This window comes from Dinoponera quadriceps, unplaced genomic scaffold (genome assembly GCF_001313825.1).
Source record: "Dinoponera quadriceps isolate SergipeBrazil2010 unplaced genomic scaffold, ASM131382v1 scaffold5021, whole genome shotgun sequence".
Taxonomy (NCBI): Eukaryota; Metazoa; Arthropoda; class Insecta; order Hymenoptera; family Formicidae; genus Dinoponera; species Dinoponera quadriceps.
Window position 1 is genome coordinate 1101 of NW_014560366.1, and position 70328 is coordinate 71428.

The following is a 70328-nucleotide window of genomic DNA, read 5'->3' on the forward strand; positions in this document are numbered from 1 at the left end:
TGAGAGAAGCGCGAGATTTTCGGGGCAGGAGGACACGTGCCATCCGCCCAAAAGACTACTAGCCTGATCCTGCAAGGACGAGGCGTCACGTGGTTTTGAACTGGTGGGGATCGCGCTAAACCGCCTACCCCGAAATCTGTTCGCCTAGTACGCGGCTGGTCGTACGCTTGAATTCTCGATTGACGAGCCATCGACAGGCGATTGCCTTCGGATGGGCCCGCTGCAGCTTCGATCGCTGCAAGCGCCTTATTTTTCCCCAATACGCAATGACAAATCGCCTCCGCGATTGGATTCCGATTTTACCCCGTAAGACGATTCCCTGCGATCTCGAAATAGGCATATCATTTTCTCAGTTAATTTTAATTCGTCCGATTTTAACGAGGCTGCTGTTCACCGTCGTCCCTCTCGTCGTAATTGTCGAAGCGCACGTCGATCGGAGAAACGGGAGACTTGTTGCGCGTTTTGCGACGCGAATAGTCTAGCCGGTATCAGGAATGTATTACGCGACCGGTTCATTTCCGCCCGGCGTTCTTCCTGCTTTCCCTAACGTCCTATTTCGACTCCCCATTTTCCCACCACGTCCGAACGTCTCTCGCATTCTTCGAGGGTTTTTCCTATCCCTGGGGACTCCCACAGTCTCCTCACCAGCCAGGTGCGCATGAAACGAATGGTAGTTCTCTCGACGACGACGAGGACCCCGAAAAGAATGTCGCGATAGAATTTGAAAGAATGTTTGACACGATTATCAGGCGAATAGAACGCTAGACAATTTTGGCCAGACCTATCACGCTTCCCGAGTGTGTGTCTAACGAGTGTAGTGTGTAACGGGGGTGTCTCTCCGCGAAAATAATCGCGATATGATTTTTGAAGCAATGCGCCGTTATCTGTAAATGACTTTGTTATCGCGTGGCGATATGATAACGACTGAAAATCAAGAGGAAATAATATAAATGCGGGTGTATGCAAAACACTTCCGGAAAACTGGAAGAACCGTGTGTTTACGATAAATAGGAGGCGCACAGCGCGAAATTAAAACGGTGTAAAAAGATATTTCTTTTTAAATTCTACGCCCGCACAAATATGAATTATGATTCTTACTTATACGTATATCGATTTCATTGTAATCATATAATTATTTGATATTATCGAGTTCTGCAAAACGACGATCTTATATTCTAGACATATGTATACAGACATATATATGTCTGTCGAAATTCACGCAATTATTCCATTTTAAACAATATATGTTTAACGATATACTTATAAATGAAATATTTCCTTTGCGATATCCCACACGAATAACAATGAACCATTATTTTCGTTCAATTATCGGCAATGCTTCATTAAAATATGCGTGCTTCTAAATCTAAATTTTAATTTTAAATTAGTCTTCCTCTTTCTACTCGGACTAAATAATCTTGAAAGGAAAATAAGATGCGATAGAGTTGCTATATTAGTTAAGAGAGATAGAGTTGCTACATTAATTAAGAGAGAGAGAGAGAGAAAGAGGGAGATCGAAGAGACAAATTTTTCCCCGTGAAAAAAAGTCTCACGTTGTATGACGTTTCCGCTTTACCGCAATATCCAGGCAGCATCCGCTGTATCCTCTTCAGATACAAACAAATACGCGCCGATGCGGACGGACGGACGGACGGACGCGAGCGGGCGGGCTCCGGCTGTCCGGGATAAACAAGCGTGACATGCTGATAGGTTCCTGGTAGTGTCGAAACGCGGTGAGATGTCGTAAACCCGAGAAGATGACAGAAAATCAATAGCTCGCCTTCAAGGCGGCACCGCGACGGCTTCGACGTTGTCTTCGCCGGTTTCTTTCGTCCGCCGGCGGACCGTAACACGTGATGCTGGCCTGGTCTTTTTCAGACGCCGTGCGTCTTCCTGCCGTCTTCCGCGGAAAAAAAAGAACCGAACGCAACAATATGTATCGACGGATCGGAACTATTCCCACGCGTGATGTTATCCTGTTCCGTTGACACGTCACAGTCGTCATGTTTGGAGAATTTGACGTGAAATCGATGGCACGCCACCGCCGACGAGTCGCGCGTTTGTCGCGCTCGTTATTTCGTTGCAATTCGATTGTTTGTCTTTTTTCGCGCGGTAGTCGACGCGTTCACATGTGCGAGAGCGCCTGTCGGGGGGTGGACGCAACATTATGCAAATGCGGTTGCGCGAGTGCGGACGATAATGAATAATCGGCGATTCGTTCGATCTGCAGGACGTGGTCTCGTATTTTCAAGTAGCTGTAATATCAATTGCAAACGCATCCCATGAGACAGTGAGAAACTTACTATCCGTTGCTGTAATATCTGTAATAATGTCGACGCTCATTATCGACGAAACACGCTTTGATTCGCGCGGAGAACGCGTGGAAAATTTCGCGACAACAATAACGAGCGCGTCGGAATTAATGTCAACGTAGCGCGATGAGATCGTCAGGATTTCACGATCGCACGTCGATTAATTGTTGCTTAATTTGTGCGATAATAGGAATACAAGAAGAAAGATTTGTGTTCTCTTTCGGAGCTCTTTGTTTTCGATGTATGCACATTTCTATTTCCCTCGACGATTTATGTTTCACGTTGGCCATCGAGCCTTCGCGTTACTCGCGGTAACGTCAACAATTATCTCGCTAATGAATCTGGCAGATATTCTGGGCGAATGAAGAGAAGGAGAAACGACGATGAGAGAGAGAGACGCGCTTGCGTCAGCGTCGTATCGATTAAACGTCAGACTCGTGTCATAAAGACGTCACAGGCACGGTTTTCACCAGGACAACATCCTGCGCTTGAATTTACGACCTCCAACATGGCAACAGGTCTCGCGGGAATGCGCGCCGTTCTACGCAGAATCCGAGAGATTCTCCCGCTTCTCTCTTGCGTTCTGTGCCAGTGAGGCGAGCGAGCGAGTGTTTACTTTCGTGCGGAGTCAAAATCTCTGAAGAACATGTCGAGACGTTTCCGTAATTCATCCTTAAATCAACTTCTCTCTACGTACACAGAAAAAAATACTAGATTCAAGTAAATAATTACTCCAACGCTCCAAATTTTCCTAATTCGGTAAACGATATTTACTTGATCCAAGTCAAGTATTTCCCAAGTAAATTATCCAAATAAAAACCTGCTAAGGAGTATTGAAATAATTATTTACTTGAATCTAACACTTTTTTCTGTGTATACACGACCCTCACGGAAGATAAAGATGCACGCAACCACGATGGTTAACATTATTAAAATCGGCCGGAAGGGCCAGAAGGGAAACTTTGTCAAGGGTGAAACTTCTTTCCTTGGAAGGAAGGGGAGATACGGTCTGTGCTTTATACGAACTAGCTGCACCAGTTTACGAAAATTATGCGCACTTAATCGTGAGAATCTCGCACGTACACTTTGTACAATGTGTGTGTGTGTGTATGTGTTTAACACGTTGACTGCCGACTATGAGATATCTCGTAGGTTGTTTACTTGCCCAGGACGCCAACTACGAGTTATCTCGTCGCTTCATTACTTGATTAAATCAAATTGGCTTCCTAGACCAGAATCGTGAAAAGTTCCGTGGCAGTCAACGTGTTAATGTATATGTGTTAATTTCTCGAATTAGCAGTCAGTTCAGCTGTAAGGAACAGACCAACGCGAGAGCACGACGACTCGGCATAAAAGCAGTAGCTTACCGACGACCGTAGGACTTCCGGGGTGAAAACGCGCGAGTAGAAGTGAGTCGTTCGAGCGAGGCGTGTACCGACCACCCTCCGAGACGCGCTCGCCCGCCGTTACCGCGCACTTCCTGCCAATTGCCAGGATTGATCGCACCAATGAGCCACGAATGATCCGGCGATGACGCGATGACACGCGCTGCGTCGAACCACCCGGCTGCTCACGCACGCGCACACGCAATCGCGCGCCGCGTTGTCGTACCTGCGGAAGCATCGACCACCTGTTGATAGCGCGGCGCTCGTAAATCTAGCTCGAGGCTGTAATCCTGGTAGGCTCGTCTCGGAATGACGTCATTGACGATCTTTTGACGGACAACTGACACCTGTGCCCCATCCTCGAGTGATCGGACGTCCGTCGTCGCGCGCCGTCGAACATTCTTTCGTATCGAAGAAATTCTTCTTACCACCCGGCGCGGCCCACCGCCGAGGAGGTCCTCACGACGCGCGCGAGAGAAGTTTATCAGGGTCCTCCGCGGGCGGAACAGTGTAACCGTTGCCATAAATTCATCTACTGCTCGCCGTTGCTCCCCTAATATACGCGAGCTTTCGTGACGTCACGCCGTGTCAGATGACGAGGCATCGACGTATCGACAGGACGACGGTCGCGTTAGCATCGGCGATGCTCAATGAGCGAGCCGCACCTGCGGCGAGCGCGGGGTCGTTCGTGCGGGCATAAATGAGGGGGAACCGGCCCCCGTAATTCAGCGGATTGACCCGACGTCGACGTGTCGGCGCGGGACACCCTATAAATCCCTCAAACGTCTGCTGGTGCCCTGGTGCACCCAAGCGACTTGCGCCACCGTGACGGACGGATGACTGACGTTCCTTCTTCCGTTCCGGCAGAGGAGCCCCGATAAGCCGTTAAAGCGGTATTCACACTTCGGCGCGTCGATACGCGACCAACCGAGCGCGCGGAGGACAGTGTCGAGCTGTCTCGCACTGTGCGCGAGTTGATCCGCTGTACACAGTGGCGCGAAGTGAGCCGAATTCTTAAGTCGCAATCCTGCTGTGTGTGTGACTTGATTTTTTCACTCTGTGCACTCTGACTCGTTTCCGAATCGTCCGGTTCTGAGGGCATTAACGGTGCCGTCGAGACAATTCCACCTGCGCCGTGACGCAAGTTGACGCATTGAGAGAGAGAAAGAGGTATTTGTGATTACTTGAAGTATTTGCGATTATATGAAGAAAGAAGTTTCTTTAGTACACGCGTTCGTTTCACTTGGGTTTTGTGCAACATGAACAATATAATTTAATATCGGATGTCCCTTTGTTTGAATGAAAATTGATGTTTCGCTTAGAGCAAATCATCATCAGTGTATAGGGAAAGCAATACTATTTCGAGGAAATGATACGTAATATTTGGTTTTCGAATAGAATCAATTTAATGATATATCTAATATTGTTTCGCTGAAACAAAGAGAAGTTCTTTGATATTTTCTTTTAATATGTAGTGTTGCTTCTTTCAAATAATTTATTGTTCGTGACAACTATTGTAATGTTCGAATGACAATATAAAAGATATATGTTATTTGTCGTAAAGATACTTATTTGAGGAACACCAAACAATTCTGTCTGTTGAATAAAATATTCGTTCGTTTGGTCCATTCCAAAAGACAAATTTGCTTCAATTGAGGAAATTTTATTAAATCCAAAGAACCATTTTTCTAGTAAAAGTGTTGCTATAATGTCAGCGATAATAACACTTTACATACATATTGTTACTACTATTTTTGTTGTTAAAACTATAAAAGGGACACAGGTAAAACCTATAATAATTCTAATTTCTCTCAGTGTACGCAATCAGAAGGAAATTGCAAAAACAATTCTGCGAAACTCGCAGACCTTTAGAGATATGAAAAATATCGCACATTTTGAACGGTTATTGCTTGGATCGGCAAGTTCTGTAAATTCGGGCTTACAATCGAGGAGAGCGCGCACGAAGGACATCCGTCGGAATTTCGCTCGTGCACTATGAACGTTGCTTGTCAAATGCAGCCGTAATGAACGGGCAGTATGCGCCGGAATGAGGAAGCAAGGCCAAGGTGAAATGGGGAGAGGTGACACATAACTAGCGTCAACGACCATCCGGAGTACCGTATGCGGCCCTGGTATGCCAGCGTCCTTACGACGTAACATGATGAACCGATGACGGTAAATCAATACCGCGTCGTCAGCTAGCGGTTCTAATATTCGCGAGGAGTAATCTGCGTCCTGGCACATCTCAAATCAAATTGTCCGCCAAAGTCGCCTTTGATATCGACCGACACGATTGTTTCTCCAAAATTCGCCCATTCGTTCGTAAAAATATCGTCAACTGTCGCGATTTACAATTAGATCGTTCCGTAACGCTGTTCGAATTGCTGGCGCTTTAATCCGCGAAATTTTCCCACGCAATTCCGACAGCGGGAAAACGCGTACGTACATCTTGGATTTTACAATTCAAACGAAAGGCATACAATAAATGTAACAAAAAATAATGTTTCGTATAAGTATATATTGTTTCTGTGAAACGAATTTTAGTGTGAGTCAAGTAAATAGAAATACTAAATCTAAAGAAACCTTCTTCTCTGTGTGCAAAACGCATTCATATAACCCGTGTGAACCATATATGAACGTTATTAAATATTTCTATTAAATAAGATACGCAAAATGCTGTTCCGAATTAATTTGATGCCGGGGTTTCCGCAGTCGAGATAAACACGTGTGCGGTCCGACACCGTCAGTGGGCGAAGTGAACGGCGATGTAAGGATGTTACGGCGATCGATGTCTGTCAGACAAGGATCGTGCCAAGCATGCCTCGCGAGCTTCCGGGAGCAGGCTATCATCCGTATTTGGAAGTCCTGCGAGGCACCTCGAAATTCCCATCAAATTCTAGCTGGCCGGACACCAGGGCACCAGTGTCTAGGGTAGGTCGGGACCGCGTTGAACCGGGGTGACGCCAGATCCCGTAATTGAATCGCAACCGTTTAAGTTCAATTTTAAACAAGTCAATAACATCAAAAGCTTCGGCTATCCGGCTCGCATCCTCGCATAGAGCTCGAGTGCGCCCTATATAACCGCGAGTGACGTCTATCGCGATCTAGGCTGCGTCCCTAGATACACGTCGTCGAAGGGAAACTCAAAGATGAATACTGAACGCGTTCCCAGACTATCAGAGCAGCAGGAGGAGGGCAAAATAGTGTGAACGTGTAAAATACTAAACGCCGAAGAATAATCAACATAATTCTCCTATGGTAGGAATAAATAAGAGCGATCGATAAGAATATCGAGAGTCACCGATAGCGAGATTAATTTCAAAATTCAGCAATAAGCGCGATAAATCGTCATATTTCAAGTGTCACAATCGCCGGGAAACCACAAGCAGATGTTAATAATGTTTGATCAGCGAATAATATTATTAACCGTTTAACTACGAGCGTGATAAGGGCGTATGTCCTGAGAAAGTTTACGCTCATTTGTTTCATTGAAAGGCGTACATATACGCGGTAAATTTCGCTTGGTATATCACATTTTGTTATGAATATATTGTTACGCGTTGCCTAACATCGATCGAAACAAATAAATATTGCGTCAAACATCGGACGCTTGTCGTCTGAAGTTAATCATCTAGTGGCAAGGTGGGGTCAAATTGACCCGACGGCTTCGTTTATTTTACAACGTGCATACGCTGTTTCTCTTCTTAAGGAACGTTTCATATTATTATTTGCTTCTTTTACTCAGATTGTATATTGATTACATAAAAAATGGCAAAATACAACATGGAGTCAGATCTGACTCAACAGCTGAACTTATTATTATAAGAAAAGATTGCTGGAAAATGGAGAAGGTAGAATATTATCGAGAAAAAATTCTCAAATGGTTTTACAAATGCGACTAAGAAAAGGTAATGTTCGCTCGTTGTAGCGAACACCTGATATTTTAAGAAAAAAGAGAAAAAAATAATACGCTATATGAAAATTAGAAAATCGAGAAAAGTTTAGCGATTCGCTGGACCCGGAATGTGGCGAGCTAGATTTAAATTGCTCGCTGAAACTATCGTAAAACTAAATATCGCGGAAATGAGAGTTCGTCTGTCGGAGAACCGCTCGAGTTCCTCGATATCGTTTAGATCTCGATTAGACGACCGGTTCCTGTACGTTTCCGACAGGTACGCTCAAGGTTCGCGAACACCAGGCTGCCACTCGCCCAAGAGAGCTTTCTTGGCAAGCCGGGGGATCCCCACTCAGATGTCGTAGGTACCGAAGGTCCCTAGTGGGGGATTAATCATGTGCTCGAGTGGGGGTGGTTTCATCGTTTGGCCACCTCCATCGCGTCCTCGGCACAACCAGGATGACAGTCACAGGTGGAGGCTCGTTAAATCTAAACACTCGCCATAATCAACATTATCGACTACGTCCGGTGCCCTTTCTGACCCGAGGAGTCTCAAAGAGTGCGCCATCAGCGAATGACTCCGGCCGGTGGATGTGCCGAGTTGTCGTGTGACTGATCGAAGCGACGGCATTCGCCCGGCTTTGAGCATGAGAATTTCATTAAACTTTTATCAACCGGCGGGATTTTCGATCCCACGACTTATTTATACACGCGATATATAAGTACTCGATCGGAGGAAAGTGGCGATGTATTTCGTTCCGATGAATGTTATGACGAGCGACGATCTCGCGATGTTCACCCTCTTCAAAGGCTTATCGCGGAGGAAAACGCCGCGACCTAGTATTCATATGCAAATAATAGTCCGACGATCGATTGTGCTCGTTTTAAGACTGTGTCTGCGATTCGTAGGTACAGAAAGGAGTGTAAAGAAGAAGAACGGCGATGCGCCGCGCAAACGTACATGGAGCAACACCGATTGCGTCGACGCCTGGCGTGTTTGTCGCAACAGGGATGTATGCCGAGGCTGAGGGTTGTTCGCCGATGCGAGCTCGATAGGGTGGCTCGCAATGACGTAACAAAGCGCGCGTTTTGCCCGGGAAGCATGTTGCGACAAGAAGTAGAACTACCCCTGACAGTTCGGGTAGGGTTCGCCAACCTCTTAAAAATCGTTAACACGATTAGGATGTAAGTCTCTAATTTTGCTCACCCTGAGCTTCCGCTTGCAGCACACTTGTATGAAGGCTCGTTGTAGCTGCGTGTCTTTCGACATACCACGCACGTATAAATATCGAATATTGCTATTATCAACTTAAAGAGTCGCGGAACCATGACAGGAGTCAAAATTGAGTGAAATCTGGGGAGTCGTAAAAAGTTGGGAATTAATATGAGCATGAATTTTTTCTTATGTATATCTATTAATTCATCTTTTCATCTTATGTATATCTATTATTTCATCTCTCCGTTAGTCGCAATATTTTTCATTCATGAATACAATGTATCTCACGGGTACTCACTAATTTTCCCATTATTTTTCTCTTCTTCTTGAAAGAATTTTTCTTTCATTAAAATTTGGCTAATAGATTAGGCGTTAAAGTACATAAAAAACAGTGGAAAAGAAATTGACAAGTATTAAAATGGAATTTATTAGATGTTACTACTAACGGAAGATTGAGTACATTTACAGCTATCGATTCACGAAGCAGACTTTGAAAAAAACTATTTTGCAAACTGCGCATTATAAAAAATCAAATTGAATCTTTGCACTGAAAAATCCGAGCTTGCGAAATAAATAAATAAATAACTGCTTTGAAATTTGCGGGAATCCTCCGCGAACCGATAACTATAATTCTAATGGATAAAAAATGTATTGATACTGATTTCAGATTATTCCTGTTGAAATTAAAATGATTGTGCTGATATATGATTATCTTGCAGAACAGAATTGAAATGGGCACAATGATGTTAATATTCATCATAATGTCTAGTTCTTTTATACAGACATTAAATATATTTAACAGACATATGTAACAAAAAAATCATACTCCTATAATTTATAACTTTTTACAACTCCCCAAATTTTACCTAATTTTTATTCATGTCATTTTTATTCCTGTGGCCCCTTAATCATCGTAATTCGTTCGAGAACGTATACACCTTCCGTTTGTGAATGTGAATTTAAAATGTTAACATCTGTATTTCTAAGTTATGCTCATATCTATGTACATTCGTATCTACAATATTTATACTTCTATACAGAGAAGTCGTCTATTTCTACAAACTGTAGACAATTACGTTTACTACGTCGCGCAAAACACTGGTTAAAATATTGATCGATATGCGATTATGGCGTTATTGCACTTTTGTCGCGCGCGTTTCAAATAAATGCGATTGATGTATTGTATGTACTTGGTGTCGCGACATAGTACGTAACGCACGAGTGTGCTATATGGAGGAACTGACCTATCGACGAAGCTTAACCTTTGCGACGTCACGCGACCTGACATTTGTATCCGGCAATTATGCGGTTCCAGTTAGATGTAACAAGACTCGCCTCAATCCCTTTGCTTAATGCGTCGCCCCAAGCGCCGACGGGGATGAAAACATCGAAACGCTTTCGGAGCCGCATCACCTCCACGGAACAGGAGTTCATATGTGTCCGCAGCGACATTAAATGCACGACTTTTATGTAAGAAGCCTAGTGCCGACATTATGCCATTTTCACGGAAATAAAGTATTTTTACATTAAAATACTATTTATATTAGAAGTGCCATTGCATGCGTTGTTTATTTAACATTTACATTAATATATTTATCATTTTATATAAGAGAAAATATTTACATTAAAAGGGCTGTTGTATGTGTTGTTTGTTTTTACAGTATTCTGAAGAGCAGCAGACAGCCGGACTTTTAGCCTCCCGCGTTTTGTTACTTAAACATCTCATATATTTTAAGTTACATCAACCCAATGGATAAGTTTAAAAATGCAGTAATCGGTTTGTTAAGTGACATATCAATGCAAAAATCACGTGCTTATTGGCTCCCAAAGAAAATGTATGAATCGCGAAAACCAGGCAGTTCTGATAAATTGAGATGCAAGGACAGTTAAGCTTGCAGGTTTTCGGTCGCCTCCACATATCAGGACTTCATATCCGAGCAAGATTTTTCCCGATTGATAGAGGGTGTATTATAGTGATAACTCCGCTTCCATGGTAATCGATACTCCCCTGATATCTTTACTTATGTACAATCGGAAACTACAATCGTGATAAAAACGGCCAAGACACGCGACGACACTTCGTAAAATTGTATCGTGCGAATCGACGAGTATTAACCGTCACAAATGTTTAAATAATATTGATTAATAAAATTTATACGTAATATGTCACGAATCTAATTATAATATGCACACGTAATAATAAAATATACAATAAAACATTCGTATCTAATTATTTATGATCATCTTCAAAAATATCAAAGAAACAACTATTATATAAAAATGCTGTAAATATTTTGAACTGATGAAATATTTGTTTATAATATTTATCTAATGTGTACTGGTAGACGTAATCTAAATGCGATACGAAATATTATCTGAAAATTAATATAATTTATGTTGACACATACATACACACACATACATACACTAACCTGGTGGAAATCTTTCGCCGACGACCATTTCGACCCATTGCTGGGCTTCGGCTTCTTGGCTCGCTTCTCGCTTGCCGGCAACCTAGATAACATAATTGGAAACTGACGGTTAAAAAGTAATACGATAAATTTTGAAAGAGAGAAATAAAGAGATGCTATATGCCCTACCCAACTGTATTTTACGAGAGTAACGCTTTTAAGGTATGCCAGAGAAATGAGAACAGTTCAGTGAGATGCTCGGTTTCTAAGAGAGAGAGAGAGAGAGACATGTTATTTACTTAACATTTTTCTCACGTAGATATATATTGCGGGAGATCTAATTTTATACTTTGCGTAAGCAAAAATGTTTTAAAAAGAGAGGAGACAGTTCTCCGGAGAAATGTAAAAATAAAAAATGTTTAGTGGTAAAAATTTAGTAAAGAGAATCCTATAAATTCTTTTTTTACTTTGCAGTAATATCTATTACAGGACGATTATCATTTTTCTTCTTCTTTCTTCTTTCTTCAACGTAGAATACATCGTCTCGTAGAATTATATTTTATAATACTACCGACATATGTAGACAATTGATCTGTACTTTATAGCTGCACTGCTGAACTGGCTGCGACAAGTTGAAGTGAGAAAACATGTATTTGTCTCACTTCAACTTATTGCACTAGTTCAGGCAACGCAGCTGTAAAGACAGACCAAATGTATACTTCTTAAAGTACTGTTTGCTACGTGAAATCGTCATTTAAAACAGAACATTCCGGCTAAGATTTATAATTAATTTAACTAAACCATACATGATACATGGTTTGCAAACCTACAACGGTTAGACCGAGCTCTCACGTTTGCTTTAGGCGCTCATGCGCTTTAAACATCGTTCTGTCTCCCTTTAGCATATAACAGACAAAGACAGAACACGACGCTTACAGCGCGCAAGCGCCCCAATCGATACAGCCTCAGTGCGTGGCAGCACGACGACGCATTATTCATCTATTCTCGAACTTCTTAACGACGCGACGTGTCGTTGCTGCGGATGTTACACGGAGATGCAATAATCTGATGGCTGCATCAAACGTAACAAATTATGATGAAGTGCCATCGAGATTATAAGAGTTTATAAGTCGTAGGTAGAATCTAACGATTTTTCTCTACCTTTGATGTCAAGATTTTTTCCTCTTTCAGATACAGAGAGAAGGTAACTCCCTGTGTTTTTTAATGGAGTAGAGAATAGATTCTTAAAGAGAACTTTGTTTTCAATAAATGATCAGTTTCCGCAGAAACTTTCAAAAATTGCCGTAGCCGATGGTGTTTCACATCGTCATGGCGGGGTATTGGTAAAAGTTTTCAACTAGCAATAATCGCACCTCGGTAGAACCTCATTGGTTACGATATCGCCACTGCGCAAAGCTGATGATACACTAGCACGGCCCGGTATTTATAAGCGTCCGGGTAAATTTTAACTGCGAGAAAACGCCCGAAAGACGCCACGTAGCGTTCACTTCGGGAACTAACGAGCGGCCGAACAAGAAAACCCCGCTCGTCGGACGTGCTCGCCCGCTCGACGCCCGAACACGAATAACATTTGCCATTATTAACAGATAATTTAAACGACCCGCTATTCGAGTATTTGCGTGAAAATATATCTGAACAGGAAAGCAGGTTCCGCGAGAGGTTGCGCGCTCGCGACGCGCGTGCTCGACGCGATGCCGCCCGTTTCGTCATCATTATCTTCCTTAACGCTTTGTATTTTCCGCTACAATGAAAGGAATATTTCATTTTCGCGTGTTGCTTTACTCGTGAAATAAGAATATATTTTACAAGACCGTAACTCGTCTTGACAGGGATAAGAATAGGCTCTATAAAATGACGCGCGTTCTCTATAATATCGCGCAAAGCAGCCAAGAAATATAACGCGTTGCGTTCGATTATTTTAATAATCATGAAATATAATTTTGTAATGACTCGTAATAAATAAAAACTAATACTGTTACACTCACATATATGTATTTGTTTCTGTAAAATGATGTACATTCTATAATATTGCGTAAAGCAGCCAAGAAACGCAACGCGTTACGTCCGATTATTTTAATAATTATAAAATAATTTGGTGATAACTCGCAATAAATAAAGACTACTGTTACACACACACACACATACACACACAATATATATATATATTTTATGGAAACTTCCACGACTGGATTTTTTTAACATTGCATCGATGCTGTGGCATTTTTATCGTCTCTCTTTGTAAAACATTCCAACGCATTTTTTCTTTTCATTTTTTTTGAGAGGATTATCGATGACGCGCTATTTGTTCAAGAAATCGCGTATGTTATGTAACGCGGACAGGCGCATCACAAAATCGTTCCAGACGTCTACGCAGATCTGTTGTGTTACGATAAACTTGGAAACAGCGACGATTGACGAAATCTAAACTCGGCGGTGGCCTCACCCTTCGAAGTGGCCAGGGTCCAGAAATTACGACGTTTACGTATCGGCGTTTTCATCTGGCGAGTCTCCATACCTATTAAACCGTGGTTTCGCGCAAAATACACCCACTTGTTCGAACTTTTCCGCTTTACGGATCCGCTGACTTTCGCGCGCCTTCAGTTTATAATGCACGCACAGTGTCAGATATTGTTCGTGATATTTCGTAAAACGCCGCTTTAAATTACGTCCCATGGTATCACGCTTATTTTCACATTCGCAACGTAAATTCCCGCGCGATATTCAGAAATAAAATAGATATTCAGTCATTCCTTTTAACCGAAACGTTTAACAGATTGAAGATCTGTATATTCGCAAGGAAGGTAATAAATAATCTTCACACGCGTTTTTTAAGCAAATTTCATACAAGAGAGCGCTTAAATGGATTACTTTCGTATTTCAACAAATCAATTGTCTCGACGAGCATTACTTCCGTTTGTTAATTAATATTAAACCAATATCATTTTTATTTTATGCATGCAATTGGAAAATAACGAGAAACACAAATGCATGGTACGAAACACGTGTAGCTTTTAAAATGAAACGTGCATTCTAAACACAAAAATAGGCTTCTCGGCTAATGCACGACCTCAATCGAGTGCCGGCTGGGTTGGCGGACGATTCGTTGAACCGCAGCTTTACGAGCGACTTATCAATTAAATCGCGAACGCTAAAATCGAATGTTCAAAGTTAGATTTGCACATTAGAGCACTCCGCTTCTCTATGCGTCAAAAATAGATTGCTACATCGCACACGCTACGCAGCTGCATGTCAGCGAGAAAAATTTCAAGCTGATCGTCCAATCGAAATCCCACGAGAAGCGAAATCTTTCCGAACTAAATTACCCGAAGTAATCGAATTAATTTCACGTTGAGATTAATTAACACGAAAAATCAAAGTAGATCCGTTTGAAGGATAAATTGAGAAACAACGTACAGCTCGAACGAATTATTTATTTATGCTTTCCTCACTATCGGACTCACTTTCCCTCTCATTCTCATCACGATCGAAGTTTCCCTTCTATGTTGTTTTTTCATCTTCGTTCCGCTTTTAGTACCTGTACGAGACGTGCCGAGGTGTGTGTCGCGCGGACAATGCCACGTGGTTTCCCGCAATCGCCTGTCCCGATGCGAATTGTAATTTAATTTAGGGCCATGCCGCGTCTTGTAAATAGGGCCGCGGTGTCAAGATCTGGTTACGAGCGGGGGTGTGGGAATACCCATCCAACTGGCGCCGGGCCAAAAGGCACCCGCTGCTGAATATCGGAAAGACACGGCTGGGTGGGGATAACGCCATATAGCGTCGCGACGCGCAGCGTCCGATTTAGTTTCTACTCGGCATCATCTAAGTTTCAAAGTCAGATCTAGCCGGGAAAAACTATCGTCGTCGAGGAAACGACATTGCAACATGCCGGTACGTTTTCCCCCCGCTGTCATTTCTGTCGTTCCGCGTTTCGCCGACGATCGATCGCGACTCGATTCCGGAGTGAGGCGACTCTTTAGTGAAAAAGATACATTTATTTTATATATATATATATATATATATTAAATGTATACACACACACACACATATATATGTTTTTTTACAAATTATACCAAAAGTGAACAGCTCGACATGAAACTATCATATTTTTCACTGAGAAAAACAAGATAAAAGTACTAATGCTTGAACGTACTTTTGAACGTAACTTCGGACATGCTTATTATTTTGGTATTTAAATGTGAATATTTAAATCTTTAACATAGAATAAATATATATATTCAACATACGTGCATTATTCTATATTGAAAGTTTAAATATTCATATTTAAAGACTAAAATAATGAGTATATTCAAAGTTAGGTAGGTGTCCAAGAATTAGTATTTTAGGGTTTACAATCGAGAAATATGTGAGATACGTTGTAATCAATATATTAGGGATATCCGTAAGTAATTTCGCTTGCGTTATCACGCTGGAAAATGATAATCTTTCGATTAATCAGCCTTGGATGTTTTTGAAGCAAAGCGATATTCAATCTATCAAGCTGTATACCAATAATATTCAGCAGTTATGGTTTTATTGGGATTCACAACCTCATAATAGATATTTATTCAATCTGAAAAAATGACATTACTTATGGGTACCCTTAATAAATTGTAAGAGGACGACTTGAATCGCGGGAAAACTTTGATATTGCCGGTAACACAAATGTTTTCTTTTTATGCAGACCTTATAATATTTCCGCACGGAGAAAAATTAGTCTGAAATCAAGAATAAACATTCTCATATCAAGCAAAAATATTATAATCTTGTTAGAAGATTTTTAGTCTTGAATTTAATTCAAGTAATACATCAATATAAATTCAATCAGTTTAAGACCAAAAGTCTCCTAAAAAGATTATGATATTCTTACTTATATACGAGAATATCTATTCTTGATATCTATTCTTGAAGACTAATTTTTTTTCCCGTGTGGTCACGATCCCATTAATCATCCTGATACATGGATTTACGTCAGTACTCCTCTTTGATGTATGCCTTTCTCCTTCACATCCGGTGTATTTATATCCTAACGTAATAACGTTACACAACACAATCTTTTCGACGTTATCCTCAGAAGCTGTAAAGCAGAAATAGATTTGGGAAAAATCGGCGATGAGTTTCCGATCGAATAGAAATGACCACGCAGCAGTTCGAGTAAATTTGGCTGCGATTGCGGATTGTGCGATTGCGCAAGAAATTTAACGACTATTTCATTGATTAATTCGATAATTATTGTCGTCGGTAACATGATTTACTCCTTGCGAATATAATTCGTTAAAAATTATTACTGGAATTTGATAAGCTGCTTGATATGTCTGTCCGTAATAATACGAAGCAGTGACAACACACATTAAATATAACTCTCTCTCTCTCTTTCTCTCTCTCTCTCTCTTCTCATTGTCATTATTATAGATCCATAATTTTCGTTAAACTTTGTTGTTTGACTTTCATCTGCGCGTTAAAATTAAGACAGGAGTCCCGTGTATCTCGCGTTTCTCGTGATTGTAAGTGGATGTAGATTTATCGAGTCTCTCGTAGCTAAGTTCGTCCCGAGTCACGTCCTACGCGCGGCGCAGTGGCCGATTATAATATGCAATTCATGCGAACGATACGACGAAATGCGTCTACGAGGACAGGTGCGCGCGCGATCTGTCGCCGGCCAATTCACTGGAGCCGCGAATCGCGCGGGGGCCCCACCTAATTTCACTTTAAATTTAGTGAGTGGCCACGGCGTTGCGCGTCACGTTCGCGCAAAACATCCTCGGAAGCGGCGAGGCCGCTTTCGTTCGAGCGGAAGCCGCTCCCCTTGAAAACGGCGGCTTAAAATACCACCCCGAGTCGAATGGATGCGACGAGGAACACGTTGCCTCGGTGGAGTCTGACACTTCGCAGATAAGAGGTCGGAAATTCTCAACCGATGGCTTCCACATGACGCGCCTGTTCGCGAAGATACCCCCGTTCATGGCCAATATCGCGCGGCAGACTTAATTTATGGCAAACCGATGTCGCAGAAAGTTCCAGAATTGACGGGAAGTCCAATGTCAACTTTATCTTGCTGTAGAATCTTATCTTGTCCGCACGGAGAAAACAGATTCTGCTAGAACAGCAAATTGTTTGTTAATATAGCGACAGCAGAAATAATTTGTTTGGACGGCAGAAAGAGTTTGTTTCGACAGCAGAAAGATTTGTTAAGAGCATTAATTGCTATTTGCTGGATAAATGGATGGCGAAATAATAATTTGGTTATGCCGACTAAATTTCATTGCTGTCGCAACGACGTTTTGCTATAACGGCAAAATTATCTTTCCGTATCCAACAAATCCAACAAATCTTTTTGCTGAACACAGAATGTCGAAGCTGGATGAACTTTGTTAAACGAAACCGTCCTGAATTCTTCCCTTTCCTCTTTTTAAGAACAGGAATCGAGTTAAAATATGACGAGGTACAAATCTTCGCTCTTCCGCCACTTCTAGGACGTTCCGCGGACGTCCCACGTCATGTCTATCTCGTCGATGCAACTCGGTTAAGAAAACACGTTTCCGTCGACGTCCGTTTGACGTCTGGGCGCTCGATTTTATGAACACAAATCCAGTTCCGTCGTTGTGTCTACAATGACAATTGCTCCACTATCATGCACGGAAAAAGAAATCCGGTTTCATTAATCAGAAAGGAGACAACCGGATTGCATTTTGGCTGAAGAAAGCAGAATTTCTGATTCTTAAGCTTGGCCTACAATCTGCTCTTTGCTTCTTGCTTCATCTTTCTTCCGTAAGAATTTCTATTTACTTATGGAGGTAGAGGGCAAGAAACAAGAAGCAAAGAGCATATTGTAGATCGAGCTTAATGGCCCAAATATGTTTCTCATAACCAGAAATTGTTTCCTCCAACCAAAACGCATCCGGTTGTTCCCTTTCTAGTTAATAAGACAACTCTTTTCCCGCGTGCCTATCGACATAACACGAGCACTGCAACCAAGAATAACCACGCTAAACGCGCGTCTGTCTCGCGAGGGAAAGGGAGGACCATTCGTCGTGTAACGTATCGCGCAAATAATGCGCTCAATTAGAGTCTTGCCGGTCTCATTATTCAAGGCAATGCGTCTTAGCCGAAGTCAACGTGCCGAAATATATTCACGCAGCTGCGCCGTCCGCGTCGAGACGCGCGATCGCGACGTTGATACAAACACAATTGCACAATTTCATTGTATATCGGCGGCACCCAAACAGTCTTTCCCAAAATATCGCGCGCGAATCTCGCGTATTTCGCGGGCCGATCGCCATTACGCGGCTACGGTATTTATCACGCGGCTTCGAATCCGCGGCCTCGCGCTCGTAATGTTTCATTTCGCTATAAATACTAATTTATAGCGCCGACCAAAGAGTGCCAGATTCTCCCGCTTGCGTCAGTCAGCTGTTCGGCTCGTAAATCGAATCGCATAAACGTTGACGAATCCCGTGAGCAATTAAGAGCAATTAAGACGCGCGGGAATTATCTATTTGTCGTCTTTGTCTAAATTAATTAATTCCAATTTAGATTGTGCTAATATTCTAGCGCTTGGATTTAATGTCCCTGCTGGGTGTCTTAGACGGTATTTTTTATTTCGTATCATCGAACACTATATGGATGATTTTAATTCATTAATCGTCTGAGCTAGCTAATGAATTTTCTGGTTACATTGATCTTTTTAATATGTTTGAAAGTGTGTTCAGAAATACATTAAGTTCGCTACTCATAGAAATATAGATCTTATCTTTTCTTTATTTCTCTAAGCAAAGACTTTCATTCAGAGAGAAGTTGTGATTCGCTTGGAGTGTGAATTAAGGTCCGTCTATAAACGTAAAGTCACACGGCACGGTGAAACAGGTGGCTGATGGTTTAAACACCGGTCTGCCAGTTTTAATAAAAGCCACGAGTTCAGACGCCGTATTTTATTTTCGACGTTGGACTCTTTACGCGGGTAATCCTACACCGGCGTGTGCGATCTATTTCTGATACACGGCCATTTTTAAGTCATCGAGGAAAACGCTTACAATATTCGAATGCGCGCGGCCGGCCTACCCCGTGGAAATGCATTCCGATGAAAATTCCATTCGAAGCGAAAATTTGTCGAATGGAAAACATTTGTTTTAATGAAAAATAACTTTGTTAGCAATAATGTAATTCTATGTAATTCGGTTATGCGTGTTTCAGGGTCGCAATAAGGAGCAGGAGGCTGAGATTCTCAGCTGGATCGAGGCTGTAATAGGCGAGAAACTCCCTCCCGGGAACTTCGAGGATATCTTGAGAGACGGTGTAATCCTTTGCCAATTAATCAACAAACTCGCGCCCGGATCGGTGAAGAAGATTCAATCTAAGGGCACGAATTTCCAACTTATGGAAAATATTCAAAGGTGCGTTATATGATATACATATATATAGTCAATTATATATCAGTATTCTTTAATTTTTACATATGACGCTATAAGATTTGTCTTAATCTGCTAATAGATTCCAAGCAGCGATCAAGAACTACGGTGTCCCGCAAGAGGAAATTTTCCAAACCGCGGATCTCTTTGAGAGACGCAACATCCCTCAAGTCACCCTCTGCTTGTACGCGTTGGGCAGAATCGTAAGTGCCTCCCGAATGACTAATCGATTATTTATAGAGCTATAACTAGGGGCTAATGCTCGTGACAAATTATTTTCGCGACTTATGACAGAAATGAAAAAGCTGGAGTGACTTTCACGCCAAGAGAAATTTTCATGTTTAAACTTTCACTTTTACAAAGTATCAGGAATTTAAAAACTGTTGTTTTTATTCTTACCAGAATACGAGAGATAATTTAAATTTTCGCAAATCAATATTAAAAAATGAATATCTATAGAAATTTGTTGGTACATTTAGAATGACGTACGACAAATTCGCGTGCTTGTCATTGCCTAATTATGATTTCAATTACCAATATAATAAACAACCATGGCATTTAATTGGTAAATATTCTTACGACTCATTTTTTACAGACTCAGAAACATGAAGAATGGACTGGGCCAGGATTGGGACCGAAGATGGCGGAAGAGAACAAGAGAACTTTCACGGAAGAACAGCTTCGTGCCAGTGAAGGTCAAGTGAATCTTCAAATGGGTTACAACAAAGGTGCTACTCAAGCCGGCCATGGCGGCTTCGGCAATACGCGACATATGTAAATTTTTCTAGCAAATTAACGTACTGCTACCACTACATACATCTACAATGACTACTTAGGCCATCGAACATGAAACACGGTAAAATAAAAACGTCGAAATAAGTCGCATTTTTTTTTAATCACGTCTAAAATGCGAGGACAAAATCCTTCTTAAAGAGTATTTCCCGAATTCTCGTAAGTCTCGCCAAAAACAACTATAAACTTTTTACTGTCATGATTGTTATCGGTATAAACGAGATCAAGTAGTTTGCGTTAATACTTTTTTTCCGTGTTACGAATAATGTAAATCGCCTGTTTTACACCGTCACGAATAAGTATGTCTGCGGTATCAGAGATTACGACCATTACTACTTTTTAGTCAGGCCTAAATGTTGATATTTAACAACTCTAATATACATTATTTTCTTTTTCTCTTTTCTACGTAAAGCACCAATAAGCAGCGTTAATTGTAACCTTCTGTCTATTCGCAGAAAATATTTTTTATATGAACTCATAACAGTGTAGTTTGCATGTGAATGTAAGTATGAGCTCCTTTTGCTATCGACGAAATTGCGATATATCTAGAAGTGCTTTATATATTTTACGGAGAATATTAATTTATTTAAATATACGTACACGTACAATACATCATCACCTACTCGAACAATTTTTAACGCACAATTACACTTTCGTATTAAATGCGTACTCGTTGCCAATTGAATACGTGTTATCTTAAACAAAAGGCTACGCATCAATATTACACAAACGTTTGATAGAACATTACATAAACATTTACACGACGATAACAACATTTACACCAGATATTCACACTATATCCTGTGAACATACACGTAAACATACACGTACATCAACATATACATACACGCAACACTACACTACACTACATTATTATACAGATATTAATGCACATAACTCAAAAGGTCCAATAAATTCATATATAGACCTCTAGAATATACAAAAATAATTTTTACATTTTCCTATACGATATACAACTACCTTGCAGACTTCAAATAATATTTCGCTAAAACGATGTTCCCGCAAATTTAAATTATGTCGCGGACAAGTTGGCTTTTCTATATATTTTGTGAATCAAATTGTACGAGTCCACAGTGTTTGTAGACTGGAAAATTAAATCAGTATGCAAAATTCTGCATTCTTGTTATCATTTACACAATATACGTATGTACAATGCAAATTACAAATAAAATGACTTCGTATACCGAAAAAAATAGTCTTTAAATCAATAACAGATATTCTTATGTATAAGCAAGAATATTAGAATATTCTTAGAAGATTTTTAGTCTTGAATTGGATGCAAGCAATATTTGCATTAACACAAATTCAATCGAGACTAAAAAATCTTCTAAGAAGATTATAATATTCTTCTGTATGAAAATACCTATCATTGATTTAAGGCTGATTTTTTCCATGTAGAATCTATTATAATACTCCTTTCTCCAACTTGCACCCTATGATCATATGTAAACTGTGATATATTACAGTTCACTGTGATAAATTTAACACGACTCTGAAATCATCATGAACAAACATCATGAGCATCGCGAACGGAGACAATCTATAAATAAATCTCCGAAGTATACGTTAATATTACAAGTGATTAAATGGAGGAAGTAATGCAACAACCTCAAAGACATTGCTATTTGGGACTAAGCCAATCTCATGAAATGTTCGTGATGATCATTTCGCTCACATAGCATCTATTTTACTCTAATGAAGTTAATCGTGAGACATTAAATCTCCCAATATGTCACAGAGGGAAAATTTACGATTACCATTTTGCAAAGATAATTTTTTCACTCGTGAAAAGAATCAACCGAGATATATCGGTGACTTAAAGTATTAGATTCTGCGAGATAAGAGTCAATTTGTCTTCTGTGTACAATTCACATTTACAATTCACATTTTTTTTGTCTTAAAACAATAATAACCAATAATAATGAACTATGTAGATCGACTATATCGGTGCCACAGAAAGAAAGAGAAAGAGAGAGAGAAAGAGAGAGAGAGAGAGAGAGAAATTAATTTTGTACGGCACATCGCCAATGAGCGAGGAATTTTCTCGAGCGACGGGAGATCCACCGGCTATCGTACCTTCGTATGTTTATCTTTACGCCCACTCGTATAAAAATAACCGCCACTGTTTGTAAATAAATCGGGAGCTCAAGTCCGTGTTATTGCGACACGCTTTTCTGAATTTTTGGTGGGGAGTAACTCGCGCATGTCACGAAAGCACGTTTACACGCGTGTTGCGCCGCGGTATAATTTAATTCATACTTTTGCTTTCCTTGGCAGATCTTAGTGCCTTTCGGTTTATTTCTGGATCGCCGTGGCACGGCGGCCATTGCTGGACTCGGGTCACGGCTTCATATCAGTTTATTCCGGAACGCAATCGACCTTCCCGGAAGACAGTTCTGAGACGTGTCTCAATTTTTCTTTTCATCGATTATTAAATAACGCTGTTATCTCAAGCTAGGTATACATCGAGCGAACAGTAGAAAAATAGATGCAAGTTTTTGTTGTCAATGTGAAAAACGTCTACGCCACAATAAATTCGAAAAGAACTCGTTTCGAACCGATTTGCTCATAAGGTGATTTATAAAGGAAAGTTCGTAAGTGTTCATTAAACACAAATATATACGGAGAAAAAATTTCCCCGTTGTGACTTTTTTTGTGATCTCGCGCGCGGGGACGTCAGATCATTCATCTCGCTCGAGACAATTAGGAATTCGCAGGAGAGGGTGTGTACACATGTAAAAATGTGCGTCGTTTACACACTACAGATTCGCTGTTCGTTGTTCGTTCGCTCGTATGTATATCCACTTTCAAAAGCGTTTCTATCGGATCAATATCGTGAATTCGCCACTTCGTCCTGTCAGTACAATTCGGATGAAAAACGTTCGTAAAGATCCGCTCATTCCGAAACTCGATGTCGGCAAGGGACGATCGTTCGCTCGTCACCGTTCCGACTCTGATTCTCGACATTGCATTGAAGAAATTATCCGCGCACGCTCGGGTCTTAAGAAAAACGAGAACCGCGATAAATTTCGACCGGTGACTCACTGTTAAGAGCGATTCCTGAATTAGAAGCGTTTTAATGTCGGGATCTGCGAAAATTTTCGCAATTTGACGGTACCACTGAGTCAGAGCGGTCCGAAATAGAAAAGTTGTCATCGTTTGAAACGCGAGGGATCGTTAATAATGATATATGATCACGCATATTATTATTACATATTAAGCAATCTTATTCCCGACGCACATTTTTGCATGTTGCACACCCTCCCCTAAGAATTCCCGATTGTCTCGAGCGAAATGAATCCGACGTCCCCGCGCACGAGATCACGAGAAAAGTCACGACGGGGGAGACGTAAATATAATTAGCGTGATATATACCGCGCTCATTAAGCAGCGACTCGGAAAAATGGCGCGCGGCTTACCTGCCAAAGTGGGCGTCCGGGCATGGCGTCCAGGCGATTTGCGTAACTCCGCGGCTTCCTCTCTCAAATTCCACGGCGTGTCGCGCGGCGTCGAGAGCAGCTTTTCACCGACTCAAGCTCAGGCACACAAAAAGTGTGCTCCACCGCGGTCGCCCTGCGTATATATGCGTGACAGGTGCGCGCCCGTGTTGGTGAAAATGTGGGGGCGCTTCTATATATGGATCACTTACTCACCACTTACTTCCAGTGGCCGAATGCGACCTATCGAATACGTACGTTCGCGGAGAAGCGCGAATCGATGACCCATCGAACGACGATCGCTATCCTGGCAGCCGTGACCTATCGGCCATCGGCAAACGGAGGAGACACCGATTAATGCCCGTCTCTATCATCGTGACTTAAATCTAATCGACGACTAGAACTCGATGGAATCGAGCAATCGCATTATTCGCTACAGATAATTGGCCCGTACGATTGGTCGGTTCCGTTGAGTCAATCGTCGGAGGAAAAAAAAGTTCGGTTGAATTTGCCAGTCAGTGAACGAACCAAACGCGTCTTGGCCGAAGAATTTCTGGCGGTTGTAAGAATCAAATTTGGATCATAAGAATTAGAAATTCTGAGTTTCACTTCTTATTGAATCTTCTTCTGCGCGTGACACGCCGTCCTAGATTGCTCTATAAAGCGTAGTCTACAACGGGCGTTACGAGTATATTTCATAAGAAGTAAGAATAAAAATCGACCAATCACATCCGAACGTAAGGAGAATTAATCGACTGTGATTGGTTTATCTCTTACACTTACTTTTTACAAACATCCTCCTACTGCCCATTGTGGACCACGTTTCAAGGGTCATACAGCGATCCGGGACGGTCTAGTTTCCAGAAGAAGCGCGTCGTAGTAGCTCAGGAAGAGGCGAAATCATAACCACCGAGGTAGCGTGGCCGAGCGGTCTAAGGCGCTGGTTTAAGGCACCAGTCTCTTCGGAGGCGTGGGTTCGAATCCCACCGCTGCCACATTTCTTTTTTGCTTTTTTTCCGTTCCGTGTGCGCGCGCGCACTTCGCGCCCGCGAGTGGTGCGCGTCGACCGCGCGGCGTGCGATTAGCGGAGACGCAGTGGTAAGCGCGTCTTCCTCGAAGGTCCAATGGGTTGCGTCGGCACGCGGCGCCGTGGTTCACACCTAACAGGATAACATGCGTCGCGAGCAAGTCGCGTCTCAGCCGGGTCTTGTAACGACATCTGTCTCACACGGAGACGACACGACTCCGCAAATCCGCTGCGACATCTTTCGTGCACGACGATGCATGACTCTTAACGGGTTTGAATGGTAAATTGAGACACACCTGTGGCCAGTTGTTCGAGCAGAGAGACACTTCGAAGAAAGATACTTCGCTGCCACGGAAAGAGGGAAGCTGTCCTAATATAATACGACTGAGATTTAATTACCGGACTTAGTTTTCAACCGTGGGAGTTGGGAACTACATGGTGAAAAAATTTGCTGTTAAATTCAACACACCTTTACATGTCTCAAATGATCTGTAAGAATTTTTGTGTCAGTTTAATCCAAAGTAAATACGTTGAAAGTGACACAAATATCATGTCAGAAATTAACACACAGTACGTTAATCGACACTGAAATATAAAATATGTTATTTTAACACTCGCACACATATTGAATATCGACGCGACACAAAACGTTGAGATAACATAAATACGATATGTTAAATTAACACACGGGTATATCAAAAACATGTATGTTTAACACAAAAATTTCAACAAGAACCGATTTTAACGCAAGTAAGGGTGTTTTTTTTTACCGTGTAGACACAGAAACAAAACGAAAGAGGATTAAGAGACTGAAAAACGGCTAATTACGTTTACTTGATTCTAGCACGTTTTTCTGTGCACGACTTCACACTCGAGATATCTTTGATTAAAAATAAACGCAAGCGTTATTCTTTTACACTGGGTGAAGCCTGTTGAACGATTTTTAATTCGTTATCTCAATATTCGGGACAGTACGTTATATACAAGGACATTGTCTGCAAGACAGAGTTCATCTTCAAGGTAGAATTCCGGTTCGATGGGATATGGTGCGAAATAATGTGTGTATGTTTATGTGTGTATGTGTGTGTGTGTGCTCCTTGTAGAAGCTTGCTTGCGGAGTCCCTATGCTCCTGCGAGCAGATGGGATCCTGTTGACGTTGTTGTCGTCGGGGGCTCGCCATTCCTGCCCGTTTCGGTAGAAAGGACTCGTTATTGAACGCTTATGAAACGGCGAAGGGGAGAACGGAACGGCCGTTATAATAACAATCATAACATCGGAAAAAGGAGAACGGAAGTGTGCTCCGGAGCGACGTGGTATCCTGATAGAGGTTTCATTCAAAAGATGCTACCACCGACCACGCCCAATCGACGCGCGGCTCGCCGCGTCGAGAGAAATCGGCGAGTTGTCAAGTTGCGTGCGCGCAAATGCATCGGTCGCGCGACGTCGCGCGCATTTGTTTCATAAACAAACGCGAATTGTCACTATCGCAATGTCACTGCATCATTAGTAACATAATTAGCGCCATACGCACGCGCGCGAACTTTAAATCACACGGTGATGAATGAAAGTATTGCTAAAAGGAGGAGCGGAACGTTTAAAGCGATAAATGTTGTTTGTATTCATATTTCTTATTGTCTTCTTCATACTTGTATTTAATTTTAATATGATTAATTTTAATATAATATTATTTTTAATATAATATTAATTTTAATATAATTTAATATGAATAATTTTAATATGATTAATTTTAATATAATTATAATGTGTATACTTTTAATATGTATCAATATTTTTGTGTTATGTATAAATTATAGTAACAGATGATAACATTCGTATAATAACTCGTCGTCGCGCATCTACATTGAAAAAAAGATTGATTGATAAATACCAAAATTTGATGAATATTCATCGGCCGAAACATTTGACTGTTGCGATCAAATAATTTAATTTCGCATATTAAATATAGAAAACAAAAATATTAAATATACGGAACTACGTACCATATTATATATGCACGGGACTAAATCACTTGGCTGCAGTAATCACATATTTAGTCGGCGGATATTCATTCAAATTTTAATACTCATTACTAAATCCTTTTTTCAATGTACAGACATTAAACTATTCGATCACAATCTTAGCGGCTCCTTTTCTCTGTTCTCTCTCGACAACGAACTGGGCGTTTTAATAAATGCGTAATTACGGCCCTCCTCGCTGCACGGTAATTAAATTTTGATCGCTATCGCGCGGAAACGCGCGAGATCGCATTATCTTTCGCACGGAGGTACTACTTATTATCGATCTAACAACATCGATATAACACGACTCCGTGGCGCAACGGTAGCGCGTCTGACTCCAGATCAGAAGGTTGCGTGTTCAAGTCACGTCGGGGTCAACAGGCCGTAACTTTTGTCACGCGAGATAAATCACGGAGCGCACCCATTCCACCGCGCACGAAAGCGGTGGTGTGGTGCCGTTCATGCAGATTGCGGGAAAAATTATATTATTCGTTAATTGCTGGATAAAAAATCCCAAATAAGTAAAAATAATAAATTATATGGACACACACACAAATATTCCCCTTCAAATGTATATATTTATCTTTCTTTAATGCTATAAAATCAAATTTTTCCGCTTTCGCTCCACTGTGCCGGCGGCTCTCGTCGTCGTTCATTTTTTAAAATATTTTTCTCTTCTTTCCAAATCGCCAACGCGGTTCAACGTCGCAACGCGCGCGAGCTCTCGCGTCGCGATTCCAAATATTCCGAATGGGACGAAGCGACAATGCAGCGGCGAGGTATGTAATAAATCCGGCTACTTAAATCTTCGGTTACCCGAATCTCCGAGCCTCGTGCGCTTCTCGTTGCTCCAGTTGCGACTGCAAATTTATCGTGCCGCAAATCCGTCGCGCGGCTCGGAAAACCAGGTCGAGTCAGTTTGCTGACGCACATCCGTTTCTAAACGACCAGCTTGGCGGGAACACGTTGTCGACCTTCGGGCGAGATGTATCGCCCATTATTCCCCGGCGCTCACGCGCATGGTCAGTTACAAAAAGGTCGCAACACTTTTCTTTCGATGAATTTCGCAACGCATCCAGTATCCGGCAGAAAAATATGTGTCTGAAGAATTATTAAGAAAAAAAATTTGAGAATATTGAGAATACGCGGAATGCAAAATTGACCGTAAAAAGTGTTGCAATTTTTGAAGTAGTTGATCCACGACAATTTTAGAAAAGTAACAATATTAGAAAAGTCAATACAACATGAAGAAACTCGACAGGTCTATGCTAAATGTTTATAAACATGACTTACGGTATACAGTTTTGACTATAGTATCTTTCTCAATTTTGAAACTAATCTTTCTATAATTTTACATATGTGTAGATCGTATTTCGATTAATTCGCTGTTAAAACTTATAGAAATTATACAGTTATAGTAAATATTTGCACTTTTTCTACACAATTACTATATAGTATATCTAAAAACATGTATAATAAGGAATTATTATTTTTTAATGTCTTATGTTGCGATATTTTTTTAATTGGATAAATAAATATAGTGACCAGGGGGTAAGATGATATATCATGTATGAATATTATGCGCGGGAAAGATGACACATTCATACATATTTTATTTTAAATTATATTATTACAAATAACTGTCTTTATTTTTGTCTTTGTTTAGACTTCATTTTCTTTAAGTCACATCGTCACGAGTCATAATTTTTGCTTATAAATAATACATTTACCTGCACTTTATTGCGTTGTACAAACGCACAATAACAACAAAATAATACAAAAAGTTTGTGACAATCCATTTCCTGTATGCATGAAAATATCTATTCTCAACCTTCGTCACCTTATCCACACAGGTAAAATGACGAAATTGACGTGTTCTCAAAAGACTTAAATTAAACGAGGTTCTAATTTATTAAAAAATTTTCCACTTCCTATATATATGACAAACTAGGCTTTCGGGCTGTTTAGAAAGAACAAACCGACCGTTAGTTTTAAGTCACTACGAAAATGAGGAAAAATCGCGACTAACCTGAAGGTCGTCTCGTCTTACCGTCCTTTGTTCTACGCACGCGAGCTGGCGGGCAAGGCGGGAAAAGCAGGTGAGGACGTGGTCGTCACATACCAACGGCGGCCGGTTCCCTTCGCAATAAAGCACGGTGCGTGCTCACATCCCGCACACAGTCTGTGCACCACCAGGGCAGCATGAGCGGCGCCCTTTCTCCTCTCTCGTACAGTTGAGAGTCATTCGCGCGGGTTGTCTCATTTAGCCCCTCCTTATACTAGGCGAGCACGCGGCGCGAGGAGCTCGCCAGCCGCCGGTTCTTGTATTACCTACGGCACGTACTTTCGTCCGGAACGGTTTCCGTTCAACAGGATTGCATGTGTGCCGCGCGAGCGAGATAACGACACGGCGCATGTCGATCGATAATGGAAACGTATACAGAGACACGGCCGGCCTCTGCGATCTTCTCTCTCTCTCGGCCGATGTGATACGCGATTTGAACGGATGTGCCGCGAACGAACGTAATTACGTTTGACGGTAACGACATCGAGGTAAAAGCGAGCGATTGACATAGATGTAGTAAAGCCCTTAGCTTGAAACGTTCTAAGCAATAAAACACAATGAAATTTCCCAACGGAAGACTCGTTTGCCGCGCTGCCGAAAGTTGCAAAGCTGGAAACTTAGAAATTGCGATGCTTGCAGTGACAGCGCTGGAAACGCTGCTCATTAAAAATTACGTTACAATATAATGCCTGGGGCAAAAGGCTCGTAATACACTTATTGTACATCCGGACTTACGGGCCATTCTTTCATCGAGATTACGACAGCGCACATGATGCCAGCGCGTCCGCTCGCGTTACGCCCGGAGACGCGCGGCCCGCTCGAAGATCACGGGTCCCTTAGAGAGAGTTCAGGGTCGATTTTACAGTCTCTGTTTAAATAAATCGGCCGATTATACCATTAAGATCGACCAGTCGCAGTTTGTCGTCAAGCGGAACCGGCAAGAAGTAACAATCACGGTTGATATTTAATTATATTTAACCGGAGGTTGTGAAACTGGCGGTCAGTCGGTTAGGTTAGGTTAACCAGAGTTCGTGAAAACTGACCTGTGCGGCTCGATGAGGAAGCTTATCTCTCTCGATCTCTCCCGAACAAGCTTCCTCTCATTGAACCACTCTCGGTTGCGTTCCGAGGTGCGTGAAAAAAGAAACGAAAAAAATAGCGGGCAATCTTTCGGTCGGCGACACGTCCCTGAGCCGGTTTCCTTACGCAACGCACGTCGACAGGCACATGGCGGTCTCGGAACATGCGCGAGGTCGTGGCGCCGAAACGGTGAGGTGGCCGTGAAACCCGGTACTCGGTCGAATCTCCACGAGGGAGAGGTTCGCTCGCGGCGCGAAGGACGGCGCCGAGAACGCGTCGTCGTCGTTCCCTATCTACCTACCTGCCTACCCTACCGTCGTCGTTGCCCCGCTCGTTCTCGTCGCCGCTAATTTACACGCTGCCGCGCGCTAATCTGCAGTCAACGGGCAGAATGGACATAATCAACAATTTAACCGACTGGCGAGCAGGAGTGCAGCAGCGGCCAGCTGGCGAGCGGCGGCGATGGTCGCCGTCGCGCGACACCTCCCGCCATCGGCTGTTCGCCGTGGATCGGAAAGACACAATTTTGAGGAAGAGCCGCGCGGGCCCTAAGCACCGTCGCCGCTCGCCATACCCCATTGGTCCACGGCGATCTCTTTCCACTGCTTATTGGTTCATTAACTCCGGCGTGGACGGAAATTTCGGCAGGGCCCGGCCGGCGCGCGCGGTTCTCGCCCGGGCTCGCGCCGCCGGCTTGCGGATTCGCGCGCAACAGCGCGATCCGCCGAACTACCGCTCTCTCGCCGGGCACTCTCGGCGGAACGACGGAAGCCCACCACCACGGGAGGACAGTGACACCGTTTTTCCCCAAAACCGGCATTAATAATACCGCAATCTCTCTCTTTCTCTCTCGCGTCCGTGCGCGCGCTGCCGGCCAGTGCGACTCGTTAAACGTCGACTCGGACCGTGTTTCCGCGTCCCGCTCGAGATTTGAGTTTAATCGAACTGCTCTTGTCGTGCTCGCGCGTCCCGCGACGAAACGGATCGAACGGTTACGTTTTCCCCTAAAATTTCAGACGCCGGAGTGGGGGATCTCTCAGCCATCCCGCGAGGGAACGGGTGTGTGTATGTTACAGGCGTGCGCGCGTGTGTGTGTGTATGCAGATATACAGGGTGACTCGCGCGTCTCGAGCGAGAGGTGACGTCTCATTGACATTAGACGTGAGACCTGCGATGAAGGAAAATGGAACGATGGTCGATCTGGCGAACGACGAATGGAATACGTCGACGTGTCGACGTTTGATCGCACGTGCGTGCGAGTTGGGATATTATCGGGGGATCTTGATTCTCGATTGTGCGTTCGTAAAGCGGGGTTTATAATGAGAATTTAAGCGCCGAGCCTTGAGAAATTGGTTGATCACAGTCGATTATTCCCCTCGCATTCGACTGGGATCGGTCAATTTCTTAAAGCTTGGAGCTTACATTCTTATTGCGGACTCCGCTTTAAGCATCAAAGTTTTAAACTCCGTCTGCCGTGTCTCGCAATGTTATTTTTAGTCTGTACATCTCTTTTTTACTACATATAAAATTTATGTAATTTATTATCAAACGGTTGCGCAAAAAAAGCGCACGATTCTGTAAAGTCATGTTGCTGTTTTCGCGTCTTGACGAATAAATACCGAAGAACAGAGGCTGCGTCTCGCAGTCGCCCGTCTTCACCCAAGCGTCCCTCCTATTTCGTCTTCCTGTTCACGAGTTCGGCCGATATCTTATCGCAGGGAAGAGCCCGCGTTCTCCCGCGACTCCGCGAGCCACCCTATAGATGACCAGTGCGTGGCGGGCTTGTTGACACTAGCGCTTCTATCGGTGGCGTCACGAAATTACAGGCGGCCGCATGCGTTCCTGTTGAAAAAATTCCTCACGGGCGAAAGTCAAGGTATGACGGGGTATCGCAATAACCGGCGGAGCCGGCGACGGCGGCCTCCTTGCGGCGCATGATTTCCTGGCGCGAGGAGGGGCTCGGCGAGACAACCCGCGCGAAACTCTGTTCAACGTAGGGAGAGTGGCCGCCTCCGGCGAGCTCCTGCCGCCTCCTGTCGTCCGGATACGATGGTGCTCGCATGCGGGATGTGAGCACGCACCACGTGCTCGTCACCGAGCACATTGGGGTGACGGCCGACGGACGATCGACGGCGGCCACCGCCGCCACCGCCACCGCCGCCGACGACGATTCGTGGCATTCGCCGGCGTATCCGCGAGAACTCGACTCTCCTTACGGACGATCCAGCCGGAGACTGCGACGCCGGCTTCCGCGGGAGCCGAGCGCCCGTCTGGCCATGAATACGAAAAACATGAGCGTTGAAACTTGAGTAGCCCGCGAGCCGGCCAATCGCGAGCTGCGTTTTTGAGCATCCTAAACTGTGATTGGCTGGCGTGATTTTCGTCTTGATTCATCCGACGAAGAGTAATAAGTGTGCGTATGTGTGCGTTACATTGAAATGAGAACGTCGCGTTCGAGGCAATATAAATTGTTTCTCGAGGATGAGCAAATAAAATTAATAAATATTCGTTTTGTCGTAAACAAGTTGAAATAGCGTAACAGTGAAGAGTGATTTCGTCCGTGATATTATATTGTAAAGCCCGTATCAGACTTACGGATTGAAGATTGAGATCGAATCGAAGTTTGGCCAATTGCTGCAAAGTTCATTAAATTCCACTAAACTCGAGTTCAGTTAACTTTGTACCGATTGGCCGAATTTAATTTAATCTCAATCCCCAATCCGTGGTCTCACACGGGCTTAAAGATTATTATATCGGATTTACCCCCACGCAAGAAAATTATACCCCGGTTTGTCTTGAAATCCTTTACTTCCAAAAATTTTCCATCGACCTCTTGATATGGTAGTACTTCGCTTCCTTGATTACAGTCCACGTTTTTGAGGTAAAGTGCGCCGCACGACTTACCGTAAGATATATGCTCGTCCACGCGTAGACCCATTCGAAGTATTCCTCACTCAGAGAGGAATTAGCACGAAGACTCCGTGGCGCAACGGTAGCGCGTCTGACTCCAGATCAGAAGGTTGCGTGTTCAAATCACGTCGGGGTCATACCTCTCTTTTTGTCGCCCTTTTCGCTATTTTTGAACAACACACGTGAACGCCATTTTTGTTGCTTTTGTAACAGCGGCGTCCGGGGACGCGAAGCGCGCCCTAAAAGCCCTTACATATGAGATAATAATATCAGCCAGTTAGCTAATCGCTCTCGACTTGAAAGTATAGTCGATGTTAAACTACCAATTACGTTTAATGTCTTGTATAGAGTTGCAATCGAAATATTTTTTTAATAAAATAAAATGCAGCCTTATTGTAAAGTGTTCCCGATATTATACGTATGCCAGAACAAGTGGCAGTCGTGGCCGAGTGGTTAAGGCGTCTGACTAGAAATCAGATTCCCTCTGGGAGCGTAGGTTCGAGTCCTACCGGCTGCGGAACTTTGTGGTTTTTTTTTTTCACCCTTCGCTATATTTTTTGCTATGACTTAGGAATGTCTCGTGGTTATTTTTTGTGTTACGCGAATGAAAGGTACGTCTCTTGAAAATTGTTTATATTTTCGATCCGCGTTAACGTATGAATTCTAAAAATTACTTGTGATAACTTTCACGAATATTCACTGTGACCCTACGTGTCTCACAATCTTGAAGGGCAACACCAACTTCTCCTCGATAGTATAGTGGCTAGTATCCCCGCCTGTCACGCGGGAGACCGGGGTTCAATTCCCCGTCGAGGAGTTTTTCCTCCTTTTTTTGCTCCTTATTATCGCTAACATGTGTTTAAAACTAAATAATTGTCTTGTATTTTAAAATTATATGTAATTAAACTTGTGCATTTACGTGTATTTTTTTCAATGGGGTGTAATATTCATATATAATATGCAACTTGGAAAGATTTAAGGCTGAGAATACAATTTCAAGTTTATATTTTTGTATTTATTAATATATTAGTAATATTATATAAAATATCTATAATATTAGAATATATATATTTTCTTAAATATTTATTTAATAAATATTTGTATACATTATCAATTATAATAATGTCAGCATAAATCACTAAAATATTATTAATATAACACAAATATATGTATAAGAAATAAACAATTATCTATTAATATATAAATCTTATATTAATATAACACAAATATATGTATAAGAAATAAACAATTATCCTATTAATATATAAATCTTCTTGATGTAATAACTAATCGGAAAAGAAGCGCGAAGGCGCCGTGGCTTAGTTGGTTAAAGCGCCTGTCTAGTAAACAGGAGATCGGGGGTTCGAATCCCCCCGGGGCCTCAGAGGATTGCCTTTTTTTACATTCCGAGTTAATAACTTACAACTTTTTTTTTAAAGCTACCATCTAAACAATAACACTCACTAATCAGAATTATCAGGGACTTGTGAATGAAATTAACTATAAAGAAAAAATTTTATAGATCTACAAGATATATATATATATGACAGCGCGCTGATTATCTTTATTGATACGAAATAAAGACACCGAGAAATCATTGCGTTTACATTATTTATTTATATTTCCCATAATAAATAAGCGTATAAATAAATATTTTGTATATGTTATATCTGCATGTATTGTACATATTTTATATAAAAATTACATAAATAAAAATTATCTTTTCTAATATATATGTAACAGCAAGAATTATATACACTACAATAACATATAGGATATTTAGAATTATATATTTAGAATTAAAAATCGAACTTGTAGCCATTCCCAGAGACCTTTACATGCGCTACCGACGGCGCAGATGAATAAGCAACACCCAGCAAATTCTGCGACGGCCGTTCGAGTTCCTGCTGCTGCAACTGATTATCCTGCTGTGGTACCTATATACAGTTACTATTAACAAAAAATCACACTTAAAATGCGATCACACCTAGACTGCTTCTTGTACAAAATAATTTGACAATACTACGTTAACATTATCACTGTTACATCGCATAATATGGTCACTTGGATTTCTTTTTTTCACACCTGTCGAACATAACACGAAAGAAACTCACCTGCTGCGAGTCAATTGTCTGCAGCTGCTCTTGTTGGGCTTGTGCTTGTCTGAGCGCGAGCAGTTGCGTTAATTGCGGCTGATAAGCAGCATTCGGTTGATACCCGTGCAAATAAGCTTGCTGTTGCTGCAATTGTTGCGCGTAAGCCAACGCGGTCGCGGGATCCACAGTGGCCTGATAAGTTAACGGCCCATTTGTCGGTGTCGTTGCAAACGCCTGACCGACTCCATAGCCATTTGCGGCAGAAGCGACCGGATAGTATCCTGAAAGTTTCAAACTTTCCTTCAATCGTCGCAAATATACATTTTTTTCCGTATAAAATAAATTGCCCAGTAAGAAATTAATTTATCTATATAAAACCAATTCACTATTTTTATTGATTATTTTAATTAATTTAATTATTTCAAATTAATAACTTTAATGATAAATAATTAATTATTTTAATTAAATCCTTTTTTATTTTTCACTACTTCAAGAAAAGATAAAAATTTAATACTGTTCTATAAATATACAAACCTAAGCTGGGATTTCTATAAGCAAGGATCTGCGCCAAACTCGGTAGAACCCTTTGCGCTAATTGTGGGTTGCCGATGCTGGAGGAAAATGACTGATGAGAACTCGGTCCGCCGAAAGCAAACGACGTTTGCGTTAAACCCGGTCTGATAAAACTGTAGGAAGTATGTGGTTCCGGATTGCTTAGTACGTTTGCTGGCTTTTGGACCGTTTGAACCGGTGGTTCCGCCACGATGACGGAGCACAACGCACCGAGGACGATCGCGTGTTTCTGCAAATTGTGACATGTGACAATCAGCGGAGGCAACTTAAATATTTCCGCTGAACAGTGAATATAATAGCGAATTATGATATCGTGTAAAATAATCATTCATGTGATACACATCATTACATTTAATTCCGATTATCAATTATTCCGCTGACAAAAGATCGCGCCTATATTTATTCCAATATCACAATCAGCCTAATCATAACAGCGCTATCGAAAAAATCGATAAAATATTTGTGATATTTGATAAGATATCCGTGCCATTATTATGGAAGTATCAAAGAAATGTAAGAATTATAAGACGTAAAAGTTAATATTCCCGGACGACATAAAGTTTAAAATCGGGACATAATACATTTTATCTATATTGTCTGGGTTTAAATTTAAAAGCACCGCGTCACAATCCGTCGTTCACTCACCAACATCGTGGAAAATCGCACGAGTAATCTCGCAGCGTGATAAGCAGAAGCGCAGTATTATCGCCGACGAAAATCACAGCGGTATTACGGTGCCAAGGAAACCTGTGGGGAGCTATATACTACGGAAGCAGTCGCTTCGAAACGTGAGCCGCATCCGATAGGCATCATTTTAGCGGACACTTTCTCCGGAATGCCACTGTCGAATAATTCAAGCATCGGGTGATATCCAACCGGGTCTGACAGCTTCTCTCCCAAAATACGGCCGATAAACGATAACATACGTCGTCGTTTCTTGCGTAATAATAACGATCCGTTACGTTTTCACACAAGTGAAGACGGGAATTGCGGGCTCGACTGTGAAATGGCCTCTGCCAAGATCACTGATAACGGAGAAAGTTGCTTTCAAAGCGCTACACGGAAAGCATTAATTGCGATCGGACGAACGATCGTGGAATATTAAAGTGTCCAGCCGGTCAGCAATAATGATGTCAAGCTTTATTTCTGCCACACGCAGCTCGCCAACTAGCATCGTACAGAGATAGTTCGTATTACGAGCGCAATCGATCCTTTTTGTGCGCGTACGTTCGCCTCGCGCCTTCGGCACGCGAATGCGTCGTATATGTAAAATATTATTATCAAGACTTGTTCTCTAATCTCTACGTAATTACATAAGAATACATGTGTAATGAATGTACGGCACTGTAATATCATGCACAACACACACGTCGATACACCTCTCAAGTATTGGAAATCCGTATATTAGAGAGAAATATGAAATAGCGAAAGATTGTAAATATAAATAACTTAATTCTCCTTCACTCACATATATTGTACAAAGAATGCATTAAAATGCTGTATTAATCACACGTCTATCGACATGAGTGACATTCTGATTTAAAAGCTTTCCAGGATGTTTTTATTTATAATACAACTGCGGTATCATTCTTCGTATTGCCATATGCATTACAAAATTTCATATTATCGATGATAGTTTTAGTCGTTTGGCGATAGGCATACGTTAAAATGGGTAATCTGAAAATACATATTTCGGATGGACAATGCTATGTCTTTAATAACGAATGGCTGATGATTTAATGAAGATTTGTGCGACGTGATGATTTAATGAAGGTTTGTGCGTCTGAATGTCCCTCCAGTCCCCGGACCCTTTCATACGTTTGAAAAATACGACTGGTAAAACATGCCCATCGCGGTAGTGGCAAACAGCGCAAAGCAACTCCACCATGTTGCTAATCCTAGAACGCCTCTGTAAACGTCTGTGGTAAATATCTGTAAATAAACATATTGCCTTGTGATATATAAAAAAATTACTAATAGCGTTTCTTAGATTATGACAACTAGCATAACGATATTTTGTATGTAAACATATTATGGTGGTTGTAAGGTGAAGTAAGCTGGATAGGAATTCAACGAATCTTGTATCATTGAAATATCATCTAACTGTTTGTACTGTTATACAATTAGAAGAAGATTGACCATTCGAAAACTAAAATATTTACAATTAAAATTGATACTTTTATATGTGTATAAATTGTGATGCATCAATGAGTCTTACGACCTCTTTAAAGTATATTACCTGCTTTAATGAACTTAATGCCAGTTGAAGTTCTTCAGCAGTTTGTACGACAGTCTTATCAGTATTATCATTGTTAATTATAGACGATACAGACTTCGGCAATTCGTCCGCCGGACATTCCTCCTCCAGCGTTCCTTTCAAAATGCCTTCCCAGGTAAATCCACCTAATACACAAAAAATACATGTAAATTTAAATATAACATTGCTGATTACTCTTGAATGTAACTAGAAATGTTTTCTCACCAAGCGTTTTATACAAAAATGTGAAAAATAAACATATAATTATTGGAACAACAAATTGTAGCGCTACTACGCAGAGATAGTAATATACAGCCGCAATCTGTAACACACAAACGTAATTCGATTTGTTGTTAAGTACTTATATAAATAAATAAATAAAAAATGTTTAATTATATATAATTATAATATTTTAATAATATAGATTTTTATATACGAACCTTTTTCTGCAGATCGACATTAGTTATTCTACCAGCCTCCTTTTTCTGAATTTCTAATCTTTGGATGGCCAGATTTAAGTGGGATTGCAGATATATTGGCATGAGTACAATCTTTAATAAAACAGTGACGACAACAGCAACTAATCTCATGCTCTCAAACGTTGCAGCTGTCATTCTGTAACAGAAATATTTTAAATCTTTTTCTATGTTTCTTCCTGTTGTGCATTCTTGTATTCTTCCTATTTGTGCACATAACACAATTTGGAGAACTCAACATCGACTTACAATGGGGCAGTCATGCCGCTAAATATTCGAACAGTTAAGTAATCCCTACTTATTGGTGTAATCCACAGACTCACTAGCAGAAAAGGTGAAGCATAACTGATATTTGCTACCAGCAACAACAACTTGCTATCTTTATGATACCTGCAATAATTTTCATATACAATAAATAATTGTTCAGAGTGTTTAACCCTTTGCACTCGAGGACTCCGGAGCGGAGCCATTTAAAATTTGTCTTCAAACTTTTCAAACTCAAATGCAAATAGCAAGAGCAGAATATCCTATACACAATAGTTTTTACGATTTGTCTTTGTCCTTATGTTATGAACTGAAAGTTATTTGCATTGTCATAGCGGAGCCCTCGAGTTTGAAGACAAATTTTAAATGACTCCGCTCCGGAGCCCTCGAGTGCAAAGGGTTAACATTAATATAAAATTAAATTAATTAAGTTAATTATACTTCAGCGTATCCCAATGCATTTTAGATACTCTCAATCCTGGGAAAGTAAATAAAGATCCTAATAGGCCACACCATATAGCAAGGAAGAATTTTACAACAATTTTGGAAGCTGGCCCCCTATAAATAAAATATAAAATATTTATAATTTATATTATTTATATCATTTATAATATATATTTATATTATTTATATTATTATAGCAAAACAAAACAAATATATATAATATCATAAATATCATAATAAATATAATATCATAAATATCATATCAAATATCATATAAATATAATATCATAAATATCATATTTATTATGATATTTATGATATTATATAATATATATAATATCATAAATATCATAATAAATATAATATCATTATAAACTATTGTATAACAAAGTACACAATATACGTTGTTAATAACATATATGATAATTTTTATGTGGAAAAATTTATTATTAATTAGAAATTAATTAAAACGTAAATTAAAAATAAATCTGATATTGCAATAAGTTTTCCTTAGAAACAACCTGTATATTAAATAAATAACCAAAGTATACAATAAATCCAAGAAAACCATCGTTTAATACCGAGCATGATTGACTTACGTTGATGAAAGTCCTTGATTATCTAAAAACAAAGAAGCGCTATGATTGAAACTTGTATATGCCTTTTCCAACCCAATTTCTAATTTATCTTCATCGACTATGAGAACCATCATAGCAATGAGAAGATACGCAAATCCAGTGACAATACATGTAGATCTTTCACCTACACTTTCTTCACCCTTGAAATATTGTACCCAAAGAGAAAGCAGTACTTTACTAAAAATTGTGTAAGGAGAATAAAGCACCGCACTATAATAAACTTCTAATTCCTTTTCAGAAACTAAGAAGCCAAAATAGAGATCTTAATCTGAAGGATACAATGCGAAGCCCAGAACCAATGAACACCATAGTACGCTGAGATTAATCTCATCTTTGATTGGATAAAAATAGTTGTACACCTGTTAAACAAGGAGAAAAAGTTTAAATAGAGCGTGTGAGATACAGTCAGCTATAGATACTATATTGGTCAACAAATTGTACTTAAGCAAAAAACGTCTTTATAGTCATATAGATAAATTTACTGATTGATGAGACATTTTAATATTATTAAAGAACACCAACCTCAGTTAGTACGTAAACAATAGTAGCGTATATAGAAAAATCCAGTAGCCATTGATATTCTGTGTAATATTTCAAGTGTACTATATCGTACTTGGTTACTTTTGCACTTTCGAGCTTAATATCTAGATTTCTAGGGACGTGAAATACATCTCCCACTTTGCCATTCTCACTATGCTTCCCTTTCTTTGGTTTCTCTTTTGGTACACCAGCTAAAGCCCTAAGATGCTGATCTGTCGGATACAGATATCGTGTCAATCTGTATAGGTAAAATACAAAATTCATCATCTTCTTTACTATTCATTTTTCTCATTATTTGTTTCTCATATATTTGTACTGTACTACATACCCAGTGGAACACAAGATCCATCTTGCGAAGGAAAAATGTGGACTTAACTTCTGAATGGTACTGACCATTATAAGGGTAATTACCAATTGTGCTCCAAGTAGAGCCTGAAAAAAAAATCACTTATGAAACATAACATAATATTTAAGAAAAAACATGCTTACATCTCTAGAGAAAATATATTTCCACATAAGCATTATTCTTATAGACATACATAATTTTCTCGTTAGATGAATATGACGAAGAATATATGTTGAAAAAATATACTGTCATATCTGGAACGCGGTTTGCACACAAACACTATTCCTATACAGAAGTGCGTAATTATTTGGTTAAACTTGCCATAATTTACGATGTGTTTTGGCGGTTTGAATCCTCACGAAGAAAGAAACAGTTCCATTGCAGAGAAGACGTTACTAAGATCTCGATCAGTTCCGGAAAACACGATGGTGAAACATGTCCGATTAGTCGTTAGTAATGTTTGCTCTACCATTTCAAAGGGCATACATCGTCGGAGCTGGTTTTATAAATAGTTATAACCCGGCGACCGCATAATACCGAACGGATGCGTTGACTCGCACTTCGCATACGAGGTTATTTCCAGTTATCGCTGCTACACATGTAACGAAGAGCAGCACCGCGCTTACGATGTCGACATCTAGCCAAGAATATTGAAAGATTGTTACAGACTACATATCGATAACACGTGCTCCTATGATTAATAAAAAAAAAATAACAACAAGATTCTCTCATTGAATCTTTTAAAAATTACAATTAAAAAATCTGTGACTATTATCTATGGTAATACAATAAAAATTTTTGTTAAATACATAGATTTTAATTTTAAAAATTAAGGTCAAAAAGACCGATCTATTTTAAATAGGATATATAATTACATAATGATTTTGATCATATCGTTTTCAATTAACAATATAATAATAATATATGATTCAAATTCGTATAAATGTGTGAGTTCATGCACTTTGTATGTGACTACGTTTAGTCTATAACTTTGATAATCCTATAAATAACTATGCATTATCGCATAATTACATAATATCTCAAACTAAAATGTGCATAAACGTTTTGCAACGTCAGACACGTGTTTTGCACACGAACCTCTCTTATGACTCTTACTTGAATAATTATCACCACCCGCAGGTATAGTATACCAGAAATAGACAATATTACTATAAGGCCCATATTAGTCTCACGATAAGTTGTATAGTAAAAGAGAGAAAGTGAAAAATCGTTTGCCAGGTATCTTGTTACGTTTATTAACAGTTCAATAAGTATTTTCGTTGCAACGAATTAAGTAGTATCACAACTCAGAACAAGAGAAACAATATTAACACTTATCTCTTTCTCTTTCTCGATTAAATTAAAATTACAAACTTACATTCCTCAAACGTTACAGTTTGCTTAATTTACATTTATATTATTAAATTTAAATTTATAATTTAAATTTATTAATATTTTAATTTAATTTTCTACCTATGTTTATTTGTTACCATTACACTTGCTTCAAAAAAATGTGACGATAAAGAGATAGTGCAATTTAGCTGCAAAGAGTGCACAAAAAAAAACTAACTAATTGAAACTTCTCAGAAACGCATTTTCAAGACACCGACAACACTATTAGCATCGTTGGAAATTCCGAAACCTTGATGACGTAACGACGATAATCGCCGATATATAATTTTCCACTAATTTTAAACAGGTTTCAAATTGTCTAACTAATTGTTGTTTCTTAAGAGCGTCTACATTACGAATGAGTATATAGAAGAGTATAGAGAATAGTATATGGAAGCCGCTGAGAAAATTATTTATTATCTTGCCGCGACGATCAGGCTACCAAAGGTTACATTCAATGGACACGTCACTTGTAGCCATGGCATGATTTAGAAGCTTGAAAGAGATGTTATTAGCGATATCCGCGGTAAAACTGAACTCATTATTTAAATGTATTTATAATTTATTGTAAATAATAATTATTTCATATTACCGCTTACGTTATATTAATAACGCGTATTTTCAATGAGAATGCTCCATTTCAGAATTTTTGGAACAAGAAAATTGTTTAAATTAATAGCACGATCCGAGAAAGGTTAAGAACCATCTACGTATGCGGGTAAATGCGGGAAGAATGCACGCAGAAATGTTTCGCCCGTATAGACAGGTTAAGTATCGATTTCGAAACGTGTGCACATATCTAATAACTTATTAGAAAATTGATCAAAGTTCGAGATATTGCGGGAGTTTCCTATTTCTAATCCCGCAAAAGAGGAAAAAGGACCGAAAAATTTTTACCGATCACGAGATTATTTGTAACTGATACTTTTATTTGACAATGGATTAATTTTATTACTATCTGTGACACCCGTTTACGATTATCTCTTGTCATTTTTCCCCCAGGGGCATTGTACTTTTTATTTCTAACGAACAATCTAGGAGATGAACGTTATTTTATCAATAGTGCATTATCGATAAGAACAAAATCGCGTCTGTGAGTGATCTTTAATATCCTGTTATGCAGCGTAATTCTTATTTATATCAGCAAATCAGAATACAATGAAAAAATTTCAAATAAAGCTCTATCGATAACGACAGGAAGGACTTTACGCGCGGAGATACGTCCTTACGTATCCGAGCGGAACAAACTGGCGGTATAAAACGATGCGTCTATCAGTTAGTGCGATCATATACCGAGCAGTGTGCGACAAGTGTGGACCGCAAATAACAGGTTCGTAACAACGTTCGTGTTTGTTCTCTCGCGAGGAGACTCGTGGGCGGTATTCTTTTTTATCCGCGATGATGCAAGCAGTGCGATCGAAAAACCACGAAGGCGCGCGTAGCGGAAAATCACGGTTGCTTGATGAAAATTCGAGAAAAAGTTCCGCAGCAAAGATGTGCTTCTGTAACAAGACACGGCGCGTGTTTGTTGTTTAGTTTAATCAAATAATTGTTTGATCCAACTAATTCTGTGTACTTATCACAACTGGCTAATTTTTCATTTATGATATTGGAATTATGAATATTTAGAAAATGTGAGATTGAATGTTGTATAAATAGGAATTGTTAGGTTGACTTTAATGCCTTACGTGTAATTCTTGTTGGAATATAAACAATAACTTTGTTAATCCATGACGTTTTCGTTCGTATAATCGCATTCAGAAACCGTGGATAGATATTTAATTAAAAGTTAATGACAGTATATTATATTAAAAAAAAATATGTCACGGGACAGAATTTCGCGGTCACTTGTATGCGATGAGTAAGATCTAAATGAGATCAGTCGATGCAAGTTCAACCTACGCGCTGTATAAAATTACACTTCTGCAGACTAATTTCCGAAATGGTACCGGCAATAGTTAATATGTTTTACAAAAACCAAAAACTATCACAATGCAGGTCTGTTAAAACGTAGAGAATTCGTACAGTGTTTGTGTTCCTCATGTAAACTTGTGTTATTTTCCTGAACTTTGGTGTCTGCAGTAACAGAATAGATATATTTAAAAAATGTAGGAAATATATTAACACCGACTAATTATATTAAAATCATTTATTATGTTATCACACTGTTATCAAGTTATGACGCAAACAAACTACGCCGTTTTTAACAAGCATTAATTTATCTCTTAATTTAAGGAGGTGCGAGTAGATTTGATCAAATATAAGATAAACTTGTAATATATCCATGATATAAAAGTTAATCGGACCAACAATGCGTAACAGAAATTTCAATAATCCTTACTGCATCGTTTCCAAAATATTGAATTTGTAAACTTGTATGTACAAGTATGTAGAAATCTCACAATACAACAAATTTTCACTAATTTGACATATATGCGTACAAGATAGAAATTTAGAAAACAGTCGTAATATTACAGACTATATATACAGATATTATGGACAAATTTCAGAATGATTGAAAACGTTTCGTTTTAAAAATATACAGTAATGGAAAGTTTCTAATTTATAGTAATATTAGAGATACATGTATATGTGCACATATTTAAACATTTATGTGCTTGTTTCTATTATTCGTGCATCTCTGTTCAACTGATGCATAAATATAGCATTAATAAGAAAAATAAAAACAATATTTTCGTAATATTATACATATATATTTACTTCAGCTTCGCTTTATTAAATAACATTTATTACTTGGGTAGCGAAATAAATGTATAGAAATATAATTTTGTTTGATAAATGATACATTTATGAAAGATCCTCTTGAAGATGCCACTGAAAATACGGCACTTAGTGAACAAACCTCCTTAATCAAGAAACTCCTTCCGTATCTCCTCCTATCGTAATATACGATAATTCAGTTTCTTTCATTTTCCAGAGCTCATCAAGCAATAACTATGTCGCCGATTTTGGGTGTTCTGCTAATCGCTGCTGTAGCATTGATGTCTCCGTGTGTTCAAAGTACACAAATGTGCACAAAAGACGCGGAATGTCCCAAAGATCTATGCTGTCTGCTAGGTAAGTTTGTCCCTTTTTTTCCCACAATTAATTATATTACAATATTTTGGCAATATATGTTCAATGTTATTGGTGAATTTTTAGGACCTATCAGATACGCGACACCACATTGCATGCCGTATCAACAACCGGGCCAACAATGCCGAGTGAATGCCGAAACGATTACTACTAATTTGACTTACCCGGATAATTCGCGACTGGAAGTTAAGGATGTGAATTTCATCTTGTGTCCTTGCGCCGAGGGATCATCCTGTAATCCGAGAACAGGCATTTGTGATTAGAAGCGCACTTTTCCATCATTAGAAGAAATCATGGGTGTGGGTTACTCAGGATGAAATACACTTTCTCTGCTAAAAGAAGAGAACATTTCATAAGAATTAAGTGAAATATTTAATGTTATTACACTAATATATTATATTTTTTTATTGCATTATATTAACGTTATTATTATTATCTTTAAAAGTACCATAGTACTAACAATAATTATGGTTAATGCAATAGCTAATAAATTGAAATAACAGAATCTATACGTGTGGTTCATGTTTACTGCTACGAAATATTATATCAGTTGGAAAATAAAAAGCAAACACCCAGGTAGAAAAAATGTGTAAGACTTCTTAAAGACGTCAGAGAGATATATAAAAAAGTAGAAAGTTTTTTTGAACGTCTTTAAGACATCTTTTAAAAATTTATTCCGTTTGGGTTATCATATCTGGCGATAAGTAGATTGATGTGTTGCTTCTAAGCAATTTATGTTACCTACCGAAGAAAATTCACATTGCAAAGCTTCTCCTGGATCCATAATTATACTGCACAGTACGAAGTACAGATGGCGAGAGCGGTTCTATCCGTGACTAGCTGTTGTACGCAATCATGTAAATGCACAATATTCTTGGTAGCGTCAGTGTGACTACTAAAATACTACTACTGCGTAGCCTGAAAGGAAATTTTCTATTTTTATACGTTTATGAATAAATGCTTAGTCAAAGTAACAAAATAAAGCAAAAAAAGAGAAACGTAGGACGACTCGCACTGTCAAAAAAATGTTTCGTACCAAGTCCTCCGGTGTTGTGAGCTTCAATTCGGAATTGTCTACCGTAAAGTAAGTTATTAAAAAATACTAAATATGTAATTGGTCATTTTAATTGATTAAAATTTCTTTAGGTCGGAGACAACCGCAAATGTTCAGACCACAGAAATATTCTATGCTTCTAATGATACACAAACTTCAAGAACAAGGACTATCGGGGTATATTGTCAAAACTATGGCTTACTTTTCTACAATTCTAAAGTCAAATTCAGTATATTAATATAATCACACACAATAAGTCGACATTTTCTCTTGTAGATTTAATTAAATTTATATCTTCAGATTCAAACAGTGAATGAAGAGAAGGCAAATGCACAGGTAGATTATGACAAATTGGCAGTCTTTTTGAAACGAGTCACACCGGGAATTCTGGAAGCTCTTGATGAAGCTTATGGTACAAATGCTTTTAACGACTATGATCCTAATGTTAAAGAAGCTTCTGCTATTAGTGTAAAGCTATTAAAAAAGATAAAGCTTCCAATGGGGCCAGATGATCAGGTATGTCTTTTCTAATTAAAAATCATATGACTATTAAAAATATGTATTATATTAAACATTGTTTAGATCAAAGTAAGTGATTTATCATGGAGTACCGTTGGTGGAATATTAGCGGTTGGTCTCAGCCATATTTATCACGGAGCATGGTGTGACCACCTTTCTACAATTCAGCTGTATAATTTCATGACAGAAGATAACTTCACCTATGCACCCACCAAAACATTAGAAACTACTGGATGTGTTACAACATTATGTTACCACCCAACAGAACCTTCAATCTTAGCAGCTGGACTGTCCAATTGTAAGTGTTCAGAATATCAGAATTACCTCTCGAACAACAAAGCTCATGTGTATCAGACTGACCTGTAGAAGCATTTTGTAGTTTTTTCCAATTAATTTTTTCGACTTTTTTTTTATTCTCACAATAAGTTAGAAAATACTTAAATATAAAATATATTGCGAAATATGTAAAATATCTTAAATATTTCATACTTTACAAGCTTATTATTATTATCAATTTTATTATTTGAGGTTTAACGATAATATACATTCATACCTCGTTACACCTTCTACGCAATATCTTTGTTTTCTCCTCGTAGGGGAAGTATTTGTCTGGAATCTCAGGAACTCGGTCAGACCTATGCATGTGTGCACGCACAGCGACAGTGTATCTCAGGTGTCCTGGAAGCCGAGGTCGGTGAACGACGTAAGTCTGTTGTTGAGCTCCAGCAGGGACGGATATATACTTATTCACAGATTGACGGCTAATTTCATGACCGCTCAGCTGTTTAAACGGTACGTTAATAATTAGCCGTTCAATTTAACTGATACAATCACCGGTACAATCATTCCAAGGTCTCGATCTCATTCACAGGTTCAAGATAGTCAAAGAACGCAATCCAGTGGAAAATGCTAGACCGCGCAGCGCGACTGGCACGCGCGAACGCGCCGCTGAGGCAGGATTGTGGATCACGAGCTTCGACTTTTGCCCGCAATTTCCTAGCATATTCATCGTCGGGACGCTATGCGGTGGAATCTACAAGTGCAGTTTGGACAGTGTAACCCCCATTGAAGGTTCGTGCTGAACGCGAGAAAGAAATGTTCTCGTGGCTAAATTTACGCCTTAAAGAAATTTATCGGTTCTCCTTTGCGATGGTTAGTCTACTCTTTCCACTTGTTTAATGAAACTTCATTATTTCCATCGGTTTCAGGAAATGCCTCGCTGATAGATCCCGTAATCGACGAGTACGAAAGACACGGAGGCGGTGTCACCTGCATCAAGTGCTCACCGTTGCGTAATTTGTTCGTCAGCAGTGCCTTGGACAAAGAAATCCGTATATACAATCTTGATGAGGTGAATATTCTTACATCGTTCTAACTTGGGCTAATATCGTAGTAACAAGTTCGGGCCCACATTAATGAGAAGAAGAAAAACGAATATAATTAACTGGCTGATATAAATGACTGACTCATAAATTATTAATTATTCAAGGCCAGAAATTAAAATTCAAAACGTTTTTTTCTTTTCGAGTTTTCCGACACTGGACACTCGAAAGAAGTACATGACGATATTTATACCAATGATTCACACGGACACTTATGCGATGATTGAAAACTATTATACTACGTTAGTCGATATTAATGTTGTCTTCTAAGATTATGCAATGGTGTATGTTACATGGATACGCGTGAACAGCACGTCAATCATCAAATTATCTCCGTCGACGATACGATCGTAGGATTGGCATGGATGATCGGCAATCGAGACGTATTCGCGGCATATGGAGCAGGCTCATCTGTAAAATTCTACAACGTCAGGAATGGTAAACCCGTGACGTATGCAAAACTCCGAATGACTCGCAAACAGAAAATCAGTAGCTTGTGCGTCAATTCCAAGAGGTATGCATACGTGTAAAATAACTAAGTGCGGATGACTCATCAACAAGACTTTTATCTTCCTCCTCTTTCTTCTAATTTTAGCCACAATAGTCACGATGTGAATTTACAATTCGTTTAAACGATTCCTCGGCATGCGTGCGTGTCGGCCTACAGAGAAAGAAATATTATTTTTACCTGTATTAAGTATATTTACGCCGCGAATATCTGGAATCTCAAAAATAGAATTGGCAGTAACGTTGCGCCATGAATAGCTATATGATTTCTAAAGTAAAATTTTGGACGTCTCGGCTGCTCGCGCCGGTACTTGTACGCTTAATACTTTAGTCTGTTGTTAGTAGCAGCTAACACAAAGTAATCAGACAAATGGAAATAATACACTACTATACGTATTGTGTTGACTGAATATTTTGAAACAAATGATCATCACAGACACGTTAAAAAGAAATTCACCGAGGAACTTGTTAATCGACTGTAATCGCAATCGCGTGACAAATGCAATTTCTAGTACCAACGCAAAGAATTAAATGAAAAATTACATGTATTTTTAGGAAATTAATGACTTATTATTTGTTGTAGAGATATATTGGCTATTGGAAGTACTCGAGCGAATATTGAGATATGGAAATTTCCACGCCACCTGTTTTGAACGTTTTCAACTGACGTAATTACTTAATGATTTCTGCTAAATAGGCTGACGTTGCTACACATGCTTTATATCGCACGCAACACGTGTAACAATTTTTACTGAAATAAATTACTCAAAACGTCAAATGTCTACGTCATTCGTGCGTTTTTTCTCTCGAGTAGATAAGAAATGATGAGAAAACAAAATTTTTGATAACATATTTATCATGAATTAAGGATTATCTTACAACTGGAAAAAATCCGTGAATCTCAGAGATCGTTTCTGAAACAAGTATAATTCTTAAGCAACATATACATTTATTTTTCTTTAAAAAAGGTAAATTCTTACAAAAAATGTATAATTATAAATATATACATATAATATATTCGCTCCTTGCATTCTTATATTCTCATATCCATGGAGATGGATTTATATTGTAAAATAATATATATACAATAAATAACAATTTGGGATTGTAACATCATTACCTATTTTTTAACTATCGTCTTAATATTGGAGTTATCTTGCTACTAAGAAATTTAGCGAAAAAAATAATCCAAAGTTTCATCGCTGAATTATACAGGATGTTCCATTTTAATATTTTTACACGATTACTTCCCTGAAAAAAATGAATCGGAATTAGTCAAAGAAATGTTTTAATATCTATATTACGTTTCAGAAAGAAACGTCTCATAATTAGCGTAACGTTGTTTTATTGTAAAATTGCCTTTGTAATCTGCCTTCTTTCCACTTCGAATGGAATTATATGATTTTTCTAATCATTCTGCATGTTTATATATTATGTGTTTCGTGTGTGTGTGTGTGTGTGTGTATACATTGTATAAATTATATATTATAAAAAGTAATTTTTCATTACCTCTGTAATCTCACATATGAAGACAGAATCTGAAAAGAGAGAATTTAATAAAAATAGAGCACAAGGAGAAGAATATTTTATTATTATATTTCAGGTACGACGATTTTCTCACAGGACATAAAACTGTCTTGTGAAAAAATTTATCGCACGGCTTGACGCCTGTGCAGGTGTTCCTTGCCCTTAAAAGGACAGTTTTAAATTTTGTCCTGAAAAGGACAGTTTTATTGTACTCCTTGATTTCTCGCCATGTTCCTTGTCCTTAAGAGAGAACAATTTATCCTCCTGAAATATCCCTGAAAATTCCGATCTTGGAATTTTTTGTAGAATGATAAACGTTTTAACCATTGCTCATACCGAGAAGGTGCACCTCCGTTCGTGACGCATTTGCGGGCCCCCGGAAGGGCCCTAACAGAAAAAGGATTATGTGGAAGAATCTGGTTTAACGGGATATGATATAAAGTGTGATAGGGGAAGGGGGACAAAAAATAAAAGCGATTCTCCCGTGAAAAGTTTCTTACATATCTTGAAGGTGGCTATAGGCTGTTATTGTGTATTGGGATCCGTTAAATTCTTCATACTGATGCGAATTTTTAGTAAAATAAAGGGAAAATAGGGAATAGAAGGTAGTATATGGGGATATGGTTGAAAATTTCTCCTCTGCTCCATCTTGGTGTCCTCGTGGTGGTCCTCTTCTGATGTGAACGGAGAAAGGTCGTCGACTCCGTTCTCCTTCTCCTTTTCCTTCTCCTCCTCCTCTTCCTCCTCCTTCTCGACAAACACAGATGTTGAAAGATACGTTCTCTTGCCGATGTGGCAGCACCACTTCTTCTTCTTTTTATTTCAGCGCCACTCGTTAAACGAGTCACGCCACTCACGCGGGGGCTTTTCCTCCTGTTGTCTTCGTGATCGGATACCTCCTCGATCGCCCGAAGAGCCTGTCTCCGGCGTTTCCTTGTACTTGTTTCTTGCCGCTCCCGCTTCTCCCTCCCTTTCTCGACCCAAGTGTATGCGCGTGCACCTCCGACGCTCGCAGCATTTCATCCTACACGTGCCTCGCACATAAACTCCTCCAAATATACCAAATTCCGTCCCCGTGTGATAGATACACAATCGCGTGGTGCGCCGAAATACTCTCTCTGGAAGTAACACGGGGACGGGAAGCTCTAGTAAATCTCACTACGGTCGCTCCCAAAACCGTTTTCCTCGCGGTAAAAACTCCGCTTCTCGCGGAAAACTTTGGGCATCTTCGTCTCCACTTGACCGAGGAATAGGAAAGCTCCGTTTATATCTTCAAACGTATGACCCGCCGGAAACGATTTTCCGGATATTATTGCACGCCAAATTCTTATCTGTCCCTATCTCTCTCGCTCTCTCTCTCTTCTCCATCAAAAAAGCTCTTTTTCTTTCTCGTAATTCTTCCTGCATCACTTTTTTTCCTTGTCTTGTGGGCATTCACACACGCTTGCTCTCTTTTTCTCTCTCTTTCAACTGGTCTCACCACGACACTTACAATTTTTTTGGCGCCTTTTTTGATTCAAAAAGACATTTTCTGGTCCGTTTTTCTTCTGTTGAAATCTTCACACTCGCTTCGACCCCTCGCTCAGACTCGAGATATCGCTCTGCTGACGAGCAGGAGAGCTTTTTTGTACATATATTCGCTGCTCCGCTCTGTGCTCCGAGTCTGTTCGGCGTCTTGATGATCATTCACACCTGAAAAAACTCTCTCGTTCCCTTCCTTTTCTTTTTTTTCCTCCTCCTCTTCTTCTCCTCTTGTTTCTTCTTCTTATTTCTCTTCTCACTTCTTGAATACTAGAAGTTTTCGCTCGCTTTGTAAATTCTTTCGTGAGAAACGCACCGGCCTCATAAACGTGCCAAGCGAAGTGCGATGCAAACAATTGCGCCTTTAGGTACGACTCTTCCTCCCTCGGCAACAGCTCCGAGCATGTTTAAAGCGAATAGCTTCCGGAAAGCCTCCGCCATCTCATTTTACCTTTATCCTCCCGAACTGACGCGGTCTTCCTCGATCTTGTCTTCGACCGTCTGCCTCGATTTCTCGGTCCTTCCATCCCTTCCTCTAACGTCTCGATTTTCTTGTACTATTCGACACGCTCGAGTGTATTTGACTCACGGATGCCGTGAACGAAATAACGTGGAAGAAGATGGCGACGATCCTTCGCACGCAGCTTCTCGATAGATCGCAGCAGCGAGTGACGTTAGCGAGTCCGTCGTCTCCCAACCTTCCGTCCCCGCTCTTCTTTCTTCACTCTTCTTTCTTCCTCGTCTTCCGTGGAGACCCTCCAGCTGCCCTCGTCAGACGCGCAAGCACGAGACGATTGTTTCGCGGCGAAAACAACGGGATGCGCGTTGAAAAGTCATCGCCGCCCGCCGGTCACCCGTGAAAACGGTTGAAGGATCGATCTCTCTCGCGACCAGTTGGTTGAGCCGCTTGCTCCGAAGATAACATCTCTCCCTTCGGGAGATAATTCCCGTTCTTCATCGAAGGCAATAATCGGATCGTCGATGGACAGACGATCGATAGATCTCGTTTTTGCGCGTAACGACGAGCCGCCGCTGCCGCCTTTCACCGCCAGCTTTTTCCTGGATCTCTCTTCTCTCTTCCTCTTTCATCTTCGCGGTTTGCTCTCGCGTTCAGGCTTCGCAAGGCTGGGAGCGATCTTCGCAATCGTTAGTCGTCGTTTCGAGTCGTTCGAACGGGCCACCAATGCGAAACACACTCGATTGCCTCCGGAAATCTGCTTCTTTCTTTCTTTCTTTCTTTCTTTCTTTCTCTCTTTCTCTCTTCCTCTCTCTCCTCCTCTCCTCGCATAACAAAATATTCTTTCTCTCTCTCTCTCTCTCTCTCTCTCTCTCTTTCTGTCTCTTCCTTCTCTCTGCCTCTCTATTTCCGGGGGTAACCATCCCCCCTCTCCACGCGCGTTCATTTCGTTTATTTACAATTGTTTAGATGTATATATCGTTATCTATATTACTATCGTCACACCATCGTCGACCGATGCTCCCTCCTCGTGTGTGTAAACGGTTAGTCCTTAATTGCAATATAATACATGTCTATGTGTACGCTCCAGTCGGACTTAAAGTGTTAGCATTTTGTTTTTCCTTTTACGTTTCGCTACATAATAGATTACGGCTCTCTATCTCTTACGTAGTCTTATATAATTGCATCTCGTCGTGACGGCCCGTGACGAAAAATCGCCCCGGGTGACACGAAGGGGGGAAAAACATCGTCGTCGTCATATCGTGCTCAGTGTCGTTACCATCATCACAGAGATCGCGACTCGATATCTTTACAACTATTATTATTCCTTCGATAGACTTATTACTCATTCTTTCTTTCTCGCTTGCTCTCTCTCTCTCTCTCTCTCTCGCTCTCTACCTCTCTAGACAACGGAACGTAAACGTTGCCTATCTTTCTTGCAATCTCGGTACGTACATGTCGTATCAACGAAAGAAGTAATTCAATTTCACTCGGCTTTCTCTCTCATAATATTCATACCACCGATCCAATGCGATCGTATTATCGATATAGCGCCGATATATAGTATATAACGCGATTCTTCGACAGGGGGCACTTGGATTGTTCTCACCATTGACTAGGGACGAAAATAAAATACGAAGTATCCTCGCCGATACGACCATGCACGTACCGTAAGTGTAAGTACGAGTCGCTCGTTTTGAAAGTAACCAGTTTATAGTTCGAGGAGTGACACACACACGTCGTGTCGATGTGTACCCGCGTCTCACATTAAAATTCCATACTTCTTCACAATTGCATTCACGCCCGCTTTCAAGAGAAACGACTCGCGTACGTCGACGCACACATTCTCTCTCTCTCTCTCTCTCTCTCTCTCTTTCTCTTTCCCTCTCTGTCGTTTTTTCGCAATCATTCTTTCGGTCGCCATAATGTATCTCTATCATTGTTCCATTAAAGCAGACCAGAGTTTCAGGAAACAATGCTCTGTACAGGCTACGCTGAGTGTAAAGTGTAAACTTACGTAATGAACGAATACGTGTAATAAACGAGTGTATAAGAAACAGCGGTTGCTCGTTCGAAAACAAGGGAGTAATATTCGTGCGCGCTAAAGGAGTGATCAAATGATCTCTTCATCTCTCGCGAAGTTCCCATCAAACTTTCGATCGTGTCGTTAAACTCAACACTGAAGATTCGCGTTCGCACCTCCGGTACCTTATTTTAGAATTAAACGCGCATTTCGCTCGCATCTGGCAGAGATCGGTGATTCGGTGGAGACGTTAAATGAATATATCGCAACACGTCGCGTTTAATGCTAAACGCAAGGTGTGAATGCGAATCAATCACTGCGCGTTATATGCATCATTCACAAATTCCTCTCACATTTTTCACGAATTCCTTCCCGATGTTTTAATTAACCTTAAGGTTACTCACCGGAGTAGAATTTTTCGCAAAAAAGAAAAAATAAAATACGAATTCTCAACAGAAAGTAGAATCGCTTATTCAATTCAAAATACATAAAATACGCATAAATACAGCTGACGGTAATTTCTTCTCAAAGCTCCAACGTCAAAACATTTAAACGACTTTCGGCAAGTGAAATTAGTCATTAACGCGAATGATACCGTTATCTTCCAATGCCATCTCTGAAAGTAAAAGGATTTACCTGTAGAATACGATTATCTCGCAATCGTTAAAAATCTCTGTTGAACACACGTTCGCCGTCTCAGATAACGTTTTTCTGCCTCGTTAACAATCTTAGCGATGCCATCGCTCACGCCCAGTGATATCTCTCTTTATCTCTCCGTGATCACCTGCGATCAAGTCTTCAACGCACGGATATTCCCCTCGTCGAGAAATTAAGAGGAAAATAGAACCTTACGCGCTTATTTATATATCATATGGGAAAGTTGTTTTCACGCGCGTCCACGCGAGTGTCTGTGTGTGTTGTGTGTGTGTGTGTGTGTGTGTGTGTATGATTTGCCCATGTCGTCATTCGTCGACGACATCGCGTTATAACATAGTTTCTGCGCGCGCGTGAAAACAATTTTGATCCGTAACGACACGTTCTCCCGGCGGCCCAGCCGAATATGTGTCCCGCTTTACCGTTCTGTTATTATCGTTTCAACGAACACGAATACTCGCTCAACTGACGTAAAATCGGCGATGGCGGGTCGACGAGACGAAACGTGCCCTCCTTGGAGGAGGAAGCTCTTTTACTCACTCGCTCACGCCACACATACGCAGCCACTCTCTCTCTCTCTCTCTTTCTTTCACGCTTTCCCAATCTTCTGGTTTTTGGCACACACGCGCATTCTCACTCGCAACGCATACACACACGCACGCAATCACCGTCCGGAGACACGCTAATCTACATATATATCAAGGTACATGGTCTCGATTCGCTAAAATAGTCAGTACATTTTTCTCACCGTGTGATGAGAGCGGCGAACAAACCTTTCTCTGTTACCTTCGATGTTGCCGGCGGCGCGATCGCCACGGCACGAATACGGCGGGACGTGTTCATTATTGTTTATCTTTTTCGCATGCCCCTCGCGCGCGTGCGTGCGCGAGAGAGAGACACACACAAAAGTCTCTCACGTGCTCAATCGCAAGTGCTAAGTCGCATAGACCGTCCCGGTCTCGTCGTACCGTCGCGTCGCACCGTCGCGTTCGCGCGGCGGCGGAAGAAGGAATAAAAAATATTGTCGTCGACGGGGAACGCGCACCACGTCCGTCGAGGATGTGTGCGAAATGCTTTCGCGAGAGAAGCACGAAATCGAACCTCGGAACTTCTCCCTCCCGCCACCGCCGGCAAACGCATTTGATGCTTTGAAAATCTTAACCTGCCTACTAGATCCTTGAAGTAACTCTAACGGTTTACTGGTTTTTTTTTTTTAGTCGCAAGGAGCGTAACCACGTGGCGCGGTATCGTGTCGCAAGCGTGCCGCGCGTGAGACGCAGAGGAGAACGGTCGGCAATCGACGGAATATGGGGGCTCTCGAGATTTCTAACGTACGATCGTTCACGACCATCTAGAGATCGTTTCCTGAAGGCAGCAGCTCGACAGCCCGGGATGATAAGAGTCGAGTATATTAAAAACGAGAATACATTAGAAACGTGAATCGACAATCAGCGACGTCCCATACAGCGCGTTCCGCGCTGATCCGGCCATCTTGACGCGATCTCTCCTGCGTACGTGTATAATACACACGCTTGCCTCTGTGCAGTGACTCTGGATTATTATTACACCAGAGACACACGCACGGCGCCCCACGTGCCTGCGCGATCCTGACAAATCATATTCGCGAGGTAAAAATCCCGCGAAACGATTGAGATCGAAGTGCGTGTCCCGAATTTCAATATAATACGCTTAATTTTAGTATGCTAAAATTTAATTCGTAAGTTCAATTAAAAAAAAAGAAGAAGAAGAAGAAAAGAAGATATCAATATCGGACGAGACGGCGAGAAGTACACGAAAAGGGGCACGGCGAATTTTAGCGTCGATGACGCGCGACAAAAAGAACCTAGAAGGAAGAAAAAAAAAAGATAAATCGGAGGAATGTATTATCGCCGTAGAATTCAACGCTACGGAGACATATTACGCGCCGCTTTTCGTTCTCATTAACATTGGACCATGGGGTGCTTCGACAACAATTATACTCTCTTCATCTCTCTCTCTCTCTCTCTCTCTCTCTCTCTCTCACTCACTCATTCACTCACTCACTCACTCTCTTCTTCTCTCTCCCTCTGTTTTTCTCTCTCTCTTTCCTCTTTCCTTTCTTCTCCTTCATATTACGCTCCGTCAAACTTCCCTCAACTTAATCCTAAATATAAGGCTTATTTAATTAATCGACATAGTGTTTCGTGTGGCTGTGTTTGTCTTGTGTCCCTGTATGATGAGTGTCTCGGTATGATAAGACGAGAGCATATGTGTACGAGCATCGCATATTAACGGGGAAATGTTTCAGGATCCCTCGTGAGGATAGCGCGCCGAAATTCTCCTCCTCATTGACGAAAAACTCGAGGTGGGAAATCAAGTGGCAGGACCACGAGAGCTCGACGATAATTCGAACACATGGGTCTCTCTGCGGCGATGAGCTTCAATGTCTTTGCTTACGCGCTTAACTATATAACCAGCGCAGCGACGACCGAAATTCGCACGAAGCCTCGTGCCCTATTGCCGATTTTGAATTTCTGCGTACGGAGAGAACTCTTTTGAAAGTAACGAAAAAGCAAGGGGGGAAAAAGAAGAAAATAAACGAATGAAATAAGAAAAATATACAAACGACGATAATAAATGGAAATATGTGCTGCTGCATGGATGATCTATATATTCCCTCCCTCTTGTAAAATAGTTTTTAAATCATTGCTAACAGTGCGAAACAGGTGACAAGAGTTCAGTAGCTTATTAATTAATTGCTCGACTCGTCCGTTGCGTGTGAGGATTGAAACTGATATAATCACGGTGAGTTTGGTTCCCTACGTCGTAGAGGACGGGAAAAAGAATCTCCCGTTTCAGATGTCGCGTTCGTTCGCGAAGAAACACACGAAGATCGATCGTCGCGTGCTCTTCCTTTGTCCAAATGTTTCCAAATTCGTCGGAATTATATCGGCAACGGTCCCCGATCGCGTGGAGAAGCATCGGTGCAAACGGTATTGTCTCGACCCTGTGATTGTTCACCCACGTGTTTTCAAAATTTCTCGTAAAAAGCGTATCAGCTAAACATAGATAAAAATCTGTTAAAAGAAACCTTCGATCGACCCTTTCCTGCGCGAAAGTGTTATTGTTATATACATGCTAAAAAAAAAAGGATATATGTAGCTTGAATTTCTGTACGTCCACGAACGTTTATCGAGAGTCAACCTGTTTGTTTCTAGGATACAACTCGGACGAGTCCTGTGGAGCAGAATCCGACAGAAATTGCACATTTCGGCCGATTTCCCGCCCCATTCTCCTTACTTCATTGTTCCGCTCGACACTCAGGAGCGTAATTTTCAGCAAATCTCTGCGTCATCCAGGAGCTACTATTGTTGGCACATTTTTAAATGATATCCCCAGCAGACCTAATCTACTGAATACTGAGACGAGCTTTTAACTAACTGATTGAACGCAAAATGAAATAATAGACGAAACGAAGAACATTCAGTTCGACTTTCAGGATTTTTTACAAGCGAGAGCAGGAACATCGACCTGCATATTGCACTTAGCGAGTCGCATAAGACGGGGTAAAGATAAGTCGGAGACTGAATGTTCTTTATTTCATCTATTATTTCGTTCTGCGTTCAATTAGTCGAAGGATCGTTTCGGTGGGCCGGGCCTACTGGGGATACCATTTAAGAAAAACGGCTCAACAACGGCACCTCTTGGGTGACGTTCCAAAATCCAACTTATTGTTACAGGTTACTTAAAAATCTATAGTATACGTGACATAAATTGTAGAGTTTTAGTAACCAAGGTTGGGTTTTGGAACGTACTCTTGGGTGACGTGGAAATCTATGGGAAATTTATGCACACGAATTACACGAACCGTAATATACGTTCTTAAGTGTCGAACGGCACTTGGGCTGCGCGCAGGGTGATAAAGGAGAATGGCGCTGAGCGGAGCCAGTTGAAAATCGGCCAAAGTGTGCAATTTCTGCCGGGTTCTGCCATAGAGAAATCACGAAGGAGCCCGATATTAAAATAAAACAGTCGAGGTTTTCGACATCGATGGATTGTTCGTTAAAATTCGAGGGGACTCTCTCCGTTATCAAATGTTCCTTCAATGTGCCTTCCATCAGAAAATTTACAGACAGCTGCGTGAAATCGCAAACGAATTTCTAGCTACGATCGAGAAATAAGCGAAGTTAAGCTAAGTGCAAACGAAACGCTCTTCTTCTAAATATTATTCGTATCCAATGGATACGAGCAAAACATACGATATAATCAAAGGAAAAAAAAAACATGCACGATAATAATTTCGAAGCGTGAAGGTAGAATATACACATACATGCACACCTGTTCACATATCCCGTGCACGTTTTAATGGCCGCAGATGATGTATCACGAGATAAATTTCCCGCGCAATAAAACGAAACTAAAAATTTTTTTTACGACCCCGCACGTCCAGTTTGAGAACACTTTACTGAAGTTTACGACCGCTGGAAGTAATATTGAATTCTATGTTCGTCGAAAAGTATCATTGAGGTTCAATTCGGAAAGTCGCTTAAATACATACAGTGTATTACACTTTTTAGACAGAAATTCCGACCAGAGACTGGGAATTTATAATTGTATGATGCTTTCTCGAAAAATTCGAAGAGTTCACCGATGAATTTATCACAATTCAATGGTTCAGCGGAACTTCGCGTAGAATTTCACTTATAAATTCCGAGTTGCCGTACGCTTTATACTCTCTTACCGGAATAATTTTACAGTTGTACGTTTACGTCATACATTAAATGTTCAAATTTCGAAATTAAAAGTCCCATCCATTGTTAAAATATTTGAGCAACAGTGACAAATGTAAATGTAAACAGAAGTTGAAAATAGATTCTTTTCTGTCTCGTCGCATATTGTGCCGGATAATTTCTAGAATGTGGCAACCTCATTCAAATCCGTCTTTTCATGAGAGCAACGTAGAATGAACGTACATTATCTCATCATTCGTATGATAGAAAAAAATACCACCCGGGGAAGTTGCAGAAAGCATCGACATGCGGACACACGATCGGCCTTGTCGATTTCGACGAGCGCAACGCGAAACATCTGTGAACTCGTCGCACAAGGTCGCCTTGAAAACTCTATTCGTAGCGTTAGGTATATTTGTTATTTTCTCGCTTATAGATCCCACGAAATATCTCTCGCTTGCCCTCAAAGCTTATTTTGCGACGAACCATTTTGTACGTTACAGTATCACAATGAGTGTTGACCGATAATATGGGTCGTCCCGGTTTATCGTCCCGCGTCCGCCGAAAAATCTCTCTCTCCCTCTCAAATGAAGAGGAAATCGCACGATCTCGCATTCCTTATCGGACGTTCACGGGGATTTCGCTTCTCTCTCCTTCTCGTTACCCTTGCCGTGAAGACACGACGCGAGAGTTACTGCGCGATTACACGTCGAAACTCTCAAAACATCCTTTTGAAATACATACGCGCTCTCACTTTCTCTCATTTGGAGAACGAACGTGTCGCGGTCGCGACAGTAAATCGCGAAATCGATTCGTCTCGTCGCCACCGCGGTCTCCTTCGGGACGACCCAACCGCGCATTCGGCATGTTCATTACAAACTACGATTATTATCAGCTACGTTTTTTGTCTTAAACTCTTAAATGTTTCTTGTCTTGTATAATTCTTATATTTATTCTTAAGTGCGTCGCATTACGACGACGGATCGCGTTACAGAGCTACGACGCGCGGACGAGTCCGAGTCGAGGTCAGAATCAGCGACCGAGTTTCAGCGATCGTTCTCCCAACATGAGGTGTCTCGTTCTCCAAAGATAAGCAAGCTCAACTTTTAAAAATTCCGAGTCTTTGATTGTTCTCTTTTTTTTTTGGGGGGGGGGGGNAAATTTCTTTGGGATTTAACCCGGCGCGCGTTCGTAACTCGTGGTGCTACATCCGGCAATACGCCTTGTGAGACGAGACGCGCTACGACCACGCGAAAGGTTAAATATACTTGGTACGTTATCCCCTTTACTATACTTTTTCTCTTTTTTTTCTTTTTAATGGACTTAGGTGTCTTCGTGGCCAGACACCTCGTGTATCTTCTTCGCGGGAACTTGCTCGCGATATCTTAGTTTCATCGCCTAGCAACACGACAGGACGACTCTCGTGCACCGTAGCTCTCAGAGTCGCGAGACGCGCTCGAATAATTTATCCTTCATCTTCTCTCCCTTTTTTTGTTCTTTTCTCATCAAGAAAGACTTATTCTTTTTAACTCTGTCGCGCTCCCTTCCCTCCCTCCCTTCCTTCCTGAACTCTCGAGCGCTCCGCATCTTACGGATAGTACTATCGAACCGTCAAATTCAAACCGTCTCGTTAATATTAAAGCGTGAGGAAAGCGGGTGTTACGGTCCCTCTTGTAAAAGAGGAAGAAAGAAAGAGAGAAAAAGAGAGAGCGGGAGAAAGAAAATGAAAAGACATGATTTCTTCTCCTTTTCTCTCTCTCTTTCGCCCTCCTGTTTGTCTCACTTGCTTATCTGACGTGCGATTAGTATCTCTCTTCGTTAGATTTCCCGTGTTAAAATTGTCATTCTCACATTTATCGCACTTAAATTTACTTCGTGAGTGTTCTACGTTTATCATATATATACATGTATGTGTATACATATATATATTTATATATGTACACACATATATCGCACACATATATGTACACACATATTATGTATACATATATATATATTTATATATGTATATAAATAATACATTCCACATATATATGCATATATATTTTCTTGGCTTAATTGTCAATTAAAAGTTTCACATATACGTGCGGTACACTCTAGATTCTGCAGAATCTTGTCATCACAGCTAATATCATGCTAACTTGTTCTCGCATATCGTGGAACGATTGCTTTATTCGTAATTCGAGTTGCCCCCTCCTTGCCTTCTCCTCACCTATTTGTCTCTCCCGTTCGTTCGAATCTCGCACATTGTTGCCGGTTTGGGCCTGGGCCGATCTCTGCGCCGTAAAATCGACAGGGAAAATATCGAGCCTGGCGCCCACCACGTGGCTTTAGAAACGCCGATTATACTCGCGTGTCTGACTTTATGACAATGCTCACTCGAGCGGGAAACAAGATGAAAACGTCGTTACCGTTAACCGGAGTAATCTATGGTACGTCGTTATGTGCATAAATCCGTACAGAGACGCTTACAGTCGAAATTGTGCAATTTTGCCGATTATTTATACCATAATTTATCCCAGGATCGAGAGATTCTGTTCAGCGCGCGATAATCCACAATACTGGTTCCCAACCGATACAGATTGCCTGCCGGCTTATGCTCTCACCGGACGGCAGTGTTCAATTCGTTCTGAGACTGTCGACTCAACCGACCCTGAACCCACAATTAAAAAAAAAAAAAAAAAAAAAAATTTTANACTCAGCTATCACAGCTGGTTCAAACGTGTTACGGCATATTGGCTCGAAGATTCTCAGTAGCAGTTAAATAGCTCGATGTTTTGAGACGTAATTTGCTTCTTTTTTTCCCAACGTCTACGGAAACGATCGAGCTGAAAATGGCTTTTGCGAATAGTACAATCACAATTGCTCGTGAGTAACGTATAGATCCGTGAAAAGGAGGAGAAAAAAAAACGACTTCTCGGATAACGTCACGGATTCATCGGGCGTTTTTAAAATAATATAGTTCACTGGTGCATCGTTGAAAAACAAAACGAAAATTTCAGAGAGATATTTGCAATAATTGCCACAGACTTTTCCCCTGTAACACATGGTATAGTGCAAGGAGCTACTGTATCGTAAGTCGTATCAAAATGTACGTGCACGTGTAGGATACGTATTAAAATCGAAAACTGTTACGTATCGGACTAAGCCTTGGCATTAGGCAACTTTGATAAAACGTTAAATCAAATTCGTTCGTATCGCGAAGTAACATGTGTAGTATACTTAAATATTATTTATATTCAAAATATATGCACACACACACACACACGTGCGTGCGTGCGCGTGCTTCATATTCTTTTATTTTAGTAACGAAACAACTTCTTTTAAAAATTTACGTTCGAGTAAGATTATCGCGACTAGAGCTATCTCGAACGTTCTTAAACAGATGATCTCAGAACGAGATTACCACGTTCGAAAGATTTAACTATTGAATATCGAAATTTATGCACATCCCATTGCAAAACGTAAGACGAGAATCGGAAGATAAAAAAAAATATACATAATGCAAAATAATTGCATTTCGTTTTATCTATTCTTTTATCTTTTAGCTCCTTGTACTACCATGTAATTACATATTCGCGTAACAATTTCATTGCACTTTATAGTTCCCTGTTAAATGCGTTTTACATCCAGCGTAAAACAGAGAACAATTATTTCATCTCGAATTTAACAGACCAGACAATTAGACGATAAGATCGAGAGAAAAAAAAAATAAAAATCGCAATCGTGCACGTAAATATAATTATAATAATTATGATATATATATATATAATTATTATAGAGTAATTATACGTGAATACAAGTATTTAGATGCGTTATCGTCGTTAACGGACTAACTAAACTTCGGACGTGAAAGTGCGTACTGATCGTGTAAAAATAACCTCCGGGCTAGCGATTCGTAATACCTGCGTACGTAATTTAAATTGTAAAGACGAAAAGGAAACAAGTTCGAAACTTTCTCTTCCCGTATCCCGGCATATCGATTTTCTCCCAAGCCGTCGCACGACGCTAAACACCGAGAAGAAAAGAAAAGTCTCGCGAGTTTACATGCGACATAGCACCCGTTGTCCGTCCGTAGAAACGCACGTTTTTTCTACATAAATTTTCGACGTCACAAATCAATCAAATGATCATTATTCATCGCGGAGAGATGCTGCAGATAGATATCGTTTACACAGATAAAGAGATTTTACAGAAAATATAGAATAAACAATCGGAGAAAAATCGAAGTCGCGTGATAGCATCAATATCTTCCTGTCATCAGTCCCTCTCTCTCTCTCTCTCTCTCTCTCTCTCTCTCTCTCTCTCTCTCTCTCTCNACGCGCATTCACTTTCTCGTGTCAACATTCGCACCTGTTTCGCAAACTCATCCTACCTATGACCAATTGCTTTACCGCAAAAAGAATTGACGTAAGGGGGAATAGGAGCAATATTACTCGCAAGAAAATGACCGCGGATTATTCTATCGAGAACCTAAAAGAAAGAATGAAAAAACAAAAATAATAGAACAACACTGGCTAAAATGTATTACGTCAAATATAATTTTGCTCAGTCCGCGGATTGAAACAATTTTGCCTGCGGTAAAGAAAGGGGGAAAAAAAAGAAACAAAAGTAATGTGTGTACCTCAGAAATTATCTCGTATACACTAACCGCTGTTGAATTTAAATCGCAATATCAAACCGATATCGTATTCTCCATCATATATCGTAAGGCCTTATATCTCGCTAATACCGTCGTTAATATTACCCTTAATTGTTACCGTGTTATATTGCTATATCATATAAACAGAGTAAATCAAGTCCGTTTGTTGTCCAGTTTGTGGTTACAGAAGTGGTGCAGCAAATTCGTGATATGACAGTTGCGCCCGTAAACTGTGGACAATGAAAATCTCGGTACACGCTATATCCTGGACAAAGGAACGGCTCTCTTCAAGGACGGGTTGACTCGACGTCGGTTAACGTTAACCGTGCCTACTAAATCCTATCCCTCCTCCCCTCCACCGTTCGTGTCGTAGCTATCGACCGCGATTCAAGAAAGGATAGGCAACGACTATCCCGAGTTAGTTGAGCAAGGCTATCGAATAACCGCGTTAACATTCCCTTTGCCCCGTTAAATCTTCGTCCTCGATGTATCTATAGATCGTATACCTGACTGCGCATTTATAGCATTGGATGCAACTGCGTCCGGTGTGGAAGTTCAAACGTGTTTATACGAACGTCACATATATAATATCATTTCACCTCGGCGATCGGATTTCGTCGTATTCCACGCTGAGTCGTCAGGTCGGAATATGTATATATGCGTGTGTTTCTAAATAAAGCATCGCATTACGTTCATATGTAAATTTCTTGGACGTAACTGATAGAACGACTATCATAGCGATTTCTGATTAGTATACGGTCCGTAATCTGTTGTATGAATAAGAGACAAAGAAAGAGAGAGAGAGAGAGACGTTCCCAATTGTCTCGTTTACCATGGATGGATGAACTTGACAAGACTCGTTCGCCACTTTAATTCTCTCCTCTCCTCTTCTCTCCTCTCCTCTCACTCTCTCTCTCTCTCTCTCCCTCTTTTGCCATCCTGCAAGGGAGATCTTCCTAACTATAGTAAAAATAAACCTTAAATTTACGTTACGCGCAACTTGTCACTGGTTCCTTTGAAACATGCTAAGAGTCAAACACCAAATATGATCAAAATGTGAATTCGCTGCAGCGTTGCGATAATTAACGTAATGTACCCGAAGCATTCACACATGCATGCATGCATGCATGCAGGCAGGCAGGCACGCACGCACATATATACACACATACACGCACCACCGAAAACGTTCATTCGATTCTTTCATTCAGACTCCTCTCATTACACCGATCCTCTTTTCTCCTCGCTACGTCACAGTTACGCTCGATTGACTCTCACTCTCCTAACACACGCCTATGAAGTTCAATGCCTTATACGCCTGCACGGCTACTTCACTTGCAGCACATAACACACAGAATAGCAAGAAAATAAAAATATATCCAACAAAAAAAAGCGAAAGAAAAAAAAAACGGAAACTAAAAAGGGCTACCTGAAGTAAATCTCTCGTACGAGCCGCGTCTCTCTCGCAGTCCTTCCGAGATAATCGACCGACCGGAAAGTTCGTTACCAAAAATGATCAAACCCGCCAAGGAAAACCGTTGATACGGAAGCGTACTAAAATGTGATAACGATCGTTAGTCGGCCGGCTACTGAACGATCAATGTTGTCCGTGCTGGGGAGTGAGTCCCGATTGTGACGTTCTTAACGACGTAACGATTGTAACGATGCCAAAGATCAGGGACCAAAGTTCGACGGGATAAAAATGCGTACACGCGAGAACACTCGCGGAATGTCGGGAACGGGCGCGCGTTACGCGCGAGCACCCCAAGAGTTGCCACATAAGGAAGAAGATATCGCGCGCGCGCGAAAGATCAAACGCTCCCGGTTTTATCTTTTTCCGTTTCAAGCGGCGACATCGAAGCACATCGTTACCGAATCCGCAATAATGCAGCTTCGCTCTTATTCACGCGCTTGTCGTCTCGTCAGACCGAGGATCGTGAATCTCCTGTTCGAATTTCGCGTGTCGTGTTAATATGGATGATAATATATATATATGTATATATGTATATGTACGTGTCTCTTTCCGTATGTCCTTTTTGTAAGTTTAGCGGTATATGATAATCTAAAATACAATATGCTTATAGGTTTTGTCACAGACGGCGCGTGATGGAGTCCCAGAACGCGATATATATATGTGTGTATATATATATATATTCTGGTATATACACACATACATATGTATATATGTGTATATATATATATATATATATATCTCGTGGACAACGCGCATCGATCGCGGGCATCGAGACGCCGAGCACCGCGTTTATCGCGATATATAGTCTATCATTAGTCTGTATGCTGCGTATCTTAACGTAAAGAACAGACTGCGGCATTCACTCGGTGAATACTTGGTATTCGCGCGCGCGCACGCGATAAAATCGAAAGCCCGTGTGTAGCACGACCCGCACGCGGGGATGCAGCGATGTCTCACCGTTATCACCATCATCGTACGCATCGTTTATCGTAACCATGGCCCATCATTGTCGTCCCATCGTCGCGCCTTGCGATTGCGAGTTTCGAGACAGGCTGTCCCATCATCGTCGTCCTCTTTGGCCGAGGATCGACCACGATATTCTCTCTGTATCATACCTGACTCTTTACAAGCTGCTGCTGACGGCGGCCGACTCTTGAACGGCGTTGCTGGGTGCTTGGATATCAGGCCTGGATCTGCAGCACCATCGTCAGGTGCCTCGAGATATCCTGGACCGACTGGTGACAGCCGTTCATCAGTCTCGTGACCCAGTGGCTCGGCGGTTTCGGGAGGCTCGCGGGCGACGGCGGTTCCGAAAATTTGGCGCCCGCGTAAAAGCTGTTGTTGGTCGGGCTGCCGTTGCGCGGACTGCACTCGCCGCGTAGCGGCGAGTTCCTCGTGCTCTTGGACGGGGAGTGCTGCGGGCTGCAGCTCAATCGGCCGCCGCTGTTGGTCCTCACGTGGCGGCCGCCGCTGTGGAAGAACGGCGACGACTTGCTCGAACGATGGTAACGATGACAGTGGCGTTGGTGCCGCTCGGCCCCGACCACGTTCGGCGAGGCCTGCTGCTCAACTTTGTTGTTCAACTTGGGCGTGGAGTTCGTCATGGCTCGGATATCCACCTCCCTCTCGCGTCGGTTCGCTACTCGTCGTCACTCACCCTCACGTCCAACCCAACTGTAACACAAAGTTCCAGTCTGGATTTACTCTTTTTATCATTCCTCTTTCTCTCTCTCTCTCTCTCTTTAACCTAGCCGTAAGTAATACACACGCTTTTAAAAACGTTTCCAATAAGCCATTGTGCGGTGAAAGAGCTCGGAGCTCCTTTGGAAAGTGAAGCGTATATCCGACACGTGTGAAAGCAAATAACAAGCGCTTTCATTAGTTGTGAGATTTTCTTGTGGCACGATCAGCAGTATTTAATGTTGTTGACGATGCTTGTGAGCGATGTAATTGTGCTCTCACGCCGGTGATGATCTACAATTGGATTTTGCAGCGCAACTTTTCGAACGGGACTACGGTAAAAACATCACGGTGGTGACGAAAGTGCGTCACCTGGTCGCGGATAATTTGTCGAAATTCTTTCGTAGATTCCGCGAATTCTTTCTCGGCGGTATTCACAAGTTTCGCAGGAAATCGTGAATTACGAAGATGCGCGTAGTCTATGTCTATCGTACGAAACGTACTTCATGAGACTGACCTACAGCGTAGTCAGTATTTCGCGCGACTGTGTTTACATAACAAAGATAAATGAGACGCGCAATGACCCTGCGCCGAGCACGATTCTCCGATAGGTCGCGCATTTTTCCTCCGTATAAATATTGACTGCCGCGTTATCGCGAGAGAATAAAGCTCCGAGGGACGTGAAATAAAAAAAAAAGAACGCGCTCTCTCTTTACAACGCGACAAACATTATTCATCTATATTTTTATTGTAATGTTTAAATAATTAACATTATCGCAATTAGCAATACATGCGTCGAAATTAGCGCGGTTTCGATAGTATTTTTGTATATTTATCTTTGTAACATACTTTGTAATACACACACACACGCACCTGTTTTCTTATCAAAATCTTTATGCCACACGGGCATGAGCAAAACAAGATACAATAGTCCGTATTCTGAACTCACTTTTATCGATAAGTGTGACTCGAAGAGTGGCTTAGGAACCATCTGATTGGCTGAGAAACCATACTTAAGACACTTTTATTGATAAAAAAAAAATGAGTTCAGGATATGGGCCAATGAATACATGAATGTTCTTCACTTCCTCTTTTTAGCGCCTTATTTTATTCTTATTAATTTAAAATTTTTTTAATTAATTAAAAAAATAACAAATCTCATTTCTTTTTCTCTCCTTTGTGTGTATTTTTACGTCTATTCATATTCAATGCACATGGATATGTTTCACAATCAAAGCTATATACAAAAAATTCATAAAATTGATTGATAAATCTGAACACGATAATACATTATCACGTACATTTTATATATCATTGCAAAATATTTATATTATACGCAAGAGTATACTTATTGTCAGCTTTTTTATCTTCACTATCGCACGACAGCATATGAGCCAGACGCAATAAAACTAAACAGTGGAATTTGCCGGAAGCCAGATAAAAAAAAAAAACACACTGACAGATACCCATGTTATCATAATGAAACACTACCCGAGGTGGAGAGTGTGTTCTGGCACTTACTTCCAGCGCCTTATAATATCTTATCATCTCGTTTTCCCGCAATAAGATCCGGGAGGCTTTGTTTACCCGGTACTTGCCAGACAGGACATCGGCATGGATATTATACCACGATATCTCAAGAGCAAGTTGCGATCAACCGGGACGGAAAGCGAAGCTAGGGGCATAATACGGATGTAATGAATTTTTTCCTCACCGTTAGCGTTCGCGGGTTGCCTCTCGGGAGACGATATCCCGCGTTCCCGTATTCGGCGTCCGTGTTCAGCAATTTTTCAAACTGCGCAATAGCCACGGTATCCAGGGCAGAGCGATGGCGGCGACGGCGATAGTGGTGATGATGATGATGATGATGGTAGTAGTAGCGGTAGTGATGGTGGGGACGATAACGACGACGACGGCAACGCGGAGGAATAAGCACGGTGCGGCTCCCCGGGAACCTGTTAGCGCGATGCTACCTCGTTTCAAGCTCCTCTTCCCTCGCAGTCCTCCCAGTGCGCATCGCTCGCAAATTCGACCACATCCGGTGACCGTTGGCCACCACCGCGCCTCCTTCCTCTCCGCTCGTCTTCTCTCTTCTCCTTCGCCTCTTCCTCTCCGCCGACTTCCACTGCTTCCAACGCTTTTTCCTGGTTCTCGCGCGACCTACTCTCCCGAATGAGGAACACACGCTCCGCCCGCTGCCCGACACGGTGACAATGCTGCTGCTCCACGCCAACCGTTCCCACTTGCGCGAAGGCACGCAAAATGGCGAACGCGATATACGGTTTGTTTGTTTTCCCAGCGAGTATCGCTTCCACGCCCGACCGTGATCTCTCACACCGACCGACGATCCGTACGCGTGTTCGCGCACCTTCGCGGCCGTCAACGCTTCCCTCGAGGATCGGAGTCCCCTCTCGCCGAAGTCGTGCGCGTTTCGCGTGTGTACGTGACGACGCACGGACGTATTGCTCGTTCGCGCTATTGCTGCTTCCGTTCTCCGCTTGTGCTCCCTCCGATGTGCGCTGTGTCACGCCGTGTTCTCCAGTCGATCAATCTCGTTAATCGCTCCCTATCTCTCTCTCTCTCTCTCACTTAACTTCTCGCCGGACTCTACGCCGCACAAATGCATAACAGTCGTTACAGCGGATACTGCGCTCGTACTCCATCCTGTGTCCTCCAATGTTCCTCACTGACTCGCAGTGTTCTGTTTTGGCCTTTTTAAACTTCCTCTCCCCTCTCGCTGTCGCATCGAGACGAATATGCGCAGTAGCGCGTCACTTGCAGGATTCGTGGCTTCTGCATAAAGAACGCGGAAGCGTTCAGCTAGCCAATAAACTTTCAGTTCTCACGGAATAACGGCACGTTCATTGGCTACCGCAATCGCTTCTCACCGTGCGGCGAACATTTTCGCCTTAAGCCGGATTTACAATAGGTGAGCTTTACGCCGTAAGAAATTAACCAATCACAGTCGAATATGAAGAGAATAATTAACTTAATTAGCTTAAGGCTTAAAATATCTACTGTAGACCAATAATTAAGAAGTGCAAACTAAGAGTAGAGTTTTGGA

At 41.0% G+C, this 70328-nt stretch overlaps 7 protein-coding genes, 1 long non-coding RNA gene and 6 other non-coding genes across 20 annotated transcripts; 10 read left to right on the plus strand and 4 right to left on the minus strand.

Annotated features, from left to right (window-relative positions):
* Positions 1-4577: 4577 nt before the first annotated feature.
* On the plus strand, positions 4578-10979 carry LOC106750785. The gene is made up of 5 exons (XM_014631356.1): positions 4578-4867; positions 6410-6628; positions 8502-8733; positions 10124-10278; positions 10470-10979. The coding sequence occupies exons 2-5, from the start codon at positions 6471-6473 to the stop codon at positions 10501-10503; spliced, it is 579 nt and encodes a 192-aa protein (XP_014486842.1). The 5' UTR covers positions 4578-4867; positions 6410-6470; the 3' UTR covers positions 10504-10979.
* A 237-nt stretch (positions 10980-11216) lies between these two features.
* Positions 11217-24820, minus strand: LOC106750787. Of its 4 annotated transcripts, none has more exons than XR_001374983.1 (4): positions 24806-24820; positions 24154-24216; positions 23878-24031; positions 11217-11322 (listed from the first exon to the last, which is right to left on the minus strand). It is a non-coding gene; the product is annotated as an uncharacterized LOC106750787 (long non-coding RNA). The 4 variants fall into 4 exon arrangements; XR_001374982.1 differs by having other exon boundaries at positions 24112-24216; XR_001374980.1 differs by having other exon boundaries at positions 23878-24216.
* LOC106750786 (muscle-specific protein 20) lies at positions 15025-21573 on the plus strand. The gene is made up of 4 exons (XM_014631358.1): positions 15025-15131; positions 19431-19630; positions 19728-19848; positions 20241-21573. Exons 1-4 carry the CDS (start codon positions 15126-15128, stop codon positions 20421-20423), a joined length of 510 nt encoding a protein of 169 aa, XP_014486844.1. The 5' UTR covers positions 15025-15125; the 3' UTR covers positions 20424-21573.
* Positions 24809-24890, plus strand: Trnal-aag. The gene has a single exon. It is a non-coding gene; the product is annotated as a tRNA-Leu (tRNA).
* Positions 24891-27246: 2356 nt separating this feature from the next.
* On the plus strand, positions 27247-27318 carry Trnaw-cca. The gene has a single exon. It is a non-coding gene; the product is annotated as a tRNA-Trp (tRNA).
* A 5743-nt stretch (positions 27319-33061) lies between these two features.
* Trnaw-cca lies at positions 33062-33133 on the plus strand. The gene has a single exon. It is a non-coding gene; the product is annotated as a tRNA-Trp (tRNA).
* A 298-nt stretch (positions 33134-33431) lies between these two features.
* Positions 33432-33513, plus strand: Trnas-aga. The gene has a single exon. It is a non-coding gene; the product is annotated as a tRNA-Ser (tRNA).
* Positions 33514-33741: 228 nt separating this feature from the next.
* Trnad-guc lies at positions 33742-33813 on the plus strand. Its single transcript has one exon. It is a non-coding gene; the product is annotated as a tRNA-Asp (tRNA).
* A 491-nt stretch (positions 33814-34304) lies between these two features.
* Trnat-agu lies at positions 34305-34378 on the plus strand. The gene has a single exon. It is a non-coding gene; the product is annotated as a tRNA-Thr (tRNA).
* Positions 34379-34671: 293 nt separating this feature from the next.
* LOC106750776 lies at positions 34672-36705 on the minus strand. 2 transcript variants are annotated; one of them, XM_014631340.1, is made up of 3 exons: positions 35627-36705; positions 35111-35373; positions 34672-34933 (listed from the first exon to the last, which is right to left on the minus strand). In XM_014631340.1, the coding sequence occupies exons 1-3, from the start codon at positions 35991-35993 to the stop codon at positions 34796-34798; spliced, it is 768 nt and encodes a 255-aa protein (XP_014486826.1). In that variant the 5' UTR covers positions 35994-36705; the 3' UTR covers positions 34672-34795. The 2 variants fall into 2 exon arrangements, with proteins under 2 accessions (XP_014486826.1, XP_014486825.1); XM_014631339.1 differs by having other exon boundaries at positions 34854-34946.
* Positions 36706-36783: 78 nt separating this feature from the next.
* LOC106750774 (transmembrane protein 161B) lies at positions 36784-41227 on the minus strand. Its single transcript, XM_014631334.1, has 11 exons — positions 40952-41227; positions 40613-40716; positions 40267-40522; positions 40024-40103; positions 39706-39921; positions 39104-39220; positions 38648-38788; positions 38363-38537; positions 38148-38244; positions 37905-38068; positions 36784-37597 (listed from the first exon to the last, which is right to left on the minus strand). The coding sequence occupies exons 1-11, from the start codon at positions 40952-40954 to the stop codon at positions 37478-37480; spliced, it is 1473 nt and encodes a 490-aa protein (XP_014486820.1). The 5' UTR covers positions 40955-41227; the 3' UTR covers positions 36784-37477.
* A 2084-nt stretch (positions 41228-43311) lies between these two features.
* LOC106750777 (astakine-like) lies at positions 43312-45590 on the plus strand. The gene is made up of 3 exons (XM_014631341.1): positions 43312-43352; positions 44961-45100; positions 45185-45590. The coding sequence occupies exons 2-3, from the start codon at positions 44980-44982 to the stop codon at positions 45379-45381; spliced, it is 318 nt and encodes a 105-aa protein (XP_014486827.1). The 5' UTR covers positions 43312-43352; positions 44961-44979; the 3' UTR covers positions 45382-45590.
* A 339-nt stretch (positions 45591-45929) lies between these two features.
* LOC106750775 (WD repeat-containing protein 34-like) lies at positions 45930-57458 on the plus strand. 3 transcript variants are annotated; one of them, XM_014631337.1, is made up of 10 exons: positions 45930-46202; positions 46265-46349; positions 46473-46688; positions 46755-46989; positions 47288-47483; positions 47563-47762; positions 47900-48042; positions 48385-48587; positions 49164-49248; positions 57050-57458. In XM_014631337.1, the coding sequence occupies exons 1-9, from the start codon at positions 46144-46146 to the stop codon at positions 49231-49233; spliced, it is 1407 nt and encodes a 468-aa protein (XP_014486823.1). In that variant the 5' UTR covers positions 45930-46143; the 3' UTR covers positions 49234-49248; positions 57050-57458. The 3 variants fall into 3 exon arrangements, with proteins under 3 accessions (XP_014486823.1, XP_014486824.1, XP_014486822.1); XM_014631338.1 differs by lacking the exon at positions 57050-57458 and adding an exon at positions 55980-56520; XM_014631336.1 differs by lacking the exon at positions 57050-57458 and having other exon boundaries at positions 45931-46202; positions 49164-49358.
* A 9229-nt stretch (positions 57459-66687) lies between these two features.
* LOC106750752 (proline-rich nuclear receptor coactivator 2-like) lies at positions 66688-69941 on the minus strand. The gene is made up of 2 exons (XM_014631289.1): positions 68979-69941; positions 66688-67258 (listed from the first exon to the last, which is right to left on the minus strand). The coding sequence occupies exon 2, from the start codon at positions 67186-67188 to the stop codon at positions 66766-66768; it is 423 nt and encodes a 140-aa protein (XP_014486775.1). The 5' UTR covers positions 67189-67258; positions 68979-69941; the 3' UTR covers positions 66688-66765.
* Positions 69942-70328: the final 387 nt, after the last annotated feature.

Coding starts and splice junctions, on each gene's coding strand:
- LOC106750785 (XM_014631356.1), top strand. CDS start 6,471: ATGTTACGGCGATCGATGTCTGTCAGACAAGGATCGTGCCAAGCATGC. Junction 6,629..8,501: donor CCAGGGCACCAGTGTCTAGG/GTAGGTCGGGAC, acceptor TGCGATTCGTAG/GTACAGAAAGGAGTGTAAAG. Junction 10,279..10,469: donor ATTAAATGCACGACTTTTAT/GTAAGAAGCCTA, acceptor TTGTTTTTACAG/TATTCTGAAGAGCAGCAGAC.
- LOC106750786 (XM_014631358.1), top strand. Junction 19,631..19,727: donor CTTATGGAAAATATTCAAAG/GTGCGTTATATG, acceptor ATCTGCTAATAG/ATTCCAAGCAGCGATCAAGA. Junction 19,849..20,240: donor TGTACGCGTTGGGCAGAATC/GTAAGTGCCTCC, acceptor CATTTTTTACAG/ACTCAGAAACATGAAGAATG.
- LOC106750752 (XM_014631289.1), bottom strand. CDS start 67,188: ATGACGAACTCCACGCCCAAGTTGAACAACAAAGTTGAGCAGCAGGCC.
- LOC106750775 (XM_014631337.1), top strand. CDS start 46,144: ATGTTTCGTACCAAGTCCTCCGGTGTTGTGAGCTTCAATTCGGAATTG. Junction 47,484..47,562: donor ACCGCTCAGCTGTTTAAACG/GTACGTTAATAA, acceptor TCTCATTCACAG/GTTCAAGATAGTCAAAGAAC. Junction 48,588..49,163: donor TTGTGCGTCAATTCCAAGAG/GTATGCATACGT, acceptor TATTTGTTGTAG/AGATATATTGGCTATTGGAA.
- LOC106750777 (XM_014631341.1), top strand. CDS start 44,980: ATGTCGCCGATTTTGGGTGTTCTGCTAATCGCTGCTGTAGCATTGATG. Junction 45,101..45,184: donor AGATCTATGCTGTCTGCTAG/GTAAGTTTGTCC, acceptor GTGAATTTTTAG/GACCTATCAGATACGCGACA.
- LOC106750774 (XM_014631334.1), bottom strand. Junction 39,922..40,023: donor TTGGTTCTGGGCTTCGCATT/GTATCCTTCAGA, acceptor CACAATTTTTAG/TAAAGTACTGCTTTCTCTTT. Junction 38,789..39,103: donor ATGCATTGGGATACGCTGAA/GTATAATTAACT, acceptor AAATTATTGCAG/GTATCATAAAGATAGCAAGT.
- LOC106750776 (XM_014631340.1), bottom strand. CDS start 35,993: ATGATTATTTTACACGATATCATAATTCGCTATTATATTCACTGTTCA. Junction 35,374..35,626: donor TTATAGAAATCCCAGCTTAG/GTTTGTATATTT, acceptor TGAAACTTTCAG/GATACTATCCGGTCGCTTCT. Junction 34,934..35,110: donor AGACAATTGACTCGCAGCAG/GTGAGTTTCTTT, acceptor AACTGTATATAG/GTACCACAGCAGGATAATCA.